Source organism: Vicia villosa, linkage group LG6, assembly GCF_029867415.1.
Source record: "Vicia villosa cultivar HV-30 ecotype Madison, WI linkage group LG6, Vvil1.0, whole genome shotgun sequence".
Classification (NCBI taxonomy): domain Eukaryota; kingdom Viridiplantae; phylum Streptophyta; class Magnoliopsida; order Fabales; family Fabaceae; genus Vicia; species Vicia villosa.
In genome coordinates, this window is record NC_081185.1 from 106,355,348 (window position 1) to 106,427,436 (window position 72,089).

The following is a 72,089-nucleotide window of genomic DNA, read 5'->3' on the forward strand; positions in this document are numbered from 1 at the left end:
TTTTATTCAAATTTTGGAAACAATGTTGAGGAAAAAAGATTTGTTCATGTCAAGAAATCTCCAAAACCAACAAAGAAGGTGAAGTATGGGGTTCGCAAAAGATCAAGTGATAGTTGAAGACATTGAAAACCAAGTCAATTAAAGGGTCAGGAGCAAGCAATGATGAATCAATGATCATACTAGAGGACGAAGAGGGAACTTTGACTCAAGAACCCGTTGTGGTTGTAGCAGACCCTAGACTAGCTAGTAACATGCATCATGGAAATGACATATTGGGATGACATTTCAAGAAGATCAACTCAGTGAATTGTATGAAGTTGTTAAGACGGTTGATTAGGTTTATGTTTTTTGTTAAGACAGATGCACTTTTAGTGCTTACTTAATGCTTGTTTATGCTTTTGTAATGCTTTCTTAATGCTTACATAATGAACTTTTAAAGACTTAATGTTATGACAATTTTGTTATCACTACAATGACTATAATTCATATCTCAATCTCCTTCATCCATTAAACCAAACTTTAACATTACATTGAAATCAATAGGTTCTAAATAGAAAAGTACATTGAAGTTTAGACACTCTAAAACTACAACACATTTAATTTATTTTATATAACAGTAAACAACATCCATGATACAATAAGGGCAAACCATTAACCAAAATTTTTTTCTTTCTTTCAATATGCATCAACCTCTTCATTTTTTCAACCTTCTTTGAGCTTGACTCTTTCCCGTATTCTTTGCAAAACTCCTTGCCAAATTCTTTAAGACAACCAAGTATAACTTCACAATTGTTGCACTTCATATATGCACATGTGAACATTTCCTTATTTCGAGTGTTCAATAACAGATCATCAACTTCATCGTCCCAAATGAACAATTAAGTCATAATTTACATCACTCTGCAACAAATCAAACAATTGAGACAGTAAGAAATTGGGGAGGAATGAGATTTACAATACTCAATATCAATTATTTCGAACCAATAATATGTTCCTTTCCAAAATTATTGCACCTCTATAACTTGGCGATGATGGTATGAATCCTCTGATATGTGGCAGGATTTCCTCTTTGATTTGTGTTATGCAGGCTTACTTTAAGACATAGTAAACTTTCCTTTATCGCCTGTAAGTTTTGTCGTCAAACCATGTTGCTCGTGATGTTTAACAGTTCATTCTCGCCTTGCACGTTGTGATTTTCTTGCAAAAAATCGAATCTAGACAGTGACTCTAGTCTTGGTACCATCGACGATGTTGGAGGCCAGAAATATTGTTTTCCTTACTGGAGTTGTAAAGGAGAACCTATGAACACCGGAGGCTAAATGATATCTTAATGTAATGGAGTGTTCACGATGACTTAATCGCCACCGTTTTAAGAAGGATGTGGTAGATCTATCGTGGCTTGAGCAAATGCGATGGCCTCATGCAACACAACACAGAAAGTGGCTCTAGAACTTGCCATTTTCAGAATATCAGGAAGTTAGATATCTGAGAAGTTGAGAATCAAAGTTGACCTGTGATCAAAGTAAATCAAGAACAGAGATCCACGGTTTGAATTAAGGATATACTCCCTCCGGCCTTATTTATAAACAAAGATTATTTTTTTAGGTTCATTGAATAATGAATGTATTTGGTCTTTTATGTAGACTATATACATTCATTATTCAATGAATCTAAAAAGAGATCCTTGCTTATAAATCAGGCCGGAGTAGTATAAGCTTATAGGTCAAAGAAGCTCTCTGGTTCGATAAATTGATAGATGAATGTTCACTCATGGAACACATGAGAATCAAATGTCAATTATCACAGACAGTGCCACTGTTCTGCTAGGAAAAAGATTGAAGGTTTCAGATTACAACAATGGACTTGAGCTTCTAGTAAGATTTTTTATGCTTTATAATGCTAAGATGCACATCATGACTCATATGATATCGTCCAATGTACAAAAACGCTAAAGATCATAGTTTTGACATCATGCCAAATATCTAATTAGGAAAGTGCACTCACATTTCTAAGTCACCCAAGAAGAAGTTGACTCAAAAGAAGAAGATTGTTGCTGCTGAACCTGTAAGGGTAGCCAAAGAAATTAAAACAACGGACTTTGAAAGAATGGATAAGGAAGAAAACCAATATGTGAGTGATGAGTTGGGTAGTTATGAACCAGATGCATATGAAGATGAAAAACTCCCAAAGTATGAAAAGTTAATGAATGGGCAACTAGGCAATGACTACGAGTTTAAGCTTGGAATGGAATTTAATTCCTTAACTGATTTCAAGGATGATATAACAGAGTGGTCAGTTTTAAATGGAAGGGAAAATACATTTATGAATAATGAAAAGATATAGCGAGGGTACAAGTAAGGGTAAATGTGGGCTTTTAGGGTTTTAAGAACATGGTGGGGGCACCTACACTTGTACTAGGGTTTTAAACAATAGTAGTGCAAAGTCTAAGTGGGATTGGAAAGGTTGTGGTAAATAAGATGCAGACAAGTCAGAAAGTGAGGATTGCTAACATAATTCAAGACATGAGAAAAACATACTCAGTTGGGATTACACCAAGTACGACATGGAAGGCCAAGGAGATAGCAAAAGGAATAGTTGGAGGAGATGCAACTAGACAGTATGCAATAGTTTGGAAGTATGCAGATAAATTAAAAATATTACGTGTTGGGAATACAATTAAGATTAATGTAAATAGACACAGCCCATCTATTCAACCAAGAACGCTACAATTTATGTGTTTTGTTATAAAGTATGCTATAATTTATCTGAGTATGTATGCTTATAGTTGATGCAGATGAATTGCACCTTCCTTTATATAAGAAAGGACCTGGAAGACCAAAGAAACTTATATTTATTGAATTAGGTGAGGGTGTGTCAAGACTGAGGAGAGTTTGAGTGACCTACAAATGTACCAAATGTGATAAAATGGACCATACTCAAGAAAATGGAAAGTAATAACTCAGAATCCAGATGCTTTAAAAAGAAAGGTAATAGTTCATTTGGATATTTTGTTGTAATATTATGTCATGAGTTGATGAAATATAATTGTCTTGGTTTGATTTGTTGTAGATAATGGCTCCTAGAAACAATGCTAACCAAAGTAATGCACAAGCAACTGATGCAAAACCAACTGAAGCAACTGATGTAGAAATAGGTGAAACAACTGATGCAGAACCAACTAAAGCAACTAATGCAAAAACATGTGAAGCAATTGATACAGAAATAGCTAAAGCAATTGATGCACCTCCAGCTAAGCCAAAAGTTACACCTAAAGCTATAAAGAATACAATTGGTGAAGCTTCCATTGATGAAATGTTTTATTCAGATTTTGGAAATAGTGTTGAGGAAAGAAGATTTGTTCCTGTCAAGAAATCTCCAAAACCAACAAAGAAGGTGAAGTATGAGGTTCCCAAAAGATCAAGTGACAAGTTGAAGACATTGAAAACCAAGTCAATTAAAGGGCCAGGAGCAAACAATGATGAACCAATGATCATACCAGAGGATGAATAGGGTACTTTGACACAGGAACCTGTTGTGGTTGTAGCAGACCCTAGACTAGGGACATGCATCAGAGCAATGAGATCTTGGGGTGACATTTCAAGAAGATCAACTCAGTGAAATGTATGAAGTTGTTAAGACAGTTGATTAGATTTATGTTTTTTGTTAAGACAGGTGTACTTGTAGTGGTTTATTAATGCTTATGTAATGCTTGCTTAATGCTTTCTTAATACTTATGTAACGACCTTTTAAAGGCTTAATGTTATGACAAATTTGTTATTATTACAATGACTATAATTTATATCTCAATCTCCTTCATTCATTAAATCAAACTTTAACGTTACATTGAAATCAATAGATTCTAAATAGAAAAGTACATTGAAGTTTAGACACTCTAAAACTACAACACAGTTAATTTATTTTATACATTAGCAAACAACATCCATGATACAATAAGGGCAACCATTAACCAAAAAAAATTCTTTCTTTCAATATGCAGCAACTTCTTCATTTTTTTCAATCTTTTTTGAGCTTGACTCTTTCCCATATTCTTTGTCAAACTCCTTCCCAAATTCTTTAAGACAACCAAGTATAACTTCACAATTGTTGCACTCCATATCTGCAATTGTGAACATTTTCTTATTTTGAGAGTTCAATAACTGATTATCAACTTCATCATCCCAGATGAACAAGTCACGAGTTACATCACTCTGCCACAAATTAAACAATTGAGACAATAAGAAATTGGGGAGGAATGAGATTTACAATACTCAATATCAATTATTTCAAACCAATAATACGTGCCTTTCCAAAATTTGTGCACCTCTATAACTTTCTCTTAGGGTTTTTCAGGATGTTTGAAACCCACATCTTCATTGATAGATTGAAACCACGTCTAGGTATTTCTCTTCTATTAGAATTTCCAATTGAAGAATATCTGCTACCGCCCAATTTAAGCCCTAATTCCAAACTACGGGAAGAAGATGACGGGTTTAGAGTTTTGGAACATCGATTATCCTAAAAAACATAAGAAATGAAGAAGACGAACGTGAGTAGCTTGAGGATTCTATGCAACCTCTACAACTTGTGGTCAAAGAAAAAGACGATTTGGAGAATTGGAGAAGACGATATAACCTATCTTTGTCATGTTTTTCACATTAAATCAACTTCATTAAATGACGTGGCATAAGTTTACCCAGGTGTATTTAAAAAATGAAAAAATAAAAAATAATGTCACATAGTATGATAGATAGGCATTTGAAGTGTGACATTTTCTATCTAGGTTTAAAGAAACAAGATCTTCATATGACAAAGTTAATTTTACAACAACAAAAATTACAGAGAGGTAAATCAGAACTCGCCTATATGGCATGTGATAAAATGGTATTAATCCAAAAATTAAATATTTATTTATTGTTTTCATATGGTACATGCATATAAAAAAATATAAATAAAAAATAATATATAATAGAAAACAATTACAATAATAATGTAATAAAAAAGTAACCTGCAATATTCTATTTATGCATCTTCATTTTTTTTTTTTTTAAATTCAACTAAACTACTTAAAAAAACATTAACACGTTTATTAACAAAATAATATAATTAGTTGCATTTGATTAGTAAAATTTGACACAAAGAATATCAGTCAAATATTCCAGTTAAAGTAGATTTGAATCCAAAAAAGATATTGTTGTGCAAAAATCTTACACACCTACGCAAGCATATATGTGTATTTAGGTAAAGTTTTGCTAATTAACATAAGTAGGTGGTGTTTGTTTAGAGAATAAAATATAAAAAGACAAAAAGACTGCCTCAAATATTAGCGTATTTTTTCCACTATGGCGTGTTTGACAATTTATAAAGTGGATCAACCAAACAACCATGAAAATGCCATCTCATAGATCATTTTCTTAAGTCAATAAAAGAGGGTTCAATTATTTTATTATATGTTTATCAATGTTATCATTAATCAATTATCATATAGTATGTGAATCATGTTCCACAGAATCATTTATAGCAGCTAATAAGTTCCTCACGGTTTTCTGTTTTTGACTTTGCATTTTTCATTGCAACTCTTTAGTTTCAACAACGTTCATCATAACATATCTTCTAAGGTAAGACTTTAGTGATTTTTTTGTTTTGTTTTGAGTTTATTGTGTTTTGATTAGAACTGTATGATATAAATACTTATGTTTATAAACTTTATATAACTGAAAATTGTTATCTTAACATTAATGTTTCAATTCAATGTTTTGTTTTATTCATGTGTTTTGTTTTTGGTTGTTTTCTAGGTTGTATTGGGATGTGTGCTCTAAGAGTTCATGGATATGTTTTGTCTTTTTCATTTTGTTTTATCATCTTCATGGCAACCTCACAAAAAACAGATCCTTCAGAAGGTGAATTTCGTTTATAAAGATTATAGTAATGTTCTGAATTTTTTGTTCTATGATTTTAGGGTTTAGGCTCTAAACAAGAGAGGTAGGATTAAAATTTGACAGTTTAAGTTGAAAAGTTGTTGAGAAACATGGTCAAATGCAGCTCAACCGAAGTTGCGGAGACAAAAAAATTCCTAGTACATGTTTCGTGTTTGGTTTTTTGTTTTTCAAGGAGGCAAAGTTGATTCTGGAGGTGTAAAATTGATTTTGACGTGTTAGAATGTTCTCGAGTGGAATGGATTCTGACTTGAAGATAGAATTTGGAGCTTTTTGCATCTTCAATTGATTTTGATTTTGGTATGTATATGTAGTGAAAGCACTGATAGAGATCAAAAATAGTTTGGTTGATCCAATGGGCAAACTGAGGAATTGGAATAAGGGCGATCCGTGTGCACGACACTGGACTGGAGTTTGGTGTTTTGATAAGAAGGGTGATGATGGTTACTTCCATATCCGCGAGCTGTAAGGATTTATCGTCCCTCTTTTTCTTTTTTGTTTCAAATCTCAAATAATTTTTTTTATAAAGACTTCTGAACTGTTTTGTTATTGAATTTTACTAAAGCTACCTGATGACTATGAATCTCTCGGGAACTCTAGCGCCGCAGCTTGGTATGCTTTCGCATCTCAACATAATGTGAGTTTTCGTATTTTATAAATTATTTTTGAATAAAATAATATGTATTAGAAGAATAAACGATAATTTGTTATACCGGGCTAATATTTTCATTGTTTTACGCTGAAGGGATTTCATGTGGAACAATCTGACTGGCACAATACCAAAAGAAATCGGACACATTACATCATTGAAACTCTTGTAAGAACCTTACCGAAGAAAATGAAGTATTAGTATTGATCCTCGTCAAGTTTTTGTATGATTAGAGCTTATAGCATAAGCGCTAAATGAAGATGTTTTATACGCAGGCTCTTGAATGGAAATAAATTATCTGGCAGTTTACCAGATGAGCTTGGCAACCTTATGAATATGAATAGACTCCAACTAGACGAAAACCAACTGTCGGGTTCTGTGCCAGAATCCTTAGCGAATTTGGTCAACGTTAGACACCTGTAAGTGGATCTCCAAACCAAATTGATCATCAACAGAACATAAAGCTCGGTTTCTTACGTGTACTTATTCTGCTTCGTTTTCTGTCTTTGAAGTCACATGAACAACAACTCGTTCACTGGTCAACTTCCATCCAAACTTTCAAACCTATCCAATCTTATGCATTTGTGAGTATTGAAGCTGATTTACGTTTCCTTTATGATTTGAAACTTTAGAGTTGCATCTCCAAATTGATATTTTTCTTACAAGTTTTAACTGTCTGCTTGTTAACATCGCTTTACAGGCTTTTGGACAACAATGACTTATCGGGATATCTTCCACCAGAATTCTCCAAGTTACACAGTTTGGAAATACTGTACGTTATGCTCTCATAGTCTAGATTAGTAGCATGCGTGTATATATACTCGTCAGTGTAATTTAGCTTGGCCACACGACAACAAGGACTTAACTATTGTCTACGATTATCATATTTTCTTGTTTTCCTTACAGGCAACTCGATAACAATAATTTCAGCGGGAATGGAATTCCTTCTACCTATGAAAATTTACCCAAGCTTGTAAAACTGTAAGCACTGTTATCTACATGTCCTTTTTCCCGCTTAATATATGATGCTACAAATATTCATTCACTATTGTTTGTCCATACACTTTTGAGCTAATGGCCTAATGTTTCCTCTTGGATTTTACAGGAGTCTGAGAAATTGCAGTCTACAAGGAGCTATTCCTAATTTAAACAAAATACCAAGTCTTAAATATTTGTATGTTTAAGTATATCTCGTGGCTTAGCTTTATATTGTGCCTAACGACAATGAAATCATTTTCTTCTGTTTTGTCTACAAACTCATTTGCGATCGGTTCATGTTTCAGGGATCTTAGCTGGAATCAGTTTACTGGACGTATACCATCGAATAATCTTTCAACCAACATGACAACTGTGTATGTAAATAGCCAATTTTATTTATAAACTTTGTATCTATTTTGAACCTTAACTTATCTTCATTACAATATTTATATACTATTTTTCTACTGTTACAGTGATCTGTCCCATAATAAACTCAATGGATCAATTCCTCGAGGCGGAATATATCCTTATCTTCAAAGATTGTGAGAATATGCTCATCAAAGTTTCCACTTAAAATCTACCGAGACTTTTAGATTGTTACAATTCTTCGGTTATTGGATTAATGTTTTGTTTTCACTGTCAAACGCAGGCAACTACATAACAATTTACTGTCTGGCTCCTTCCCTGCTACCATATGGCTGAACATATCCTTCAGCAGGAAGGCGAAACTTATAATGTAACGTCTGAATCTGAATTACAACATCAACCTTAAGGAACATTGATTTTTTGTTTCTAAAATAAGTTATGTGTGTTTGTCTTATTGTCGCAGTGATTTTCATAACAACTTACTTTCTAACGTTTCCGGAGATCTGAATCCCCCGAAAAACGTTATCTTAAGGTACTCTAACTTATATGTTCAGTAATATATTCCATGCAACCATATTATCAGATTCTCTCGGTAGATAAATATCTTATCATTTCTTTTCTTATATTTTTTCATAAAGGCTTTCTGGAAATCCCGTTTGCAAGAATTCCAACATACAAAGAATTGGTCAATATTGCGGTAACGAAGGGCGTCAAGTAGATGAAGAATTTACGTCACCCGCTGTCTGCCCCGTTCAATCTTGTCCCGTAGATAACTTCTTTGAATATGCACCCTCACCCCCGCCAGATCCTTGTTTTTGTGCAGCGCCTCTAAGAATCGGATATAGGCTTAAAAGCCCAAGTTTTTCTTACTTTCCTCCCTATAAAACTAGTTTCGAATCATACATGACCAAGTCCTTAAACTTAAACTTCAATCAGTTATCGATAGATTCTTATGAATGGGAAGAGGGGCCTCGTCTCAGAATGTATCTGAAAATTTTCCCTTCATTCAACGATTCCCAGTCTCACACATTCAACACAAGTGATGTCATGCGCATCGCTAGCATCTTTTCATCATGGAGATTTCCTCACACGGTTTTTTTCGGACCATTTGAACTTCTGAATGTCACTCTTCTCGGACCTTACGCAAATAGTAAGTTTCTCAATCTCCGCATTTTACTATTCTTGGTTATCTTATTATTAACCTTATTGAGTTTCTCTAATATTACTTTCATTTCATTGTTATAGTAATTATTAACACAGAGAGCAACAGAAAGAGAAAAACAGGTATTATTGTTGCTACTATAATCGGAGCCATTGCTGCAGTTTTAGCAATAACTGCAATAGCCATGCTCTTATTTTTTAGAAGAAATTCGAAATACAAGCACTTGATTTCCAGGAAACGCATGTGTAAGCATTTTAACGCTTTCTTCTGATAATGTCAATTTGATTAATCTTCGAAGAAGTAAAATTTATTCGAATGGCTATTTCCTTTTGCAGCCTCTAATATAAATATCAAAATAGATGGTGTGAAAGCATTCACTTTGAAAGAGTTGACTCACGCCACTAACAGATTTGATATCTCGGCTAAAGTTGGTGAAGGTGGTTACGGAAATGTCTATAAGGGCGTTTTATCTAATGAAACGTTTGTTGCCGTTAAGCGAGCGGGAGAAAATTCATTACAAGGACAAAAAGAGTTCTTGACTGAGATTGAACTTTTATCGAGGTTACATCATCGAAATCTTGTCTCCCTAATGGGCTACTGTGACGAAGAAGGAGAGCAGGTAAATAAATAACCTATAGCTACGCTTATCTTATGTATATCATCATAAGTTTCACCATATTTGCTTGATAGTTGACTATAATATCATCTCATATACTCTTTTTCTTGGTTCAGATGCTGGTTTATGAATTCATGCCCAACGGCACACTGAGAGAATGGATTTCTGGTAAGGAATTACTTTCTCCGTCCCAAATTATAAGTCACTTTGAAAAAAAGAAAAAAACTATAACATTATAAAATCACCGTGATTTTAAATAGTTTTTGTTCTAGATTATGCATATTGAATATATAAGTTAATAAATATCATTCTCTGGCAGGTAAAAAGAAACAATTCAATAAAGGACTTAGCTTTTGCATGAGATTACGGATTGCAATGGGTGCAGCCAAAGGAATACTATATCTACATACAGAGGCTAACCCTCCTATATACCATAGAGATATTAAAGCGAGTAACATACTTCTCGACTCCAAGTTTACAGCCAAAGTGGCTGATTTTGGATTGTCACGGCTTATACCATACTCCGATGAAGAGGGGACTGTACCTAAATATGTGTCAACAGTTGTGAAGGGAACACCGGTAATTTTAATAATTCGGCGTGAAATCTCTTGTGTCCAATTAGTACTATGAAAAGTAAAGTTGAATATACATGTTATTTTCATGCAGGGTTACCTGGATCCCGAATATATGATGACTCATAAGTTAACTGATAAAAGCGATGTATACAGCCTAGGAATTGTGTTATTAGAACTTTTGACTGGCATGCATCCGATATCCCGAGGGAAAAACATTGTCCGCGAGGTACGTTTTTAATTAAGAGACTAAGTTGAAGAAATACTAATGTTTAAACATACTCTTATACCTAATATGGTACATAATTTTGTATCAGGTTAATCTGGCTTGTCAAAATGGCACGATGGATTCGATTATAGATACCAGAATGGGTGAGTATCCATCTGAATGCTTAGACAAGTTCTTAGCTCTGGCCCTCAGTTGCTGTCATGACCATCCAGATGAGAGACCATCAATGTTAGATGTGGTTAGAGAATTAGAAGACATTATTGGTTTGTTACCTGAAACTGAGAGTGAAATTTGTTTATCAGATGTTTCTTTAGATAATTCTGGTAAAATTGTGCCCTCATCTTCATCATCGGCAACAACATCAGGAAACATTATGACAAGAAAGGACCAGCAGCACATGTCCGCAGATGTGTCCGGAAGTGATCTTATCAGTGGTTTCGTTCCTACTATTGTTCCTCGTTGAGGTCTTACATGGGCATGTTTGGATGAACAACTTATTTGCAGCGTATAGTACGAGAGAAATATAGTTATACGAAATTAAGTGTGCACTTTTTTGATAATACCAAAAGTTTAATAGGGGCATAGTTATTGTTTCCATTCTACATAGGATTTGTAAATTTTGTACACATGTAAACAAGTTTACTGACAAAAAGATGAAAAAGAACATTATTAAGACATGGTTCTAACTGTACTACCATTTGTTTTTCAAAAGAAAAAATAAATAAAATTTTCCAAGTTCATGCTATGCTAAAAGACAGTTCAAGATAGATCAAAATATTCTCTATATATACCACCACTGACATTTATATTAGTGCATCTTCGTATTTATATTAGGGTGAATCCGGAGGTGCATCTCCCTAATAACTCTTATTTCAAAACTCAAGTATTTTATACTCAGTGAATTTTACGGAAATGCATCTTCGAACGAGTTTTAGTTCATATACCTTACACCAGTATCTTCCACCTTCCTTCTTCCTTTTATACACTTTCAAAAACACTTTAAAGAGCTTGTGAGAAAGAATCAAGTAGGCCATTTTTCAAGCTTAAACACTACTTCTACCTCATTACAATCAATTTCAGGACATTTCATTCACTTCATTCAAGTTTTCACACAATAAAACTCAATCGGTAAGTTTCTCATTTTCTTTTTAATAGTTGTGTTGCATGTATATTAGGTAAAATAGATTGTTTAAGATGTATTAGGTTGTAGTTACATTCTAAATAGGTAACTTGTGTACACACGCATTCATATTTGTTGGTGTTTAGGGCATCATTGGTTTTTTTTTTTTTGCGTTTCCTGCCCCATCGTGACTTTTTAGGAATATGCATATTCAAATTTTTTTAGAATTTTCTGAGTTAGTGTTACAAAGATGTATCTTCGGATTTTGATTTTGATATGATTTTCTAGTTTTATTATAGGTAGAATGACTAAAAATCCGGATAGACTGAGACACAATCGAGTAACCCAACGTGTATCGGTTTGCAGGGAGAGCATATCAGACCCTCACGATCACTAGTTGGTGTGACTTTATTTGAATTGGAAGCGCCAACATTTTCATCATAAGGTTATATATAATATGAATCTAATTGAATAAAACTTCAGTCTACAGGGCAAGTGTAATGTCACTAGATTTATAAGTTTAAGTATGATTTGCATAGGTAAAATGACGGTTTTAAAAAAGGTCGCGGTTGCGTCACGGTCGCGTAAAGGTTTTCGCGATTTTGGTCGGTACAGGTGTATTGTGGTCGTCACGGTGTGAATTAACCATAAATTTGTTCTTCAATATAGAAAACGGTGATAACGTATTGGTTTTGGCATCTTCCAAAACCGTTTTGTCGCGGCCGTTTTCGCGGTCGCGGACCCTTTTTTAAAACCGTGGGTAAAATACATAAATTTATTTACTTCTCTGATTTAAAGTGTGATATTCCCGAGTTAAATGTGATATTCCCGAGTTAAATGGTGACAATTACAAGATCTGGAAGGAGAAAGTTCTTTTTCATCTGGGCTGAATGGACATTAATTATGCAATTAGGAAGAATGAACCAACAGACATTACTGAAACCAACACTTCAGATGCACCTGATCTATATGAAAAATGGAAGAGATCTAACTTTCTCTATGTTATGTTCATAAAGATTAAGATATCTGCTGCTGGTATTTGTGGTTCAATTGAGCATCATGAAATAGTTAAGGATTTTATTAAGGCCATTGATGAGCAATTTGTCACATTTGATAAGGCCATTGCCAACACTTTTGAAATGAAGTATCTTGGTAGTCATATATATTATAATTTGAATGGTTAAAATTTAAAGTATAAAAGAATTTGCCCATAGTTATTTATGGACACACTATTATATTACTAATAGTTATCATAAAAAAAATTTAAAATGTCAAAAAAAAAATGAAATATTTAAATTTACAATCAATTAAATTCATAAATTATTCCCAAAAAAAAAAAACTACTAGTTTCTCCCAATTTCAAAACCGCAAATTCAGTCATCTTGTTCATCGCGCTTCTGTAAATCGAAGGCTCCATTCTTCACTGTTCCAATCGAATCGGTGCCCTAACTCAAACCCCCATGGTACGACCCCCATTCCTTCGCTTCAACAATTTCATAAATCTACCACTTCTCTCCCTTAAATGTCTACATTCTCTCTATCAACACTTTTAAGAAACACAATACCGACACTGACACATCGATACCGATAATAATTTGAAAAAAAAATGAATAAATTAAATATAATAACAAATGTGGATATTGATTTCAGAAACTTAGACACTGTTTTGATGTGTAATTTCCTTATCAGTCATCTATACTCAGAGGGGAGTCAAGGAGATTCAACACCAAACAAAAAGGACGACATCATTTGACGCCACAGAAGAGACAGGAGATTAAGGAAGCTTTTGAATTGTTTGACACTGATGGATCAGGTTTTGTAACCATCAAAATCACTCTGTAGTCAACTATTTTATTTTCACTTAAGATTAACACTTTGATTGATGATGTTTAGGTACTATTGATGCCAAGGAGCTCAATGTTGCTATGAGGTATTGTTGTTATTTATAAGAATGTCAAAATGTTTGTCGTTTTTGTTAATTGGATATGTTGTTTTCTTAACATACATTTTGTCTTTGCAGGGCCCTTGGATTTGAGATGACAGAAGAGGTATCATGTAATTATCCCTCTATTCCGTAATAGTTAGGGGTGGGAAACGGGCATGACCTCCCCATTTAGGCCCGTCCCGCAAAAAGCCACGAAAAAATGGAGCGGGGAAGATATAGTTGAGGGTATGAGCCTAAAACTTTGGCCCACCTTGCAAAAAAGTAAGGGCGGAGTGGGTCTCGCCTGCGGGCATTTCACTTTTTTAGTCTAAAAATTACAAAATTTTATATTAATGTCCGCACCTGCAAAAGTCCGCAAAAAACGGAGTGGGTGCTAACATATTAGAGGATGTGGGAATAAAACTTTGACTCGCTCTGCGGAAAAATGCAGATAAAACTCGCATGTCCTACGAGCCGGTCCCATTTTGCCATCGCTAGACATTGTTGACGCATTTTTTGAAGAATTTTGTTTTTTTATTATTTATTTGTCATTTTCCAAATTGATTGATTGTCTTTGAATGTTGTAACATTTAGCTGTGGTTGGTGTTCTACTTATTCAAAGATAGGTATTCAATGGTTAATGAAAACGGATTGTAGAATAGTAATGGATTATGTACAACATTGTTAGGATTTGGTGATGTCATTCTTTATTAGAGAGTTCTATATGCATCTCTCTAATTTACTGTATAACCGTTGAAAATTAGCTTCATCCGTAAATTTACTAACTAATTTTTACTTCACTTGCTAACTTATTCGTGTGCCTAATTTTTATTTGTTGTTGGGTAAATTAACACATTTCTTCAAGGCTAACTTAGAAAAAACCTTCTCTAATAGATAATCCATTGTGCCATTTCAGCAAATTGAGCAAATGATAGCAGATGTGGATAAGGATGGGAGTGGATCAATTGACTACGATGAGTTTGAGCACATGATGACGGCCAAAATAGGAGAAAGGGACACTAAAGAGGAGCTCATGAAAGCTTTTCATATTATTGATCAAGACAAAAATGTGAAGATCTTCACTGATATACATCATGGTACTGTAGTGCTTATTCTTTATTCTCATTGTATATTTATGGTTATTGCAGGGTAAGATATCTGTAGCAGACATCAAGCGCATTGCAAAGGAGCTAGGTCAAAATTTTACTGATAGAGAGATTCAAGAGATGGTTGAGGATGCAGACCAAAATAGTAAGTTAACACAGTCATATCCTTGCTAACGCTCTACTCATTCAGTAAAACTTTTATATCTCACTTAGCGTATTTGTATTTCATTCTATGGTGAACCGGGTGGTGATGCGTGTTTTAGGTTATGCTAACATAGTGTTGTCTGTATATGAATAAAAATAGTATACTTAACTTTAAATCTGTGATTCTCTGCATTGAAAGTAAACTACACACTGATCATGTTTTACAGTTTTAGTATTCATGTAGGTTCCAGACACTTACAATCCTGACATAAGAAAAATAATGATAAGAAATTTATATAATGACTAAAATTTAAAAACTAAGAGAATTGTATATACATACAACATTTAATGAAAAATGAATAAAAGGGGTGTTTGCATTTGTGTCGTAGTTCTTAAGGGGAGTTCAACATGCTATACTATATTCTAGTTTGTTAGATATAAATATCAAAGGAGCAATATAAACTTTCCATTCCTTTTTAGTGGGAGATTTAGTAACAGAATCTGATTTTATATTCTTTTTTACGCGGCACGTGTATAACCCCTGATAGAAGTAAGATGATTTTTAACTATAAAATACTACTAAGTTGACATACTATTTGTAAATCGTACGAATATGCAGATGCTAGTAAACAAAATTTGTATGTGTTGAATTTTTTTTTGCATTAGTATTGCTACTTTATTCTCATGTCTGAGATATTTTTAACACAACATTTATGGCTTTACAATATGCAGACGATCGAGAGGTTGATCCAGAGGAGTTCCTCATGATGATGAACAGAACAAGCTTCCGCCACTAAGTCATACTTGCAATAGTACCTTTGTTTGGCTTGATTATATATAAATATAAATTATATGAAGTTGTACTCACGCCATTGTGTATATTGTAGGAATGACGAATCGAATGTTGTTTGTTTTAATATGAAATATGAATCAAATGTTAGATGTGTTATTGTTAGTACACAAACTGTATCTCCCAAATATATTCTAATAGTTTTAAAATCTTAAATAGTTTTTATTAAATTATGAGAATATATTGTTAAATAGCACTATATAAAATTAAATAGAATATTTTATGTAGTGCTATTTGACAATATATTCTCATAATAAGGTGATTGAATAGAATATAATGACCACCGTCTAGAGCGTTTGAAATTTGGATTGTGTTTGGCACATTTGTGCTAATAGAAACCAACTTGTTGACGGGAAGGCTTTTTGATCCTGGAACAGTAGCGAATTTAAGTTAGAGAAAAATCACTTCTACTAATTAAACATTTTGAAAGACTCTTAGAAAGACATATTATATATATATATTAAAGACTGTACGATTCTATTGAAGAGGAAAAAGGACTTGTACAATTCTATTGAAGAGGAAAAAGATAAAGTAATAAGTTTGATATCGAAGGAAAGAAGATGAATCGAAAGATAGTTACTATAATGTTGAATAGTACATTAAAAGAGTATATTTACATGTTGAAGCCGATAGTGATGCAGAGAAAAATGAAAAATAAATTAAAAGAGCGCAAGAATGTGCAAAATAAAACATATTAGATTCGAAAGTTGGCTAATATAAAATACAAGGATGATGACTTAATGACAGAGCATATGAATGTTTTAAAATATTGTGAATAAGTTGACGGCAAGTAATATTAATATGGATGATGAATTGCAAGCTTTATTATTGCCCATTTCATTATCTAATAATTGAGAAGTTCTTGATGTCACACTTACTAATTATACTCCCAATGAAAAGCTAGCAATGTCAATGGTTAAAGATAACATGATTAATGAAGAAGTTAAAAGAATGAAGTGTGGTTTGATCGTTACTTCTAAATTTCTCGAATACGACCTCTAAATGGGATGTATGTCCTTCATTCTCCTTGAATTTGATGATCATGTCGTCCATGTAAACTTCTAGCACATTACCAATTTGATTCTTGAAGACCTTGTTCGTCATCCTTTTGGTACGTGGCGTCCACGTTCTTAAAGTCAAACGACATGACTTGTAACAAAAATTTCATTCGTCCGTCAAGGAATCTCACATGATTACTTGATTTTGACTCAACCATCACTGCTTCTTCAATCATCTCACAATTTTCCCTGATTGTTTGATAAGGAAATCTCCCATAGTCATTCACCATGACTGATGGAGCTCTAGTTCTGTTTGATCTTCTCACTTTTGAGTTTATGCAGGCTAAGTTGGTGCAGGCTATTCCTCACAGAGCTGCTTTGGAACTTCAATCATTAGAAGTTCATACACCATCTTCTTCATACGCATTAGGCTAAGACTCCTAGAATTGGGATGACCAAATCGTTGATGCCAAAACCAATTTTTATCTTTAGCTGTGGTTGAAGCAAGACATTGATGATCAAGCATATTGATCATGACCTCAAACGTCTTGTTGGTTGACAAAGGTATCTCAAAGTTGGCATATACATTTCATCAAATACCTTGAGTTCCCTTCCTTCCATATTCATTGTGGAATTCTTGTCAAGTAATTGGCCCAAACAGATCAAGTTACTTGCCACTGAGGGAACATACAAGACATCCCTGATGGTAGCTTCATGTCCATCATTCTTTCTCACCATGATATTGCCCTTTCCTTCCGATGTCACCATGTCGTTGTTTGCAAAACAAATTGATCTTCTAACTTATTAATCCAATTTGAAAAACCAATTCTTATTTCCTGTCATATGATTGCTGTAACTTGTATTAAGGTACCATACATTTGCTTTCTATGAAGCCAAATATGTTGCAGCCATCAAGATAACATCTTCAGATTATGCTACCATCATGAGAAAATTAAGCCACACCCTTGTCTTCATCATTGTTCTCATTATAGTAGCAGTCTCGAGCATAATGACCAAACTTCTGACAACAATAACACTGGACCTCCTTCATGTCAAACTTCTTCTTAACTTTCTGATTTTAATTTGCACCATTCTTGCTAGTTTAACATTGGCTTCTTGAAGCCTTACGAGCATTACCATTCAATTTCTTCTTCCATTTTGCTTTCACTTTGTTATATCTTGAGCAATTTTCTTTGATCTTCTTGAAGAACTTTGCTTGAAATACCTGTTCAGATACCTTTTCTGAATCTCTTTGCTTCATCCTCATACCATGCACCTCAAGAAATGCTTGCAATTCTTCAAGCTTCATCTCTAAAAAGTCTTTAGATTCTTCAATTTCCACCATAATATGATCAAACTTTACTGGAAGATCCCTCAACACCTTCTTTGCCTTCTACAATTTAGAGGTCTTTTCTTCACATGACTTCATCTGATTTGTCAATGCCACCATCTTTGAGAAGAACTCACCAATGGTTTCATCATCTTTCATCTAAAAGTTTCCATATTGCTTCCTCGAAGATTGCAACTTCACTTTCTTTAACTTCTCATTTCCACCATATAGCTTCTTGAGAGTATCCCAAGTCTCCTTGGTCGTTTCTTGCTCGATAATCTTCTTAAAGATATTAGAAACCACACATTGATGGATCAAGAAAAAACATTTCTCAAATTTCTCGATCACTTCATGGTGAGCAACCCTTTATGCCTCAATAGAATTTTCCTCTAATGTTGAGAAACCATCATCAACAATTTCAAGAGCATCTTAAAATCTGAATACAACTTTCATCTATGCACATCATTTATCATAGTTTCTCCCTTGAAAAAAGGATAGATTACCTGGAAAATGGTTGGAGGTAGTGCTTCCATTCACCATGGCTGGAGATTGAGGATCGAACCACTGTTCTTGATACCAATTTGTGGGGGAACCTGTATCATAGGTTACTTAACAAATGATGATAAATTGAGAGAAAATTAGAGAGTAATTGAGAGAAAAGAGATTATAACTATTGGTATATTTATGTTATCTTTCAGTTCAATGAGGTGTGATATTTATAGACACACTAGTTACCCAAATCAAACTTAAAACAAACTGTCTAAAGCAAAACTAATATGCCCACCCGGGTCTATGATATACCCCTCAGGTATATTCTTAAAATAGTCTGTCTAACTAATGTAAAAAGACTATTTAAGCCATCTGAATTTGTTTCAGGCCCAAAAATAACGTTTTAATATTTTCCGCAATTATCTATTTTATTTCTGTTTTGGATTAAAAGTCCCTTAGTTTTTTTTCTATTTTATTTATGTTTTGGTTTAAAAGACCATTAGAGTTTATTTGTTTTCTATATTTAAATACCTTTGGTGTGGCCATTAGGATTATCTCTTATTATAATAAAATTTAGTTTTCTTCTTTTTGATGGATTCCTGCTTTTATTTGGCATGTTTGTCGCTTGCAATCTTGTGTTTTGTTCCAGGTGTAGGGCTTGCTATTTCCTAGCGTTTCTGATTGCTTCAGTTGACATTAGAGTAGATTTTCTCCTATTCTTTTCGTAGCATGACAAAAATGGCAGATCAACTAGCGACTAGAGCAGATCTTGAGTGAATTACCACCACTTTAACCGCGACCATACTTGCTTTGACTCAATAGATGGTGACTTTATAAAATTAGGTGAACAACCCCAACAACAACTGGAATCACCAAAGAGACATGGGAAAAGAACATATTAGGGTTCCACAAGGTGGAAACAACTATGCTGGAGATCCGAGTTCTGAAGAAGAAGAATCCTACGAGGAAGAGGTTGATTGTGGGAATCGATAGAACAACCTTGACTATCGAGTGAAGACTGATATTCCATTGTTCTATGGAACAATGAGAATGAGGGAGTTTCTGGATTGGAAGATCGACGTTGAAAGGTTCTTCAACGTTATGGGCATCATTAAGAACAAGCAAGTTAATATGGTGGCGATCAGGCTGAATAGTAATGCCGTTGTCTGGTGGGATAAACTTATTGTTCAGAGGAAGAGGCAAAGAAAAGGTTCGGTCAAATCTTGGCGAAGAATGAAATAATTGATGCTGGAGCAGCTTTTACCGGAGGATTATGAGCAGATTCTTCATAAGATGTATATTTAGTGTGTTTGGGAAAAGAGAGATGCAATAGAATTCACAATTGAGTTCCTGCATTTTCCTAAGCGCAATGAATTGAGAGAATCAGAGAGCCAGAAATTTGCTCGATACATCAATGACCTAAAGGAATTCTGGTAGGAGAAGATGAGTTTGTAGACAGTACGAAATGTAGCTGAGGCATCCAGTCTAGCTTTAAAGGTAGAATTGATGGAGAAATTCCCTCAAAATTTCTCACCTTTTAGGTATTCCCCCCATAATTACTTTGAATCAGTAGGCAACAAGGAAAAGAGTGCAGCAACCATGGATTCCAACCTTTAGAATAAGGGGACTAGCAACCCTAACATTGTCCAGCAGGATAAAGCATCAGTCTAGAGGCAGAATAATCCATATGCTAAACCCACTGGAGACACGTGTTATCTTTGTAATTAAAGATGGCAGAAACCAAATGTTAGTCCAATAAGGAGAATTGTTGTTGTTGCGGAAGAAAAAGAAGAGGAAGAGGAAAGAGTCGAACATGTAGTTGATAATGATGAATATGCAGGGGAGGAATCTTATAAGAGGGGTAAATTTTGTGTTGCAGAAAATTTTATTAGCATCCAAAGATGAAGGACATAGCAAGAATTTGTTTAAAACACGTTGTTCCATCAAGAACAAGGTGTGTAATCTGATCACGGATAATGGCATCATGGAAGAACTAGTGTCACAGAATTTGGTAGATTTTTTGAAGTTGTCCACATAATTCCATTAGAAGCCATACACTATTGGTTGGGTAGGCAAGGGCTCCCAAGTTCGAGTAACACTAGGCTGTAGAGTTCCTATCTCCATCGGAAAACATCAACAAAAGAGGTATTTTTTTGATGTTCTTGATATGGATGTTTGTCATATTTTACTTGGTAGGCCTTGACAGTTTGATAATGATATCACTTATCAAGGGCGAGATAATGTGATAATGTTTACATGGGGCACACATAAAATTGCAATGACTCCTATTCTTCATTTTGATAAGAATCTAGGAGAAAAGAAGTCTAGTTTCTTGGTGATAACACAAAAGTGAAAAGGAGCTTGGTGAGTTTGTATAAGAATTTGAATTTTTCTATTAAGTGGTGAGTAAAACGATGATGATTGTTGTAAAGGAGGAAATAATAATTTCAGAAAAAGTGCTAGGGATCCTAAAGGATTTCAAGGAATTGACCATATATGAACTATCAAACAATTTGTCTCCTATGCGAGATCAACTTCGGAAAGTTAAAGCTTTCAATATGGAAGACGATGTGATGATATTTCTGAATAAGGAGAAGTTTCTAGTTGATAATGCTTATGTGGTAGCACTCCCAAAATTTATGAATATATCCAATACTTTTAATGTTGCTGACATTCATGAATATCAAGCAGTCGAGACTCTTTACCAAGAAGAGAACTCGGGGTCTAGTTCTTCAGAGTTGGAGGGGACTGGTGTAGGAAGATTTTTTAAGCCATTCGAATTTGTTTCAAGCGCAAAAACAACATTTTAATATTTTCCACAATTTTCTATTTTAATTCTATTTTGGATTAAAAGTCCATTAGGGTTTCCTTTTTTTCTTCTATTTCATTTAAAATTTGGATTAGAAGTCCATTAGAGTTTCTTTGTTTTCTATATTTAAAGACATTTGGCATATGGCCATCTGGTTTATCTTTTATTATAATAAAATTCAAAATTTTATTCTTTCTGGTAGATTTTAGCTTTGTTTGTCTGAGTTGGAGGGGACTGATGTAGGAAGATTTTTTAAGCCATCCGAATTTGTTTCAAGCGCAAAAACAACATTTTAATATTTTCCACAATTTTCTATTTTAATTCTATTTTGGATTAAAAGTCCATTAGGGTTTCCTTTTTTTCTTCTATTTCATTTAAAATTTGGATTAGAAGTCCATTAGAGTTTCTTTGTTTTCTGTATTTAAAGACATTTGGCATATGGCCATCTGGTTTATCTTTTATTATAATAAAATTCAAAATTTTATTCTTTCTGATAGATTTTAGCTTTGTTTGTCAAGTTTGTCACTTGCAATCCTATATTTTATTTTAGATTTAGCGATTGCTATTCCCTAGGGTTCTCGACTGCATCATATACCTCTTCAGGTATATTCTTAAAGCAAAACTGAATTAACCATAGTATAAACTAAAATGAAAAAAAAAGTTAAACGAAGAAAGTATTCAGTGAAAAGAAATTAACATATCTAACGAGAAAAAAAAACTATAAAAGAAAGATGTTTGTAACAATATCTCAAAATTAAAATTTTGAATAAAATCAGTGCTAAAAAAAATTAAAATGTAAATTCATAAAATTAAAAATAAAAAATATAATTAATTAAATTTAAAAGTAGTAAAATTTATCTTAGAGTTTAAAATAGTTTGCGTATTTGAGTTTGAGTTTGCATATGGACTACACATATCATCTTATAATTGGTGTCATGTCTCTAGGAATATTTTACCCCCAATAATTGATTTTATTAATAACACCAAAAACTCCATAAAATGGAGAAACTCAAAATTTGTTTTGAATGAGGGTTTTGGAGGATTTTGGATGACTTATATAAATGTTCGAAATATCTTTTAGGTTGTTATACTATTCTGAAAATTAAAAATTTAGTAATGATAATAACTCTTTTATCATTCTAAACAAAATCATTTTTTCAAATATTTTTCTATATTTTTTTTAAAATTTTGTTTTCGGAAGTCTTCACTTCCCCTCTCCTCCAAACTCGCAAACATAGCCTAAGGGATAGCCTAAGAGTGTTTTCGGTTCTATTTGGATCGATTTTGAGGCAAAAATTCACCCGATCCAAAGATAAATTAACTTGGGGTCCGGTTTGGTTTTGGATGATAAATTTCAATCCAATCCGATCCAATTTAATACAGTTTAATTTGAATCGATTTTTTGAATATCCAAATTACAAATTATATTTTTTTAATATTATAAAAATCATAAATTTGATATAATATATAACATATAATATGTTAAAAATTAATAATACAAAATAAGAATGAACGATTATGGTTGAAATAATAAAAATAAATAGATTAAACTAAACTATTAAATAGTATTAAAAAATAATTATCATCGAATACTAATGTAACATATCATATTAATAAAGGAATATATATATATATATATATATATATATATATATATATATATATATATATACATGTATATATATATATATATACATGTATATATATATATATACATGTATATATATATATATATATATATATATATATATATATATATATATATATATATATATATATATATATATATATATATATATATATATATATATATATATATATATATATATAAACGTAATTCAAAATCCAATTCGAACCGAGCGGTTTTCACAAAATGACATCCAAACACATCCAATAAATTTTGAACCGATTAGCGATTTTTTATTTGGATTTGTTTGAATTTGAAGGCTCCTAAGATAGTCTAGGTCTCATCTCATCTTTGGAATATGATTTATGATTATTCATAAATAAAAATATGAAACTAATTAAAAGTAAAATAAAATTGATTAAAAATGCATAAAAACTTTGTTAATATTATTTAAATTTTGGTTAATGAATTGGAGAGAAGTAGTTAGGGGTGACAATAGATTAGGCCGAGTTAGGCTTTACCAAGCCTAAGTCTGACCTATCAAAAAACTGAAGTCTAAGTCTGGCCTTTTCGAAAGCCTGATTAGCCTACATAAAAATCTATTTTTTTTGACATATATAAATAAGCAATTAAAATAATATTTAAATAAACTAACTAACTAAAAGATCAAGAGACTAAAAATTTGTTTGCATTGACTTATTATAAGTTACCCATTAGCATAAATTCTAGGAGACTATTTGTTAAGAGAACTTATGAAAACAATGTTTATCAGGTGTATTCTTCTTATTTTCACAAATTGTTCAAGATAACCAAGTTTTATTTATGTACTTTAATTTAAAATACAAACCATAACATAATGATAATAAAAAATTATTCATATTTATTTAAATAGGCTGGTCTGATAGATTTAAAATGTTTTTTTAGGGTCCGAAGTCTAACCTTTTTAACTGAATAAACATATAAAAAACATATGTATTTTCTATTTTAAAAAAAAGTGTAACTTGAGACTTGAGCCTATATAAATTACTTTGTAGGTCTCTGTTATCGACCTAGTCTATTTCCACTGCTCCTGTAAGTAGTTTAAAGTCCATTTATAGAGAAGTAGTTTAAAGTCAAAGACATGGACATGAGCTGATTACAAAATTGTTTACACCTAACCGAATTCAAGTACGAGACATTGTGTGAGGAGTACATTTTCAAATTTCAGTGCAAGCCTTTGCCACTAAACCAACCTAAGAGTTTAACAGGAACATAACTTAATGCAATATTTGTATATGTCCTAAAATTTATAATATGTTTTGTCCTCGTAGATTGCATTACAAACAAATGGGTCATGGTCGCGCGACTTTGCGTTGTTGCATGGTGCAAGTGAGATCACTCTGCAGCACCACTTCCGCAATTTCACATTACGGTCGCATAGGTGATGTAGACAATGCTCGAAAGGTGTTCGACAATACGCCATTGCCACACAGGACCATCACTTCCTGGAACGCCATGGTAGCTGCCTACTTCGAATCTCACAAACCTCGCGATGCCGTCCTTCTGTTCGACCAAATGCCCCAAAGAAACACTGTTTCCTTCAACGGCATGATTTCGGGTTACGTGAAAAACGGAATGGTCGCTGAAGCGAGGAAGGTGTTCGATGTTATGCCTGAACGAAATGTTGTTTCGTGGACTTCCATGGTTCGTGGTTACATTCAGGAGGGTATGGTGGAAGAAGCTGAAAGGCTCTTTTGGGAAATGCCACATAAGAATGTGGTGTCCTGGACTGTTATGATTGGTGGGTTGTTGAAGAGATCTCGTTTTGAGGATGCAAAGAAACTGTTTGATATGATGCCTGTGAAGGATGTTGTGGCGGTTACTAACATGATTAGTGGGTATTGTCAGCTGGGACGTTTGGATGAAGCTCGTGAGCTGTTTGATGAAACGCCGATGAGAAATGTGTTTACTTGGACTACTATGGTTTCTGGGTATGCAAAGAATGGGAGGGTTGATGTTGCAAGGAAGCTTTTTGAAGTGATGCCCGGGAGAAATGAGGTGTCTTGGACGGCTATGCTTATGGGGTATACTCAGAGTGGGAGGATGAAGGAGGCTCTCGAGCTTTTTGAAGCGATGCCGGTGAAGTGGGTTGTTGTTTGTAATGAGATGATCACGCGGTTTGGACTTTCTGGGGAGGTGAGTAGAGCTAGGATGGTGTTTGAGGGAATGAAAGAGAGAGATGAGGGAACTTGGAATGCTATGATTAAGGTGTGCGAGAGGAAAGGGTTTGAGTTGGAAGCTTTGGGTTTGTTTGTTAGGATGCAAAGGGAAGGGGTTGAGTTGAATTTCCCTTCATTTATCAGTATTCTTTCTGTGTGTGCCAGTTTAGCAAGCCTTGATCATGGCAGGCAAGTTCATGCTCGGTTAGTTAGATCTGAATTTGATCAAGATTTATATATTGCTTCGGTTTTGATTACGATGTATGTTAAGTGTGGTGATCTTGTTAGAGCAAAAGGGATTTTTAATAGGTTTCCATTTAAGGACGTTGTCATGTGGAATTCTATGATCACGGGTTATTCTCAGCATGGGTTGGGAGAGGACGCTCTGATTGTTTTCCGTGATATGTGCTTGTCTGGAGTTCAGCCAGACGAGGTTACCTTTATTGGAGTTCTTTCAGCTTGTAGCTACAGTGGCAAAGTGAAGGAAGGGTTCAAAATTTTCGAAGCAATGAAATGCACTTATAAAGTGGAGCCAGGAATCGAACACTATGCTTGTATGGTTGATTTGCTAGGCCGAGCAGGCCAAGTAGATGAGGCAAAGGAATTGGTAGAAAAAATGCCAATGGAACCGGATGCTATTGTTTGGGGTGCATTATTAGGTGCTTGCAGAAACCATATGAAGCTCGATTTGGCTGAAATTGCAGTAGAAAAACTTGCGAAACTAGAGCCCAAAAATGCCGGGCCTTACGTTTTGCTCTCGCATATGTATGCATCTAGGGGAAGATGGAGGGATGTTGAAGTACTTAGGAAAAAAATAAATGCCAGGAGTGTCGTCAAATTTCCTGGCTTTAGTTGGATTGAGGTGGAGAAGAAGGTGCATATGTTCACCGGGGGAGACAGCAAGGGCCACCCTGAGCAGCCTATTATCACAAAAATGTTGGAGAAGCTAGGTGGAATTTTAAGGGAAGCTGGATATTGTCCCGATGGCAGCTTTGTGCTTCATGACGTGGACGAGGAAGAGAAGTCGCATAGCTTGGGTTATCATAGTGAAAAACTAGCTGTAGCATATGGACTCCTAAAAGTGCCTGAAGGGATGCCAATTAGAGTTATGAAAAATTTGCGGGTTTGTGGTGATTGTCATTCTGCGATCAAATTGATCGCAAAAGTCACCGGTAGGGAGATCATTTTAAGAGATGCCAATAGATTTCACCATTTTAAAGATGGCCACTGTTCTTGCAAGGACTTTTGGTAGTTTCTTATAACAGTCACATTCAGTCTCAGACTTGAATAGTTTGTTGAATTAGAGGGTTGCTTTATTCCTAAGCATAATGGGATCAGAAACTATGCACTTGAGAACTGTATTTAACAATCAAACAGAAGCTCCTTAAAACATTTGAGTCACTTGCGAATTGCTCACTGGTAACATACAATATAAAGTACTGTTGTACCACTTTTTTGAACATTATCTTGACACTGACAGCATAATTTGCGATCGTCGTCCAAATAACTGTTCTAATGCTTATGCTTTTTGCAGCCTCCAATATTTGCATTGAAATAGATGGAATGGAAGCATTCACTTCCAAAGAACTGGAAGTTGATACTAAGTACTGGCAATTTTAACTGCTAAATTAAAGCTGTCCAGGGAGATAATAGGAAGGTTATGAACGAGTATGGGGATGTACTGACCCAAAAATCCTTACACCAGGTGCTGTGTTCCTGGAGCTATTGATGGGGTTGCAAGTTGCAACCTATATCACAGTAAGAATATTGATTACAAGGTAAATGCTTAATAGCACCTGTGTACTTCTCATCATATCTCTTATAGTTTAGACTCTTAAGATTTTAAAGATTTCCAAGGATTAATAATGAAGATAGCCATAGTACCATCTACCTATCTTCAATTGGTCGTTTTCTCTTCTTATTTCCACCCTAGGAAAGCATAATTTCAAGCTCCATTAAAACTTTTATGCGTCCTTTGTTTTGTTACAAAGGTATGCTTAGATAATAGATTGACCAGATTGTTAAGACTGCTTTCTTGGGTAAAAGTACTCCTGAAAATTGTGTCAATTGCCTGCAAAGTGCTTCTGGATTTTTTTTTTCTTAAACTCCGCTGGTCTTTTGTAGGTCTTGGGCCAGACTTCAATTTACATTCATTGGGCAATAGTGTCAGATCAGATGAAAATGGCTTTTTATTTTGGCATGGTATTTTCCATTTTAGAAATTAGACAACGGAGTGGTTTGCTCCCATCTGGATTTGAGAGGTTAACTTTAGCACTCAGATGTTGCCATGAGCCTGAATCAAGTTTAGAGATTAACTTTAACTGTAAAGTTGTCAGCGATTCTATATTCTTAACTTTTTACCAAATTTGGAATCTAGATTGAGCTATTTTTATTTATAATTAGTCTACACAATTTGTTAGGCGTTTCATTATTTTAAATATGCATGTGCTTGGCACAATTTTATACTGCTATTTGATACAAATTGGTGTGTTGGTATATAATCAATATTTAGCTTGGCATAAACTCTACAAAACTTAAATAAACTAGCATGCACAAGCATTTTTCACTTGGATTGGATATAATGCATCATATAACCCATTTTGGTTTTTTTATTCAGAAGCTTCGTAAAGGTGGCTGAGTACTCCTAAATCCTGATGATACAAGATAGGATTTTATTCCAACTTAAATGGTCTTATGACAGAATTTGATATAGCCTTAAGATGCGTTTTAAGCACAGTTAAATTTATCTTGCCATAGAAAGAAAGGGAAAAACAATCTTCTGTGTGCTACAGCTTAATACTTAGATTGAGACAGATATTCATAAAATGCTGATCAGTGTGGACTGTTGTAGACAGCCTAATAGGTGGTTGCTAACTACTGTCAGTCAAATTGCATTGAGCCGTTTTATAACTTAGATAGTCAGTTGTTGCCATGGCAACACACAAAGGAGATCATCAATGGGGTTAGATCACTTAGATGTGATTGGAGAGCTAGAAAAATATTGTTACAATGCTTGCAGGAACTGGAAGTTCTTTTCTATAGATTCCCTTTTATGATTGGTGATTGGAACGGTTCCTAACTGATCCAAATATTCTGTGTTAGAATTTGATATTTTTCTAACATGTTAATTACTTTACTTGCTGCTATTATTATAATTATTAGATTGTTGCTTGTTAAGATAGTAAAGTAGATAAAGGCTAATGATGATTACAATTTAGACATATATATATATATATATATATATATATATATATATATATATATATATATATATATATATATATATATATATATATATATATTAAAACATATATTCTATATGTGTCACATCATCTCATAGTCCTATATGTCATTTTTAAAAACTCATTTTTATTTTTTCAAATGTTAAATATAATAATTCTACTTTATTGGAGGTCACGGGTTTAAACCCTGGCAATGATGAAAAAAATAATATTTTGAACAAAATGATTTAACAAGCTAATCATTGCTCAAACTATGTATATTTCATTTATAGTTTCTTCAACTAATAACTAGTAACAAACTCGTGCGTTCGCACGGGTTCTGGTATAGGACTCGCATTTGTTTTAAATGTATATTTTTTTAATAGAAAATGTCTGGTACCCGTAAAAAAATAATAATTGAATGTATAGAAAAAATCAGGTACTCGTGAAAAAATAATAATTGAATGTATAGAAAAATGTCTGGTGCTCGTGAAAAATAATAATTAAATGTTTAGAAAAATGTCTGGTACCCGTAAAAATATTTAGATCAATAAGACTATGGTAATATATCCAAAAATAAATACTAAAAAATTTAGTAATATAAATAATTATAGAAACAACAAATTTATTCCGTGTTTGAATTGATACATTAATTTTAAATATATTTAGTTTAGGATATTACAATTTTATATTCTTATTATTTATTACAAATCTGAAACATATTTTTATTTATTAATTATATACAATTGTATATGATTTTTGTCATATGATTGATTTGTTAAGTTAAGAGTTTTTGTTAAGAAAATTTGTATTAACTATTTTAATTTTGAAAAAATTATCAAATTCAACCGTCATATATAAATATTTAACATTTTTACTTTCATATATTTACAATCATATCTAGAACAAAAATTCTTAACATTATGAATATTATTCTATTTATTAAAAAATTATCAATAATTGTATTAATTTAGATTTAGAAATAACATCAATTTGAAATAACTATTATTGAATGATGAATGATGTGTTTCTCACTATCATAAATAAATACTATAAAAAAAAATATAAAAAAAAAAGAGATTTGTATATAAAATGAGAAATAAAGAACATAATAATAGTGATTATTAATTAGTGTTTAATTTTGTAATAATGGTCATTAAGTATCATTTGATTTTGTAACGGATTTAAATATGTAAAATTGCTTGCATTAAATGCATAAAAATTTATGTTGTGCACCTTTACAATGATATTGATAAGGAATATAGATACAAAATAATTATCAGAATATATTATACTCCTATTTATTATTGACAATAGTATTATTTCTCTTTAAGTATTCCATTATTATTTAGATGAAAAATAAATTAAAATAGTAGTTTATGAATGAATTTATCACATAATTATAACATTTATTGTGCATTTCTTAACCATTCCACAATCCTTTTATTCTCATTCTTAAAAATATTATAACATTTACTTCAAATTTGTGTCTAAAAATATAATAGAGAAACATTCTACATGCATTACTTTTATTTTAAAAATAGAAAAAAAATAAATTAATCTCATTTGAATTAATCAGCGTACAAGAACAACAACAGAATCCAAATATTCCAATTGTAAGCCAAAGTCATTTAAATTTATACATTATTTTAAGTATATTTACTTTTATTTTCTTTAATATCATCTTATTGTAATAATAACCGTAATACAAAATAATATTAATATTATACCATAAGTCTAATATCAATTATTATATTTTATTGATTTTTTTAGTACATGAAATAGAATAAGTTTTAAAGATAGTTGTTTTTAGAAAGTAGAATAATTGTAATTTTTAAAAATAGATTTAAAAATAATAATATTACAAAACATTAAAATAAAATAAAACAAATATGTATATTGATATGAATTACTACTATAGTTGAATTGGATAATATACTAAACAAAACAATTAGTTAATTCATGCGTTATAGTAAATTTATATATAGGTGAATTTGTTGAAATCATATTAGAGATACTAACTAAATACTCTTAATTATCAGAATTTGAATTTTATTATAGTTTATATTTCAATACTCATTACATTTTATTTATTGTCACTTTATTAAAAATAAACATGGTAATAATAATAATAATAATAATAATAATAATAATAATAATAATAATAATAATAATAATAATAATAATAATAATAATAATGATAATAATATAATAGGTAAAAGTTATTGGATAATTTTTTTTTGCAAGAATATATAGAAATAGAAAAAAAAAGGAAGAGGTTTTATTTTCGATTCTTTAATTTATTCCATTACAATACTTATTAACGAAAATATAAAAAACTTATAAAGTTGAATTTATTTATTTATATTAAAAACAAATGTAATTTTTTATTAAAATAAATAAATAAGAGAAGCTAAAAAAAACTATGCATGAAGAGAGCAAGAGAAATTTATTTACCGTCAAATCTAATTTAATAAAATAATATAATTAATTTTTTTTTTAATAAAAAATATTTATAGTCAAATCTACAACTCATGATTTATGATTCATTCATCTCTCAAATCAATTTTTTTTAATAAATAATATATTTTTACTATTTATTCATCTTTTAAATATAAAGTTACAAAGATGTCAAATCAATAAAAACTCATTGGACACAATCCAATTCATTCCCTAATTTTTTTTATAGCTCTATTCTCTAATTTATTGAAACCACACAATATTAAAGTATTTAATTTAATTTAATTTAATTCATTATTTTCAAACTTCTCATGTTTGATATGATACTACTATTAGTTTCAATATTATTATTGTTATATCAAAAAAATTATTTCACACAACATTCATTTCTATCATAAAATGGTCAACCCTTTTTTCTCTTTCTTCTCTCTTAAAAGATCAACACATAAACATATCCAATCAATTTCTACTGCATTCACTTTATTCATATCCTAAGCCACTTATATATATATATATATATATATATATATATATATATATATATATATATATATATATATATATATATATATATATATATATATATATATATATATAATGTAAATATTCAACTGTGAACAAAACATACACAAAATTATTAGATTAAATAAATCAACAATAATATAACAATCAAAATAGAAACATGAAAATAATGGAGAATAAAAAAGTGAAGAGAAAATTGTATATGAGGCATTGTGTGTTGTTGTTTGTGTTTCTGAAAAAAGTTAAAAATTAAAACATGAAAAAATTTGTTCATGAATATGGACATATGGTTTTCATGGTAAGCTTTGCAATATGTGTGAAGTATATTATGGACTTGTCAAACCAAATAAAAATCATCACAAATATTAATAATCATAATCATAATCATTCACAAAGTAAAAATACATACAAGAGATTTAAAGGAAACTCAGTAACAACAATATAGTTACAACAATGAAACCATATTCTAGAGGAATAATGAGAGATTTAACAAAAACATATGTCTCAATTTCCATTAAATAAGAACAACAAAAATCCATATCTAAGAGGAACAACTGCAAGTCTAACAAAAACTCAGGATCCTCTTCATCATCATTCTCTTCATCACTTCTAAATAACAACAATTAAAATCCAGATCGAACAAAAACTTAGATTTATAACTCAGTAACAACAACAACAAAAAACTCAAATTTGAGAGGAAAACTACAAATCGAACAAAAACTCATATTTGGATTTAGAAGAAGTAGAAAAAGAAGCACAATCTCTTCATCACCACTCAGTAGCAACAAAAAAACCCAGATCTGATAAAGAAAAAAATAAAATGACAAACCTTTCATGTTGTTGAAGAAGAAGCTTATGCTCAGATAAGTCAATCTTTTTCGTTGTTTCGGAACCTATCTAAACGAAAACCATAAAAAATGTTAGAGCTGTTGAATAAATAAAAAATGAAATAGATGAACACTAAAAACAATAAAAGTTTACAGATCTAAATGTGATTAATTGAAACTTTTAATTGTGTTGATGACAATAAGACAGAAAAGAGAAGATGAAACATGAGTGGTGGTGATGGTGGTGATAACGGCATCATGAATTTTTGAAGTGGTAATGAAGGAGAAGGAGCAGAAATAAGAGAAATTAGGGGAAGAGATTTGAGAACAAAGGAGAGAAATTAAAAACAGAGAGAAGTGAAATTGGAGAGAGAGAGAGAGAGAGAGAGAGGAAAAATAATATTTTGCAAAAATAGAGAAGGAGAAAGCTGGAAAAAATAGAAGTGAAATTGGAAAGAGAAGTGAAGATGCTGCAAGGAGAGACTCTGCACGTGGACGGTCTAAATGAAGAGAATTTGAAAAAATGGCAATATTGGTATTTTCAGAACAACTAACTTTTTTTTTTGGTTTATCACCACCGGTTTAGTCCGGTTCGGGGGTCAGTTCTGGCATCAAGTGGTTCCAGCCCCCTCCCGATCGCAGTTGCGGGGGATCGAACCGTGGTTCTCCCTACCAAGTCTAGCGCCAATCACCACTAGACCAACTAACGATTGGTCAGAACAACTAACTTTCTTATATGATAGATATTCTCTCAAATTTCAAAAATTAAAAGAGATGTGAAAATCCAAACACAATAAAATATTATGTTTTCCTAAAAATATAGCAATAAAAGTAAAACTTAAAACAATAAAATATTATGTTTTTAAGAAAATATAGCCATAAAAGTAAAACATGAAACAAATGTTTTTAATCTTAAAGTAGCTCTTACACAATTTTTAAAGATAAGCTACTCTGAGTTGATCTTAAAATATAATAGAGTATGCAACTGTCTTTAATTGTGCCTATATATATTTTACTACTATATTTTTCATATAATATCAAATAATAAACTAAAGACAAACAAAAAGATTCTTTATTTGTTTCATATGTGAATATAGAGTTTTCTTAAAATGAATTGTAGTTTAGTGTTTTTTTTTATTATAATAGTGTTCATAGAGAATATAGTAAAATCGACAATAATGTTATCAATAAACATTCATTTTTCAACTAATATCATGACAAAATCAAATAAATTTTTTACAACCTCATTAATAAAAGTTAAAATATTTAATTAAAAACAATCAAGCTAATATTGAAACTAACATTTTCAATCCTTTATTCATGGGATAACTAAAGTTTGACAAAATAGACATAAATTTATAAAATTATTAAAAGTTTTATGATAAAGTTAGTATTCATTTTTGTCAAAATAAAATTTTAACATATTTAAAATTCAATAAAAAAAAACTAATTTACAACCGCGCATCGCGCGGGTTTTAGTCTAGTTATATTTAAAAACACATTAAAGTATTTTAAAATAATATAATTTTAAATTTATTTATAATAAATATTATGTAGTTTTTATTTTAATTTTTTTAAATAAAAAAGCCCGTTTATGGCCGGATAGCCCGAAGCCAATCTAGGGCCGGGCTTGGGTAGTAATTCTCGAGCCCATATTACTCAGGGCATTTTTGGTCTAGCCCTAGAAAACCCAGGGTCCGCTAGGACCGACCCGTTTATGGCTGGGTAGCCCATTTTGACAGCTCTATATTTGTAATGTGTTTTTTCAGCTCAATGCAACTTAGTAACATAACCTTTTTCTCCACAAAATTTATTGTTTTTCTAGCTTATCTTCATCTAGAGCTTCATTGACCCCAATGTGTCTCTGAAGAAAGAAAATCAACAAGAGAACATTTACAGAAAATCATTAAACACCATAAATGACTTCCAACAATAGTTCTTTGTCTCCATCTTTTGTGTTTGTAGGAGAAAACTATCATTTGTGGGCTGCAAAAATAAAAACTTATTTGAGAGCTCAAAGTTTATGGGATGTCGTGGAAAATGGAAGCAATCCACTGCCTCTTCCATATAATAAATCACAATGTGGAAGTGGCAAAAGAATGAAGTGTACTTGCCATAATACATGCAACACTACATGATGATATATTTATGAAGATCTTGAATCTTGAGACTGCAAAAGATGTTTGGGACAAGCTGAAAGAAGAATTCCAAGGGAGTGAAAGAACAAAAAAGATGCAAGTGTTGAACTTGAAAAGAGAGTTTGAAGCACTACAAATGAAAGAAACCAAAATTGCTAGAGAATTTTCTAACAATATTTTGAAGGTTGTTTCACAAATCAGTTTTCTTGGAGAGGAGCCCAGTGATCAAAGAGTTGTGGAAAAAATTCAAGTGGGTCTCCCAGAGAACTTTGAAGCAAAAATATCCTCTCTCTCTCTCTCTCGAAGAAGAAAATAAAGATTTTTCTCAAATCACACTTGCAGAGCTTGTTAATGCTTTGCAAGCTACTGAGTAGAGAAGATCTTTAAGGTTGTAAGAAAGTGTTGAAGGTACTTTTGTGACTAGGACCAAAGGCAAAAACCAAAGCTGCAACAGTTTTGGGAAAAAGTTTTTTGGTGAGAAGACGTGAAAAGGAAAAAGGAGGAAGTCAAAAAAAAAAAGTTTCTACCTTGTCAACATTGTAAAAAGGATACTCATTTAGAGAAGTATTGTTGGTACATGCCAAAAGTTAAATGTAAAGCTTGCAATTAACTTGGTCATGAGAAGAAGGTTTGCAAAAAACAAAGTAACTCGACAGGGACAACAAACCCAAGTTGTTGAACACCACCAACAAAAGGAGTAACTATTCATGGCTTCTTGCTATTCAACCAGTAGTAGCAAAGAAACATGACTAATTGATAGTGGATGTACCAATCACATGACTCATAATGTTAGCATTTTAAGGAACTTGATAAGTCCTTATACTCTAAAGTTACTATAGGCAATGGGGAACATGTTTATGTCAAAGAAAAAGGGTGTTGTAGCTGTTGAAACTCCCTCAGGTATCAAATATATTTTAGATGTTTTTGTTTGTACCTGAAATAAATCAAATTCTTTTAAGTTTGGGAAAAATGATGGAAAAGAACTATTCATTGCATTTCAAAGACATGAGATGCACTATCCTAGATCCTTCTAGATCTAAGTTAATGACTATTGAAATGAGAGATAAAAGTTTTCCAATAGAGTAGAAGCAAAAAACCATGCATTCTTTTCCAAGTAATATTAATGATTCCTCCTTGTGGCTTAAAAGGTTGGGTCATTTTAGTTACTCAACCTTAAAACAAATGAGTTCTCATGATTTGGTAGAAAATTTACTAGTCATTGATGATGTTGTTGACATGTGTGATGTATGTCAATTTAAAAAATAAAGTAGATTATCTTTGATCTGTTGCATCAAGTTAGAGAGCTTCTATAATATTACAGCTCATATATATTGATGTGTGTAGTCCAATTCCAACGACATCTTTCAATGACAACAAGTATTTTTTGCTATTTATAGATGATTTGACATGAATGAGTTGGATATTTTTTCTAAGGCAGAAGTCAAATGTGTTTGCTTCATTTTAGAGTTTCAAACTTATGGTTGAAATAGAGGTTGATTGTCAAATTAAAAAGCTCAGATCTGATAATGGAACTGAGTATACAATAGGGAAATTTAAAAGTTTTGTGAGCAAGATAGAATCCAACATCAATTTACTGTTCCTTACACTCCTCAACAAAATGGAGTGAGTGAAAGGAAGAAAAAGACAATCATAAAAATGGCTCGATGTTTGCTTTTTGAGAAAGATATTCCTAAAATCTTTTGGGTTGAGGCTGTAAACACCTTAATGTACTTGCTGAATTTGTAGCCTACCAAAGCCTTGAAGGGAAAACACCCTTTGAAGCATGGTATAAAAGAAAGCCATCTGTTGAACATCTAAAAATATGGAAAAATACCCTTTTTGGTCCCTTAAGTAAACCTTGGGGTTCAACTTGGTCCCTTAATCTTTAAAAAGACCAATGTAGTCCTTTATGTCTTCAAAAAACCCCATTTAAATCCTTTCCGTCTAATTCTTACAAAAGCCGTTTATGTTTGCATATGTGGCCTCTGACGTGGCATGTGACGTGTCATACGCTCATACCAAATTCATCAAAATTTCAAGCAAAATTTTAAAAACTTTCCCCTACTAAGAATCGAACTTGTTACCTCTACCAAGAGAAAGAATGCCTCCACCAACTGGGCTAATTGTCCACTTGTTAAATCTTGATTCTTTCCTTAATCTTTTTGCATGTATGTTTGGATTTGTGTTGTTGTAGAAATAGACATCACAAGTCTTGATTAAGGAAGGAAATTTGTTAGTTTCTAGATCATAGAGATAGGTTTAGAGCTGACAATCACTTGTGTATCGAAGCTTAATGCTTCAGTATTTGAGTTTTACGCGAGACATCGCCGACGCGAGAATATGGTTGTTTTCACAACTTTATGTTAAACATAACCTTGGTTATGATACGTCTCGTAGGTGTTGCATAAATGGGCATTGATGTGAGAGATACATGATGATTTTGATGAGTATTGTAGGTTGAGTGCAACTGCTCGATAGGTTTAAGTTTGTGGTGAGTAATGTATATTCATGTCTGATAAGTTATTCTCTCCGAAGAATGTATTTACTTTCCCGTTTATACCTTTTACTTTTAGTTCATTTAAACACAAGCTCAAAAACGAGGAAACCATTGAATGTCATTTTCCCCTTGCACCATTCCCTGTGGATACGATAAAACCCGGAATACTTCCAATATTTTTCTTGTCGCTTTACTGCATCACCAAAATAGCACTGTTGTCGGGGAATAGTGTTTTTATATTGAATTTCATCGCAATAGTTTCTATGGTTTTGAGCTTTGTATATATTGTATATTTTCACCTGTATATCTTTACTTGTATATGTTTAAATGTTAGTATACGTAGTGTGGTGAATGTTGGCTAAACAAGTTGAAATTGGACCAGTTCTTAAATTCAAATCTTCACTTCTCAACTTGCGTATCCAACATTCACCTAGTTTTTCTTTTTAACATGTTTATAGTTGTGTTTATTTTCATACTTGTATATCTGTGTTTTCTTTTATGTTATTGCAAGTGTTGTAAATATTTGTACCTGTAATATTTGTTGAGTGTTTTAGTTAGGACACTTTCTTTAGGTTTGCTTGGTAAGACATCACCATCGCAATGACAAAGGGAAGTTACTATCCAGGCACAATAAAGGCTTTGAGCTAACGACGTAAAACAAGTGCTTGTAGGGAGGCACTCCAACGGTTGTAAGTTTTGTTTATTTTGCAAATAAGATGTTTAGGTGAAGTGGAGGTTAGGCTGAAAGATCAGAACTCTTTTTGATATTTCTGAGCTTGCTAAGCGTGGTCAGTACCCGCTAAGCGCACTCAAGAATTTTGGCCTTCTTTTTTTATGCCAGTGGAATTCCTGTTTCACTCTACTGTGTTTTTACACTTTCACCAAGGCTATTTAGTAGTAAATAATAGTATTATTTTCTAATTCTTTTGTCGGTTGTTTGTCGTTCCAATTTTGGTCCATTAGCTTGAGTATTTTTTAGGTGATTTTCCAAATTTGAGTGTTTCAACTTACGGATGTATGGTGATGATATTTTTGAAGTTGTATCATTCAAGGTACTCATTTATCGCTTTCTATAGCATAACATGTTTAGGAAACTTAACATTTGTATAATTACCAGGCCATTCATTCTTTTGCATTACTTGTTTTTGATTGAATCACTTTAGTTCTCAAACCCCAAATGTGAGGAAGCTTTCTATTGTTCATATATGCAGGAGACCAACAATTTTTGTTTTAACTGGATTTATTATGTTTAATTTCTTATTTGTATTGAGTGTATGAAAGCGTGAAAAGGATTAAGGTATTTTGTTTCATTTTGAGCACAACCACCTCAACCAAATAGTCAATTTACCTTGTGAGTGTGCGATCATTTGTTAACCCCTTTGAGCTTTTATCAATATCCATGTTTTATTTGAACTTGATGCTTGTCTATGAGTATTTAGTTCTCATTTTTGTATGGATTTTGATCTTTGTTTTCTTGAACCTTCAACCATGATTTATGGTTTGAATTTTTACCTTGCCTTAGAAAAGTAAGGAGTATTCACACTTTGATGTTGGTTGAATTCAAGTTGGGGAGAGAAATGATTGCTTGCTTATTTATTGATTGCTATGAGCTTGAGAAAAAGAAGAAAAAAGTGGGAAAAAAAAGAAAGAAAAAAATGAAAAAGTTTTGAAAAAAAAAAAGAAGTATCAAATTATTGTGCTAAATAAGTATTGTGATTGGTTGGACAATTTGGGAATGTAGAAGAAGTTTGATTGAAATTTTGGTGCTTGAAACTTTGTGGATTGATCACTCCCTTAGGTTTAGGCAATTTTTTGTTTTGATTAGCTTTAGAAATTTCCCCTTGTTTGTTAACCAAGTTACATTACAATCTTGAAAAGCCCTTGTGATTCTCGCTTTTGTGCTTTGAATATAATTTTTTTGATGAATGCATAATTTAGTCTTTTGTTTACAAGATTGTTAGATGAGTGTCAAAGTCCCTCATTTTTGTGTGTTTTTCATCCCTCGATGAACTTTTGCTAGGTGCGATTCATGATTGAGCTTGTATTGTTTTAGATTGTTTGCTATGATTTTTGTAGTTAGGATTCGTTTCGTTTTCATGTTGTTGTTGTAGGATTGTGGTAAACATTACTTTGTTTGCGCGTTTTTGTGTTAAGCCATACATTTGCTTTTGTTTTTCGAAACTTGTTGATTCATGATTCTTTGGTTTATTAATTTTGATTATTTAAGTTGATTGATTTTTGTTTGAGGAGAAGCTAGTTTAAGTTGGGGAGAGTTTGATAAGTGGAAAATTATAGTTATTTTTGTATATAGTTTTACGACACTTATCGACTCTTTTTCCTCAACTTGTGCGTGAATGCGTACGTTTTTGTTATATTTATACATATTGTGTATAACTTGATCGTTTTTCATTTATTTTATAGGTATTGATGCATATTAGAGCCTCGATCAATAAAGTGTCGAAGACACGACTTCAAAAATGAAATTTTGGAAGAAAATAAAGTTTGAGACCGTGATCGGTAAATTAGCAAGTGTACTAATCTACCAATGTAGTAATAACGGGAAATCCCAAAGTATCGATCTCAAGGAATGCGTGGTTATATAGAGTGATGTTTCAATTCAATTAAATAAAAGACTTGAGGGTTTGGTTTTGATAATTATGAATTAAATTGTAAATAAAAATAAAAGATTGACTTGGCCAAATATGAGTAACATGCCAGGGTAGGTATGTGCATTAACATGTAACAACTCTGAATCCTTATTCCAATAACAAGTTCTAAATTATCAACTACCGGCTCTTTAGTGGGCAAACCTTTAATCATTCATCCTAAGCCATATTTTCATAGAAACTTACTGATGAAATTAAGCATTTGTGATATCAAGAATATTTCGGTTACTATAGGGTGTCCCTATTCCTAGGCGATATCTACTATAGTCTAATTGTACAAAAACCCTAACAACGGCGGTTCAACCTAATTGTTAGCCATACATCCATCTTGTTGGTCAGACAAGGAAAGCTTTAGAAACATTGTACAATTAAATTGAACATGAAAGACAAATATATTACTGAAATAGGGAAATCAAAGTCATTACAGATGATAATCAGGGACACCCTCAAGCATTGAAGGGTTTAGCTACTCATACTGTTCAAAGAAAACAAAATACAAAAAGAAACATTACAAGACTTGAGATGAAACTTTATCTTCAATCGCTTTCGTTCATGAAAATCTTCTTCTCTCTCAAACCCTTATTTTCTCCAATCTTCAATCGTGTATTCTTCTCTCTGGCCAAAAAGTCCATTTTTCTATCGTGAAAACTCATATAAATAGTACAGACTCACTTAAGTTGGTTGGAAATACCAAAATCACCCTTTTAGGCCAACTAATGAGCGAAATAACAAAAGTCACTGAAATTAGCGTCACAGCCCAACACGGGCACCCGTGTTGGGTCTTTTTCATCTTTATTTTGCTTGTTAAGTCTCAGGGCGTGCAACACGACCCGTGTCAGCTGACACGGCCACCCGTGTTGCACCACTGACTACCACAATTCACAAAACTTTCTCCAAGTCTTCCTCCTGACACAGCCCGTGTCAGGCCTCCTGAAGCATGTTTTTGAACTTCCTCCGAAACTTCGAGTTTTGCACTGATTTGTCCTGATTTAATCATCTGAGCCTAAAAATAGGAAAACAATACAAAAACCGACGAGTCTAGCAGTTAACAGTTCTTAGTTTGGATCAGTACAATTATTGATATCATCATGTTAGTGGCTAGCAGCTAACATTTCATGGTTTGGATCAGTTCTCTTATTTCGTGAACCACTCTAACCAAAATAGGATCAAAAAGTTTACCCAGGCATCACATTTTTCCTTAAAATGAAATGCAAAATCGAAAAATTTAAATCCAAAGAAAAATAACTCTTATTCATGACAGAATCATAGTTGTGAAATTTTTAGATCTAACATTCAATGTAAGATTCTGACCTAATTTCTCAGAACTCACAGATGCTGAATCCCGTCATCAATCGCTTCTCCCTCCTCAAAACTCACAGATCCAAAATCTTGCAAGAATATGAATAGTGAAAACATAGATGCAAACAATATCGAAGTGAAAACAAAGAACATGAAACTGAAATGAGGGAATATAAATTGTTACGAAGCTAGTAACACATACCGAACTTACCGAAATAACCTGGATTGTACTTGTCAAAGAGGATTCAGTGGTGGTGCATGCCATCAGCCTTACCGCGACCTCCGACATGCTTTCGGCGTTTTCTGATACGACTGTGATCGGTGCTGACATGGACTCTCTTCTTCTGATTCTTCTTGAACATGGTCACTTCTTAAGGTTCTTCTCTCTGAATGCGGTGCTTCTGGTGCCTCTGAAAAGTAGGGCTCAAGAAGAAGAGAAAGATATTTGTTGTATCGGGAGAGAGAAAGAGAGGGAAAATTAGATTAAAAGGTTTATGATAGATGGAGAGAGAATCTGTTTTTTTTTTTTTCACTTCAGAAAGTACAAGAGAGATATTTGAATTTTGAATTGAGTGGAGTGAAAATATGAGAGGGAAAATGATGTAAATTCAATTTAAAAAAATTGAGTGCCACTTGGATGAAAAGATTAATTTGATTTGTTAGTATAATTTGATTTATTAATTACTAAAATGGACATTTTGTAGTGTAAAATTTTTTATTTCTAAAGAGTAAATTAGGGAGAACTTAAGCATCTTCTATGTTTAGGTAGATAGTTGACTTTTTTGGCCGTGTTTTTACATGTGCATGTTGTCATTTTGTGTGATAGAGAAAGAGATAAACTAATCATTAATATTATAATTGAACAATAAATAAAAAATCAAAGATTTTTTATAAGAAAATTACTAAAAATAAGAATAAGTTAATAATGTTTTAATTTTTAAATGACATCAAACCAACAGAGGATAATTTGATCTCGACCCTAATTTGCAAAATCTTTTCACCTATTCATGTTGTTTAAGTGTTTCATTTTAGTAGTTTTATATATTTTTTTAATAACAATGGCTTACCACTTGTAGGGATGATAACGAGTGGGATCGGTACGGATTTCACACTACTTAAATCCGCACCCAAGATCAGTATTCGAACTCGAATCCAAAAGTTGTTCGGGTGATAAAATAAAACCCACGTCCACATCCCTTAGGTTCAGACTTTTTCACTCAAACCCAAACCTGCAACAAAATACATAAAATACATTTTTTCTACAACTTTCCACATTATATATATATATATAATAGAGTAGTTTACCCCCTGTAATATGAGCGTGTTTCGGTTTACCCCCACCGTTGCTAAAGGCAGGTTTTGGCAACGATTTTTTTGAAAAAACCGTTGCCAAAAGGTAGGGAGAGGAAAAGCAAAATTCGCTAACATTACAGGGGTGAACTACTATTAACCCATATATATATATATATATATATATATATATGAGGAGGGTTATATTGACTCCAAGAGTAAGTTATAAGAACTTACTCCATATCTTGACCATTAATTTTTTTTCAATCTAATGGTTAAAAACAATAAGGAATAAGTTTTCTCTTTCCACATTTAATGACTTATTATTTTTAACCATTAGATTGAAAAAATTTAATGGTCAAGATATGGAGTAAGTCCTTATAACTTACTCTTGGAGTCAATATAACCCTCCTATATATATATATATATATATATATATATATATATATATATATATATATATATATATATATATATGGGGACGTATCAAATGATAACTTTGGTTATTATGAGAACTGAGAACTTTTAATATTAACCGTACGATTTAAAATCAATGCTCAGATTTGTTTTAATGTGATATGTATTTAAATCAAAATCTATCTATTAATCACCGTCTTTTAAAATTTAAGTGATTTTGAGTTTCGGGTGCGAGTTTCTGTTTACGGTGATTTCCGGTAAACAACCGCTAGTCTTCCAAACTATAATAAATATGATTTGGTTACTCGCAGGATCGACTAGATTGATCCTAGGACACATAGTCAAGAAGATTGTTATCAATGTTTATTCGAACCATATTCATTATTTGTCTTCTTCGATAAGCGTTGTTCGATTAAAGAACAAATAGTCTTGACAATCACTTTGTTATATATAAATGTGACTTCAGCGAAAAGATAAGTAACATAACATAGAAAATTAAAAGGACTATTGAAACGTAAAGAATCTTAAACTGCAGAAATGTTAAAGACTTTGAAAGTAAATAACATGAAAGTAATTCGAAAGTAAATGACATTAAAGTAAAGATACAGAAATGTAAATGGCAAGAAGTAAACGAAATGCAGTAATTCTGGAAGATATTTAAAAAACAAAAGATAATACACATGTATTAAAGTGGTGGTGTCATACGTACATTTTCTCAGCGAACTCTTTCTCTTAACGCTTGATACTTGAGTAAATATGTGAGTGATTTGTACAAAATGAACACACAGAATCCTAACATTAAGACTCCTATTTATACTAGTTTCGACCTTAACGGTCCTACACTAATCTGCTGCCACGTTTCTCATAAGAACTTCTAGCGACGCCATCTGTTACTTGGACAGTTACGAAACCGTCTTCGAATTTCAAATCTTCCCGCCTGAGTCCGTCTTCGACGCATGGCAGTGTATTAAACAAACACTACGAAAAACACGCTAAGTAGTAATACTTGAATATATTTATAAATTTGTCTAAGTCCCCGAAGATACATACTTTTCACTAGTTTTCAGTATTCATTATCTTCATAGCGAACTTAGAAATCTTTACTCTCGAAGCATGACCATCAGTAGCCATTCTTTTATTTTTAAGGGATGGCCATCAGTAACCATCTTTCCTTCGATTTTCTACTTCTTCGAAGGACAAATACTACAAAACGAAATCTTCAGCTAACAAATTGCCCCCAATAAATGCCTGTTTCGAGAGTCAACAGAAATAGGCGTTTCTTGTCATTATAAGATTTCGTTCTTTATTGATCTTTGAGAGTTCCAAGACTGCTGACTAACGTCATAATCATTGATGACCCTGTTTCTGAAACGTCTTGTCATTTTCAAAGATGTCTTCTCATAACTTACATTCCCACGTTTTAACCTTACTTCTTGATCATTACTCCTACATACTAGGAGTGAAACTAACTTTATTCGACCGCCGTTGGATTAAATCACCAGCCGCCACGTGTTCTTTGGATTTTACCCAAAAGATTTAAAAAGGGTTTCCGTTAAACCTTTAAATACTTGGTCTTGCACTTCTGCACAACCTTTCATTCCTATTTCTTCATCTTCTTCAACAAAAACCAAACATCTTCAATCTCTTCAAAATTTCGCTCCCTTAATCAGAAATTTCTCTATGGCTTCATCTTCAAATGTTCTTCAACCTGCTCTGAAGCTCCAATCAACAACACGGTCTGGGGAACAAGAGCACGTTCAAAACCCTAACACCGAAGAAATACGCGTTATTTACGCTTCCCAGGTAATCATTCCCTTTGAACTTTCTGGAAAATCTCTCGCTTTTATTGGTCCATTACCAGGTGAAAATATCCCATCTCTGAATAAATTCTTCCCTGCTTATTACAAGACTAGACCATTAGTTAGCAAAATTAGGATAGATGAAGATGGCTGTTCTCCCTTAGGAAAATCTGCTAACATGGAAGAAACTCCAACTGTAACTCCTTTAGCTTTAGCGAAAATTAGGTTAAACTATATGACCAACTCTGTAAAAGTGTTTAGGTCAATTCCTTTAGCCAAAGATCCTGATTTGTACTATACCTGGTTAGAAAAAGTAGAGAAACAGAAAGAATCCTTCTGGAAATCGTTAGGAATATACGATTTGATCTTGGATACTTTCAAAGGACATCTTCATATAGATCTTAAACATGTTCGTGTCCTGACCCCAATACCTGAAGGTTTGGATTAAGACAATCTTTTCGACTGACTTTTCTTTTCTTTGCTGATATACTGATTTCAGTTTCAACTACAGCTGTTGCACGAAGGAGGAAGATCAAGGAAGCTTCTGCCCAAAAAGATTCTGGGACATCTAAGAGCAACAAACCAAGTGAAAGTGATTCCATCGTTACTGGCAAGAAGCCCACGGTACATACTCATCTCATATTCTTGATTTTGTACAATCTGTGAGTAGTATCCATCTTACTTATCGTCTATTTGCCAGAGCTCGAAACCCCCAACAGGTTCGAAGCGGAAAGCTTCCTCGACAGCTGCCTCAGATGGCGAAGATAAATCCCCTCCCCAAACTAGACAAGGACACAAGAAGAGACAAAAAGCTGTTACCCCTTCAAGAAAAGGGAAAAGGATAAGCCCCTCTAAAACTGTTTCTCCTGGTGATAAGGCGTCCTCTGAAGAGTCTCCTTTGAAAACTGCTAGTAATGCTTTCGTTGTGGAAAGTCATAATTCAAGTCCAGACAATATCCCAACCAAGGTATTTGGGTTCCACCCCACATATTATCTTGTGATCTTAACCAAATAATTAAACTGACATTTACCTTGTTATTGCAGGAAGACGCTGGCACTGCCACTTCAGGTTTCAAGGACCATGGCTTTACCATTAATGTTGACAAACTTTACGGTAATTGTCAAACTTTAACTTTCGTCAACTAAACCCCTCAAAGGCTTATCTTTATGACTAACTTTGCTCTGTTTAACATAGGTACCTCTCAAAATCAAACTCATGTTCTCTCGCCAGTCTTTGAAGACGTTAGGCCAATTGCTACCATATTGCCTAATGAACCAGTCGAAGAAAGTCACTCCACTGACGAATCCCCACCTACTCATCAAGACAAAAATTTGGAAGAAGATCACCCATTCTCAGGCAGCGACAATGTGAACCCCCAAACACATGACAGTGAAGATACTGCGTCGGAGCAAGATGCTATGGAAGAAATTTCTCAACCAGAAAAACAAGATCCTCAAGGGACTTCGACTCTTGATACGAAAACCATTCCTGAGACAACTTCGACGCTTGCCCCCGTGAAGCCTACTCCTTTGGAGCTGGAACAACTTAAGCAAACTGATCCTCTTAGTTTCTTAAAGGCCATCATGGATGCGAATACTTCTTCGCCTTCGGAACTTAATGTCTCTCCAGCTGCAACTGTAGAATCTAGTGATAAAGAAGATATTCCTAGCCTCCTCCGACAAATAAAAGAGAGATTCTTTGGGGTCAATCTTGTAGACGTCCTCAACCGGGAACCTATTAAGAGTCACAACTTAAATCAACTTCTAAAGAAGGTAGATTTGCTTCAAGTTTCCACAGAAGTTTCAGAGGTAATTGTTCTGTTAGGCTCTCTACTCGAGCAACTCCAGGCCAACATTCTTCGAAAGCAAAATGTCGAAAAAGAGCTATCTGAGACAATGGCCTCTCATGACTCTTCATGGAACTCTGCTGTGGACGCAACGAAACAAGGTGAGGCCCTCAAGCTTAAACATTCAGAAAATCAGAAGGCCTTTGATGATTATGAGAAGAACATCAACTCCTGGAAACAAGAGATAAAGGCACTCGAGGACAAGATAAAAGAAGCTGAACGTTGTCAGGCAGCCATACAAAAATCTAACCAACAAGATTTGCTCGAAGTGGTGCAGTCGGGAATTAGACATTTCGAGACTGCACAGAAATTAGTGCCAGAAATCGAAAGATTGAAGAAACAACGGGCACTAATTGAGCTTCGTATGTCTTCGTGGGAGACTCAATACTTGAAGATCAAAACGGATCTCCCTAAGGATTTTAACTAGATGTTTTCAGTCCTGTTACTTGTTGCACCTTTGTTTTGTAATCGAAACTACTGTAGACTCATAATATTTGTATGCTTGACTCCCATTTATATCTATAATGTTTGCCAGCATTACTTTTAGCGAATCTAAACATTTCTGCCAAAATATATCTTTAGATTCTCTACAGTGCTTTTTATTTAATGCAACGTGTAGAACCTGAACATCTTTCGCAGCATCCTTGCCTCTAGACTTGACGTTTCCCCTTCTCTAGCCATAATCATTATTAAACAGTGACGTCACTTTCTCCAAAACGTCGGTTTAAGACGTGCGTGCATCAGTTTCATGATTACTTCTCAACTTCCAAGGGCGGGAAACGGCGGAAGCCATAACTTCTTTCTTTGGAAAACCAACCGCAGTCCAATCACTCATTAACAATTAAAAACCACCCTTCAGTATTCCCAGTCTATATAAAGGGTCAAATATTGTCTTCATTTCTTCATTCATGCGCTTTCTCTCCAAACCAAACACAGAAAAAGAAAACACACAACTTCTCTCTCAGAACACCTTTCTTATCTTGCAATGGCTGAAACTCTCTTCTTTAACGACATCAAAGCCCTCATCAGAGGCGAGTTCAGACTCTCTGAGGATGAACTTGTTCGTCATTTTATCAACATCGAAAACCTCTTTGTCAACCAAGAACTGGACTTCTATTTTGAAGAAGTCTTGGAGGGTGCTATTTACCCCAACATGGTGGCAGAATTCTGGATGAATGCGTCTTTACGCATAGATCCTGAAGGTAGGACCACCATTGATTCTGAAATTCGACACGCTCGTCTCAGCATCACTCCCACCACTATTGCCAACCTAATAAGATGCAATAACTCTGGTGAAACTTTTGATGACAACAGTTTCAGCATGACTACTCATCTCATGTTGAGAACTCTTATGGACAATGATCGCTTCAGTGCCAAAGTCATCAGGATCTGGCACCAGATGCTCGTGGGGAACTTCCAACCTCGGCGGATCGATGAAAACAACATCATGGTTGAAGACTTGGAGTTCATCCTCTGTGGTCTTCGAGGGAGGAAAATTAACATTCCTTTAATGATCTTTAAAGGACTTGTTAAAGCTGTCTCTATCGGTGTTGACCGTCGAGGGAGTGTGACTTGTCTTCCCTACGGGAGACTCCTCAGTTACATTTTCCTGAAGAAAGGTGTAGTGAGGCGGATGCGTGGCTCTGGAGCCAGGGATATGTTCGAAGCTGAACCTTCGCCTGTGCTGTCCTTGGAAGGCTTGGACCAAAGGATCAACTAGCTAGTTTTTTCCTTAGGGTTTTTTTTTTTTTTTATTTATATTTTTTTTTTTTTTTTTTTTTTTTGTAATCTTGGATCCTGTTCTTTGGATCCCTTGTAATGCATGTACTTCCATGCTTTTAAATGAAAAACACTTTTGGTGTCTCCTTAGACTCTTTTCCTTCCATTTAAAATTTATTCTGATCGCAAAGCCATTTTGATCAACGTAGCGTATATGTTTTGACACATGCCTGACCATTTTGGCTTTTCGTAGTACCCTGAGTATCTACGTTTTTGCAATCCTTACTTCGTACATACTTGGTTTATATCTCTTCAAATATTTCCCGTTTACTCTTAAGATCCTACGATCTTCTGCTAATTCTTCAATTTCGTAAGCATTGTTCGAGAATACTTTCAAGATTCGAAAGGGTCCTTCCCAATGTGGGGACCATTTACCAAGTGCCTGATTCTTTCGATCTATAGGTAAAATAACTTTCCAAACTAAGTCATTATTAACAAAAGTTTTACCTTTCACCTTTTTATTATATGCTCTGGACACTCTTTCCTTTTGCCTTTTTATCATTTCCAGTGCCCGAAGTCTGTCTTCGTCCAAATCTACTAACTCATTCATCATTAACTCCCAGTATACGTTGGGAGGAATGTCTGCTTGTCTTTGTATTCTTACCGATTGCAAACATATCTCAATTGGGAGTACTGCATCATGTCCAAACGTCAACTGGAAAGGAGTTGTATTTGTGGCTTCTTTTGGAGATGTCCGACAAGCCCAGAGCGCTTGATCTAAAGTCTTATGCCAATTCTTAGGTTTCTTTCCCACATGTTTCTTAATAAGGCCAATTATTATTTTGTTTGCTGCTTCAACCTGTCCATTTGCTTGGGCGTAATAAGGTGTAGAAGTAAATAACTTGAAACCTATTTCTCTGGCAAAGTCTTGCATTTTTCGTCCAGTAAAGACTGATCCCTGATCAGTTGTTATACTTTCTGGGATTCCAAACCTATATATAATGTGTTTCTGAATAAACTCAATCACAGCCTCTTGATCCACATTTGCCAGTGGTATTGCTTCGACCCATTTTGTGAAATAGTCTATTCCTACCAAAATGTACCTTTGACCTTTAGATGACTTGGGGTGAATTTCTCCAATCAAATCTAATGCCCATCCCCTGAAAGGCCATGGTTTTACTATCGTACTTAATTCGTTTGCTGGAGCGTGTTGGATACCTGCATGTTCTTGGCACTCTTGGCACCCTTTCGCAAACTCTATGCAATCCTTTAACATCGAAGGCCAATACATCCCATAACGAAACAAGAGCCATTTCATTTTGTGCCCTGCTTGATGTGCACCACATGCCCCACTATGTACGTTCGACAGAGCCAAATATGCTTCTGCTTCACCCAAGCATTTCAACAATACCCCTTCAGGAGTTTTCTTGAATAATTCATTTCCCATCAAAAAATATGACAATGCTCTATACTTGATTCTCCTGTCTGTATCCGTCGAAGGGTTTTTTAGGTAGCTAATAATTGGACTCCTCCAATCTGTGTCTGCCAACGAGTCTATATTTAGTACTTCGAATTGTTCTTTGTTGGCATAACCCAATTGTGAGTTCTCTAGATCACTTGGCGAAAGTTTAGTAAACATTGCTCTTCCTCTTACTTCAATCAATTCCTCCAACTTTTCTTTTGATACTTTATATCCTGAAGCTAATTGTGCCAAGTCGTTTGCTTCCTGGTTATTCACCCTTGATACGTGTTTTAATTCCACATATTCGAATTTCTTGAGTAGCCTATTTGCGATGACAAAATACATGATCAAATTCTCTTTGATACACTTGTACTCCTTTGTCAATTGTTTGATGACCAATTCGGAGTCTCCTTTAATTTCGACTCTGGTTGCCCCCAATTCTAACAAAGCCTCAAGTCCAGCAATTAATGCTTCGTATTCAGCTTCATTGTTGGAGCATAATGGACCTTCGATTTTAAACTTGAGCTTTGTTGGAATTCCATCAGGAGAAATTATCAATATTCCAACCCCAGTACCCTCTCTATGCGTTGAACCATCGAAGTATAACTTCCAAGGTTTTAAGTCCACATAATGCTGATGATTCTCAACCACCGCATGGTCGACAATGAAGTCTGACACAATCTGACCTTTCATTGCCTTGAGAGGCTGAAATATTAATGAATATTCAGTAAGGGCCAAAGCCCATTTGCCAATTCGACTATGTAGTATTGGCTTAGATAACATATGTTTAATAACATCACAATGAGATGAAACGTAAACATCAACTGGCTTTATATAATACTTAAGTTTGATACAGGAGAAATACAAACAAAGGCAGAGTTTTTCTATATCAGTATATCTAGTCTCTGCATCATTGAGTACTCTACTTAAGTAATAAATGGCTCTCTCGATGCCATTCTCATCCTCCTGGGCAAGCATGCTGCCTATTGTTTTATCTGATGCTGAAATGTATAGGCGCATGTGCTTCTTCCCATTTGGGGGAGACAGAATTGGTGGACAAGTCAAGTATTGCTTTATCTGATCGAAAGCTTCTTGATGTTCAGCACGCCATTCGAATTTTCCTTGCTTAAGCCGAAGTAGAGGTGAGAAAGCTTGCGTGCGTCCACTCAAGTTAGAGATAAATCTCCTTAAGAAATTTATCTTGCCCAATAATGATTGTAGTTCTTTCTTCGTGGATGGGGACTTGGTTTCCCTAATGGCTTTCGTCTTGTTCTGGTTAATTTCTATGCCTTTTTTGTGGACTACGAACCCCAAGAAATCACCTGCCTGCACAAAGAAAGCACATTTAAGGGGGTTCATCTTCAAGCCATATTTCCTCATTCTTTCGAATGATTGGCTCAGATGATCGAGATGACTCATACCCGAGGTAGATTTTACCACAATGTCATCTATATACACTTGCATGAATGTTTCTATAAAGTCATGAAATATAGAATTCATTGCTCTTTGATAAGTTGCCCCAGCGTTTTTCAAACCAAAAGGCATCACAACCCATTCGTAAGTGCCTATTGCCCCTGGGCAACGAAATGCTGTCTTGGATACATCATCTTCTGCTATAAAAATTTGATTGTATCCCGAATATCCATCCAACATGCTCAAATACTCAAAACCTGCGGCTGAGTCTACTAGCATTTCTGCTATAGGCATGGGATACTCGTCTTTAGGAGTAGCTGCATTAAGGTCACGAAAGTCTATGCATACTCTTAATGAGCCATTCTTTTTAATTACAGGTACTATATTAGCAATCCACTCAACATACCTTGTAGTTTGGATAAATTTGCACCGTAAGAGTCTTTCGACCTCTGCTTTAATCTTCGAGTGAATCTCTGGCGCGAATCTTCTGGGAGTTTGCTTTATGGGCTTCTTCCCTTCTTTTATTGGTAATTTTAGTTCGACTAAATCCCTTCCTAGACCAGGCATCTCATCATAGTCCCAAGCAAAACAATCTCTGTTTTCTTTCAGCATTTTGATGACCGTTGCTTTCAATTCTGGTTCTAGTTTCGCGCTGATATATGTTATCCTTTTTTGATCATTGTCTCCAAGATTTACTTCTTCAAGTGGATCTTGGGCCAACATCTTTATATTCGGCGCCATTGGGTCTTTTTCGAACCCCAAAGGTTCCTCGTCGTATATTGCATCCAACCTTTGGTTTGGTTCTTCTCTTATGATCTCTTCGTCTGGAGCCGTGTGTTCAGGGAGTTCGAAACTCGCACGTATCTCCAATTCTGTTATTCCTTCTTTGGTTAAAACTGCATCTATCTTTGTATCTGATAGTTCGGCTTCGAGAGCCGCCTTCCTTTTGTTCTCGGCCACATAGGCCGAAATCTTTTCGAAGAACGAAGACTCAGACATGATTAATGTCATCGTCCCAGCCTGTTGGCCGTACTGTCGGATAATTCTCCAATGGTGCTGTATCTGGTGGACCATCCATGATCTCTCTATCCCATTGGAATCCATTTGGGTGTAAAGTTAAATAGTACAATGCATTTTTATTTGGGGTATACATCTCTTCTGCAGCATGACAAGGGCCTATGTTTGCCAGGTTCCTGTCGAAGTTGGTTTTGTTCACCTGGTTGACCTCAGCCATGTAGTAACTCTGATCACCTTCGATATTCTCCACTATACCATCTTCTCTCCAAATTGTCACCCTCTGATGCATTGTTGAGGGCACAGCTGCTACCCCATGAATCCATTCCCTACCAAGCAAAAGGTTGTAGTTTGCCTTTGCTGGTATAACCATGAACATGGTTGGCCTGGTAACTGAGCCTACTGTCAAATTGACTTGAACAACTCCCAGTGTTTGTCCTATTTTGCCTTCGTAGTTAGATAAAACCATGTTATGTGGCCTTATATCCGTATCGAACATACCAATTCTTTTTAGCATGTATTGAGGCATTAGGTTCACTGCTGCTCCCCCATCAACTAGGACTTTATTAATGCCAACGTTCTCAATCTTAGCCCTGATATAGAGTGGCTTCAAATGATTTCGCATACCCTCATCAGGCCTTTCGAAGAAAGCATTCTGTTCTTCTACTGCACCATTATTCAGCACATAGTAACACACAGGTTTGTGTTTTGTCATTTCTTCGATATCAGCCTCTTCACAGTCTTCTACTTCAGTTTCCTGATTAAACTCGTGAGGGAGTACGGAAACAACATTGCAATTCAAGTTTATAGATGACACTCCATCAGAATCAAAATCATTTGTCATTCTATCCTCTTCTTTCCAAGAATTTGAACGCATCTTTTCTTCTTCATCCAAGAGTTTTTCAGCTTCGAATAATCTGCGTTCCACCGGAGGTTTGTTTGACTTTGCCCCCTGGTATGGGACTTGGTTGCTACTAGATTCTCCAGCTTCTCTTGGCCTGTATTCCTTCTGAGCCTTTTTTATTCTCTGATGCCTTCTCCACTGGGACCGAGACATAGGATTTTTTCCTTTATAATTCTCCAATCGATACGCCTCTCGATTTGGTCTTTGAAATTGTTTCCTATATGCCATTGCAGTTCTACCACCTTGGTCCCAACTTCGCCATTTGTTGGTTCTTGCATCAGCTTGCACCCACCTATCCCTTGGCGCATCTGCAGGGATTCTGAAAGTTACCCTTCGAGTTCTGGGGTGTGGGCTATCAGGCCTCTTTGTTGGAGTCCATATGTCGAAACCGTACAGGTTAGGACGCAACCCCTGAGTTTCTTGACTCATGTAGCAATACACACGTTCGAATGATCGTGCTAGCATTTCGTCATAGACTGCCCCACATCTTGGGCAGAGAGCAACTTCAGTGTTTTCTTTGTGGCATCTGACCAAAAATCCTACCAAGCTTTCCTCCATCTTTGGGTACAGTTGTAGTAGGGGATTTGGCTCTCTTCCTGGGTGTTCCCACCTTTCGCGTCGAACCCTTTCGAAGTTGGCTTCGACCCTTCGATTCAGCATGATCGAACACCTTGGACACATCCATTGCTTACCACCATTTCTCTCGTGGCAATTCCAGAGATATTCTTTGAGGCTTTCGGTTCTTGGAGGAACTTCGATGCCCCCATTTTGCCTCGTCAGCCATGTCTCTAGTTCGCCAAATTCAGACACTGGTCGTCTGGCGCTGACCATGTTAACCGCTGCTGGAGGAACTTCAGAGATCTGGATTTTCTGGAGTTTCATCCTGAGGTCTTCAGTGGCCTCACTGTTTTCTTCCTTCGATGCTTCAGTTATTTCTGTCTTGGAAGATTCTTCAACAACAGTGTTGAAGACTATTTCACCTTTTAGGCTTTCAGTAGCCTGCTTTCCATTGAACATTGCTTTAGTCTCCACAACTTCAACTTCAGAGGCCTCCACCATGTTGATATCTTCTACCTCGCAGAGGCTAGCGTCAGCAATGTTTAGGGGATTGGTATCGACCCTCATATGACTCTTGGTCTTGTCAGCAAACTTCAACCTTCCATCATTGAGAGCATTTTGAATTAGATCCCTGAAAAGAAAACATTGAGAAGTTTTATGGCCTAAAAACCCATGATATTTACAAAAACCTCTTTTCTTCCGTTGTTCCAACGGAGGAATTTTTGAATTTGGAGGTAGTATCATTTGGCCATCTTTTACCAATAAATCAAATATTTCATCACACTTGGTAATGTCGAATGTATAAGTTTTCTTAGGGAACCTATCATTCTTATCGTTTTCTACTGGGTTTTTTCCATTGGCAGGATTTAGCAATTTGCAGGCGTAAGGTGGCGCTTCTTTCAATTCAGCTAAGTCTATTTCGACTTCTTCAGGGCTATACGAGTCATTGAAAGACTCATCATCAGCGTCCTCGGCTTCGACGTACGCTACTCTCTCTTTCTTATAACTTTTATTCGCCCTAACTTTTTCTGCCTTCAGTCGTTCGACTTGTCGAACCCTGTCTGCTAATTGGGCCATGTCCCTAAGGTATTGGGTATCTAGTTTCTTTCTTATTGAATAATCTAGACCACCTGCAGCCATTTCAACAAGTTCATGCTCTGGGACTGTTGTAAAACACCTTGATTTCAACAAACGGAACCTATTTAAATAATCATCAATTGTTTCTGTGAATTTTCTTTTAACACTGGCCAATTCTTTCAAACTTATCTTAGTTTGACCCATGTAGAATTGCTCATGGAAAAGCCTTTCCAAGTATGCCCATGCATCTATCGAATTTGGTGGCAAAGTAGTAAACCAAATGAAGGCATTTTTTGTCAGCGAACTAGGGAAATATTTGATCCTTAAATCCTCGTTTCCCGCTAAGTCTCCTGCTTCTGTCAAATATCTAGCAATATGTTCCACCGTTGACTCATTAGTTTCGCCTGAAAATTTTGTAAATTTGGGTACCTTAGTGCCCCTAGGCAATTCTGTCTGCATGATATAATCTGATATAGGGGATGTATAGTTTGGACGTCTAAGTCCAGTACTAAGGCCATTATTGGCCATAACCCTTTCTATCATGGCAGTTAAGTTATTTTCTGTAGCCAGATTTTCTCTTCTGACTCTTTGAACAACCTCATCTGGGTGTTCGTTCCTACCCACAATCCTTAATCTGGGTCGCTCCTCCTCCGTTTCTTGTCGAACGGGGACGGTTCTTTGATTTGAAGCTTCTAAGTTAATTATTGGAGTTCCTTCGAACATCTCTGTTCTTCGTGAGGGGCCTACATCCCTAGTGGCTGTCCTAGATGACGGAACTATGTCTTGTACACGTTCTAAAATGGGCCTCTCTTCTTGATTCGAAGGCTGTTTGTCTTTCCTTTTAGGTGGTGTTATTCCCATGAATTCTGCCATTCGATTCATTTGAGATGATATCTTTTGGAAAGTCTCCATGTTTTCTCTATTTGTAGTAGTAACATTTGCCATTAGTGGGCTTAAAACTGAAGTCAATTCTCTGGCCAAAACCCCTACCATATCATGGTTGCTTGCATCCATTTCTTGTCGAAATGCTGCTTGGTTATTTGTGGTAAAGTGAGGCACCTGGGTAGAAAAACCAGTGTTATGTGCACTTCGACCCACTGAACTAACATTCGGTGAAAATGTCGCATTGTTAGTTGGGGCATATATAGATCCTGCCCCTCGTACGCCTGTTCCATATGGGTATGGCATTCCATATGAACTATTTGGTCTCCATTCGAAAGCAGAATTCGTGCCTTGACCAGGCAAATTATTTGCAGCATTTGTCGAGGCAAACAATACGTCCTCTGCGCTTGTGGATGAGGGTGCGGTTGTCGACACTGAAACTGGAATAGTCCCTGAAAGCCCTGTATTATTTTCAGGCAAAGCCTGGGAATTATCTGCAGGTCTCGATCCATTTGGACCCGTTGCATCTCGTGTTCCTTGAGTAGAAGTCGAATTTGCCGCTCCTGATCCTGAACCTTGTGGGGGATCTCGATCACCCCCTGCACTGGCCGTAACGACCATTTTCCTGTTGTACCTTCGTTTGGGAATCGGTTGTGCACTGTTCTTTAATTTACCGTTCCTAAGGTTCATACAAGATCTTGATATTGTCTAGACAAAAATAAAGCAATTGATTAAAACAATCTGCTTGACACTGTCCCACTGGGCGTGCCAATTTGTTTACGGTGATTTCCGGTAAACAACCGCTAGTCTTCCAAACTATAATAAATATGATTTGGTTACTCGCAGGATCGACTAGATTGATCCTAGGACACATAGTCAAGAAGATTGTCATCAACGTTCATTCGAACCATATTCATTATTTGTCTTCTTCAATAAGCGTTGTTCGATTAAAGAACAAATAGTCTTGACAATCACTTTGTTATATATAAATGTGACTTCAGCGAAAAGATAAGTAACATAACATAGAAAATTAAAAGGACTATTGAAACGTAAAGAATCTTAAACTGCAGAAATGTTAAAGACTTTGAAAGTAAATAACATGAAAGTAATTCGAAAGTAAATGACATTAAAGTAAAGATACAGAAATGTAAATGGCAAGAAGTAAACGAAATGCAGTAATTCTGGAAGATATTTAAAAACAAAAGATAATACACATGTATTAAAATGGTGGTGTCATACGTACATTTTCTCAGCGAACTCTTTCTCTTAACGCTTGATACTTGAGTAAATATGTGAGTGATTTGTACAAAATGAACACACAGAATCCTAACATTAAGACTCCTATTTATACTAGTTTCGACCTTAACGGTCCTACACTAATCTGCTGCCACGTTTCTCATAAGAACTTCTAGCGACGCCATCTGTTACTTGGACAGTTACGAAACCGTCTTCGAATTTCAAATCTTCCCGCCTGAGTCCGTCTTCGACGCGTGGCAGTGTATTAAACAAACACTACGAAAAACACGCTAAGTAGTAATACTTGAATATATTTATAAATTTGTCTAAGTCCCCGAAGATACATACTTTTCACTAGTTTTCAGTATTCATTATCTTCATAGCGAACTTAGAAATCTTTACTCTCGAAGCATGACCATCAGTAGCCATTCTTTTATTTTTAAGGGATGGCCATCAGTAACCATCTTTCCTTCGATTTTCTACTTCTTCGAAGGACAAATACTACAAAACAAAATCTTCAGCTAACACGGGTTTGAGTAGGCCCCACGAGTTTAAGTCTGTCATCTCTAACCACTTGGTTACATAGTAGTTTAATATTCGCATAAAACTATTTCGATAAGACCATAAAAGCATTTTAGTGCAATAAATAAATTTAATAAAAAAGAAAAGAGTGAAATTAAAAGCATCCCTTTTTATCATAACTTTATTCACTTTTCAAGCAAAAAATTATATTACAACGTAATTGTTTCCTACACAAATGAAATATGGATCTAGGAGGAAAAATTATTTTTTTCCTACACAAATGAAATATGGATCTAGGAGGAAAAATTATTTTAATAATTCATAGTTATAAAAAATACTTATATTTGATAACAAGTCTCCGTCTTATTTAAAGGTAGAGATATTCTTGAATTCAAACTTCTTCAACATCATCTTCAACTAACTTTGATCAGTTCAAATTTTGAGGAGATTAAAATTAAATAATAATTAAATATCTGATTAATTTGAATATTTTAATAATTTAAACACAACTTTTTATAAATACAAATAAATATTTAAAATTGCATACATATATGTTTTTAATAAAATTAATAAAAAATTTAAGTGACCATAACCACTATATTTTCACGTGGTGGCTCCAACACTGCTCCAACTCTGACCTGACATATATCAAACTATATTCAATAAAATTTAGAGAAACTAATTTATACAAAAAAAATTGAGAAAAAAACAATTTATATGGAATTTGGTATTTTTATCTAGTTTTTAGTTTCATGCAAAAAGGTTTAAATATTGAATTTAACTATAATATATAAATCATATTTATTAATTTTCAAAATGTTTACATAAAAAGTATGAAATTTTTTACCTAAAATGTATGAAGACTTAAACATGATTAGATTTAAAAAGAATAAAATTTTAATTAAAGGAACACAAATTTGAGATAAATAATAGAAAATAAATCTGAAGCACTTGACTAAATATAAAATACTCTATTAGGCACTAATGTATTTTTTTATTATCAGAAATATGTGATATTTTATTAACTAAAAATAAAATATAAAAGGTTAATAAAATTCTAGAATTAGTCCTTACTTTTTACGATTCAATATAAATTTTTATTTAAGTAGAGTTTTTATTTAAAGATAAAGATGGTTTAATTTTTATAAAAATCAAGTGATAAAAATAAAAAATCAATTGTTTCAATTTTTTAGAGGAAAGAACGAATTTTAAATTTTTATTAAAAAGTTATTCATCTATAAAATAAAAGCAATCAATCCCACCTATTAAGCTCAATTGACTAGTTGAGGAATCAATAGAAAAAATAAAAATTATAAAAAATTATAAAACAGTTAATGGAACACCAAAATCATATCAATGTGTAGGTTATATAAGAGGAAAACCAAATACTTGTTGAAGAAGGAAGATAATGGCACACTCACAGAATTTGTTTTTAAAAAAATGAAATGAAATAAACATGAGAGATATGATTCTCATGAGAGTGCTGGTTAGTTAGTAAAAATATTACGGAAAGGATGTTTGAAGAAGATTTCCAAACGAAAAAGTATGAGTTGAGTATAACCACTTGATTATCATCTATGATTTTTATCTCAGTGATCAATTAAAAACTATTTTGTTTTTTTTAAAAAATATATTATAATTTTTTTTTATTTTTTCCCTCCATTTGTTTTGTCTTATCCAACACTCTTTTTTGTTAACATTGTTCTAAACAACACTTATTTATTTAAAACTATTTATAAAAATTAAAATATATTTAGCTCTTTGTTTTTTATTTTGAAGCACCAGTCTTAATAAATATAATATTGTTAGCAAATATACAAATAAATTATAGAAATAAATCAAACACAAAAGTAAATACTATATCGTTATTATCTTTGTAAGAAATCATGAAAAACAAGATCAAGAATGTTAAGTCATATTTTCAGTGGATATATTATAAAAAACATTTTTGAATAGAGGTAATTGAAGAAAAATTTGAGAAAAAGTAGTAGAAAAAAAAAACATGGTAGTTAAAAAGAAAGTGTCAACAGTATAACTCATATCTATCCAGTGGCGGATCCAGAACTTTTCTATGGTGGGGGCTTAAAAATAATGGATATATTTTGACTAAAGAAAAATATTTCAAATTGTTCCAAAATACATAATATAACGACAAAAAAATTTAAAATACAAAAAAGCTTACAATTGTCCTCTACGAGTTTTCATATTTTGAAAATGTTCAATGATTTTTTCATTGTCCACTTCATCAAATATGTCACTCTCTATATATGTAACTAAACAATCATTCAACCACTCATCTCCCATGCGATTGCGTAAACCATTCTTCACAAAATTCATGGCAGAGAAAGATCTTTCAACAGTTGCAGTTGCCACAGGTAAAATCAAAGCTAACCTCACAAGTAAGAATATCATTGGATACACAATATGCTTTTTAGTTTTCACCAACATTTCAGAAAGTTCAGTGATTCCATTTAACTTTGAAAATTTATCATCAGACCGAAGATCTATGATAAAAGTCTCAAGCTGACTATCAAGCACAATAAGCTCCACATGAGAAAATTCTGATGGATAAAACTTAGCCAAATGAATCAACTTCTCCTTATCAAATGCAAAAAATGAATCTCTTGGATTTAAGCTTGCTACACAAAGAAGCAACTCAGTGTTCACCTCGTTAAATCTATTGTTAAGCTCTTGAAGTTGTCTATCAATCACTTCATAAAATAACTCAACTTGAAAACGATGTAGATTTGAAATTTTTTGAGCTTTACGCTTCGATCTTCCTTGTGTAATGAGTGCATCATCCATATTTGGAATGCTAATATTTTATTTCTCACAAAATAATGATACTTCATTTAGTAAAGTATGCCAACCATTATCTCTCATACCTTGTAACCTGCCTTTGCAAACTCTAACTAATGATATAGCATTTACAATATCTTGATCACTTCTTTGCAATGCTTGAGATAAATCATTAGTAATTCCAAATATATTTTTCATCAAGTGCAAGTTAAAAATAAATTCAAAAGACTGTATACTTTTCAATAAATGACAAGCTTCAATTTGTTGATCTGATGATGAGCCATTTTCCTCAACAAATTCGAGGACATCAATTACTGAAGTAAACAAAGAGATCAAGCTAAGTAATGTACCATAATGTGAGCCCCATCTTGTATCTCCAGCACGTTTCAATGTAGCTTCTTGATTAAATCCAGAACCACTAGAAATTTCACCATTCAATAAAGCTTCTTGAACTTTAAGCATTTGACTTTCTCTAAGAATCTCTTGACGTTTACATGAACCTCCAACAATGTTGAATACATTGTTAACCAAACTAAAAAAACAACCAACATCAACTTGCTTCTTGGCAACAGCAACAAGTGCTAATTGAAGTTGGTGAGCAAAACAATGAACATAGAATGCAGAACTATTTTCTTTCAAGATCAAACTTTTCAGTCCATTAAATTCACCTTGCATATTACTAGCCCCATCGTAACCTTGTCCACGCACTCTTGACAAACTTAAATTATGTGTTGCAAACAATGACTCCAATGCTAATTTTAAAGATATAGCACTTGTATTTGCAACATGAACAATACCAAGAAACCGCTCAATGACACTTCCTTTTTTATCAACATAACGCAAAACAACAGACATTTGTTCCTTAGTTGATGTATCTCGAGATTCATCGATTAAAATGGAAAAGAAATCATCTCTAACACTATCAACAATAACTTTGGTGGTCTCACAAGCTGCAGCTGTCACAATGTCCTTTTGAATTGAAGGTGACATTAATTTAAGATTCCCACGAGCATTTTTTAGAATCATATCAAACTCTTTATCATGTATTGAAACTAAATGAATAAGCTCAAGAAAATTACCTTTATTTTTTGAATTAATTTACTCGTCGTGTCCACGAAATGCCAATCCTTGCTTCAATAGGTATCGAATACAATCAATTACTGAAGTCAAATGAATCCTATATTCTCTTTTCATCAAGTCTGATTGTTTACTGATAGCAACTTCAATATGTTGTTTTTGATTCATTAAGGCCTCACAACTTCTCCAAGCTTGATTGTGAGCACTGTTAAAATTTCCAACATGTATATCCAACCTTTCCTTTTTCTTCCAATTTGAAAAACCGTCAATCGGAAAAGCATCACTACTTTTTTGTTCTCCAATATCAGATCTCATGAGATAACAACATAAACAAAATACAGCATCTTTTGAGACACTATATTCTAACCAATTTCCAAATTCTAAAAACCAATCAGGATTAAACTTCCTAAAAAGAGGTCCAATTTTTCTTTTTGGAAAATCATGATCTCTAGGCTGACAAGGTCCTTTTTGCAAATAAGCTCTTCGAATGTTATCTCGGTCATTTGGATGATAACATGAAATTTGTTTCCTCTCTCCTAGATCAGCTGGAAGATTGTTCAAATCAACTTTTAAAAATCTCTTTTCCCCACCAATAATTGACCTTAAAGGTGTTGATAACTTTCTACTTTCAACATTTTCTTGAGACTCTGATGTAAATTTCCTTTTAAAATATCTCTCCATTTCTAGCACACTAAAAAAATATAGAAATTTATATCAAAAAGTGAAAAAGAACATACATTTATCTTAATTCAAATACTCTTTGTTGTTCTTATAATAAACACCTAATAAAAAAACTATTTCTATAATTTTACAATGTTATATTAAACATAAATAAATGGCAAAAATAAATTTATTAAAGAAAAAACATACCTCTATATATCAGTTGCAAATGACTCAATTAGACAAAGTCACAAAACTAAATTAGTGTTGAATTTGAACTCTTGAATGAAATAATGGAAAAGGAAGAAACAAAAAAAAAGTGTTATGTCAAAATATGAGAGTAAACCGTGAGAATTGTGAGAGAGTGTGAATAAAGTTAGGAGAGAGAATGAGTGGAGATTGTAATTGAATTTGAAAAGTTAAAACAATTAAAAAAAATAGAAATAGTAAATGGTAATAATTAAGAAAAAGAATTTGAAGAGTTAAAGTAGGATTGGGTAGTTACAAAGTACACGTTAATTGAATTTGAAAAATTAAAACAATTAAAAAAAATAAAAATAATAAATGGTAATAATTAAGAGAAAGAATTTGAAGAGTTAAAGTAGGATCTGTTAGTTACATAGTACACGTTAGTGAGTTTGTTGAAGTTATATGGGGGCTGAATAAATAATTAATACTAATTATTAAATGAAATTTTTTTCTTTGTGGGGTCATGAGCCCCCACTCTCATCAATGTGTATCCGCCCCTGTATCTATCGTATAAGAACATTTATAGTTTTGGATAAGACACAATTACCCTTGCTTGATTAAATTGCACGTATGGCTTTTTCATTAAAAAGCTGTCTTTTGGTGCCCCACAGTAAAAATGGAACCGGTTCTTTGTGATGCAAACATGCATGCTTCCTTCAATTTCTGTCCAATGTTTCCTAACTATGCTAATTACTCTACCCCTACTTCAAACTATTCTTAGATTTTGGACTGAAGTGTACTTTCTCTTTACATCACACATGACTGCGTAAAGCCTTTTGCAATGCTTCCGAGACGTCACTTCAAGGCAGCTGGGTTTGTTCTACAACCCTACTCTATCACTTCCTTCATGTTTAGATCTCTAAAGAGTTCCTTCAACAAATTAGTACTCTTCTTTTTCTTTCTCTTTCTCTTTCTCTTCTTGCTCTTCATCTTCCTTCTATTTCTCTAACTGTTTTTTATTTTGTTATTTGGGTTTTCGGTGTGCAAATCGGTTGGATTGATATTTTAGTGTTTCTAACAGTGTGAATTGGTTTACATGCTCTTAGCCACTTCCATAGAAGAAGACCCTCCTTCTTGCTTTATCACTTCTATTTTGTTTTTGTTTGTTTTTCTTAAAAAAAAATTGAAAATTTCTTTATAGACCTCCCTACTTTCTTGGTCACCCCTGGTGAAAAACCAAAAATACCCCTACTTCGGAAATGCATTTCCGAAGTAATTTTTTTTCAAAATTTTTCCAGAATTCGGAAATGCACTTCCGAAAACATGAAATTAGAGTGTTTTCGGAGATGAATTTCCGAAAACCCCCATTTTTGGGAATTTCGGAAATATACTTCCGAAAAATGTATACCCAGAACAACTTCCATGGTTGAAAAAAACATAACTTCAAGATCTTGTTATGTTAGTTTACGGTTTCTCTTTCACGTTTCATGTAACTTTTTTTTCGTTTTCATTTTAGTTACATTTTACATTGGGTTATACTACTAATGACAAACAGAAGAAGCCCTTTTGTTATACTTCTTTGATTTTTGTTGTTGTTCTCCTCTAACATGTTTAATGTACAATGATGATGTTGTTGTTGTTGGGAGTATTTGATGGATTAACAATATACAATCTTAGTTTTACATTTTGTTTTCTAGCTAATCCCTTTAGATATAGTTCTAATCTGTAGTGATTATTATGCAACTGTGATGGAGTTTTTTTTCAGATTTCATATAGAATCTATTGTCTTGAGTGGTGCAAGAGCTAATAATTAGGTAGAAAGTGCAGAGAAATGCTGGCCAACCTTTCTGGATCTGCTTACTGCTAGCGAAGAGGAAAAAGAATGCTTGTTGCTCTGGGTAAGTATTTTTCGGAAGTATACTTCCGAAATTTCCAAAAATGGGTGTTTTCGGAAATGCATCTCCGAAAACACCCCCATTTGATATTTTCAGAAGTGCATTTCTGAATTCTGAAAAAAAATTTAAAAAAAATTATTTCGGAAATGCATTTCCGAAGCAGGGGTATTTAGGGGTTTTCGCTGGGGGTGAGCCCCATAGGGAGGTGGATAAAGAAATTTTCAAAAAATTAGGGTTTTGATTTTGTTTTTGTGTTTTTGTGGTTGATTTGATGATTTTGTGGTTACTTTTTCAGGATATAATCAAACATTTCTTATTTCTTCGGCTATGGTTCCTGTTTAATTGATTTTCATAACAGTTCAATGTTTTTTTTACATATTTGCTGCAATGTTTTGATGTTGTGTATGTTTTGCTGCAATGTTTTTTTACTTATTTCTCCATGTATGGTTCCTGTTTATTGATTTCACATGCAATCTTAAATAGTGCTTCAGATAAGAAAATTTAAGAGTGCTCTGATATTTATAATTAGTTTTAAGATGATGAGAAAACTAACTTAGTTATTCATTTGTTTGCAATATAGTGTGAGGAAGCTTACAAATATTTATCAAAGTCTTTGCTCAATGGTATTAGAATAGTGAGTGGTTCATTGATGGCTCATGTGCTTAAATCTTAACCTGGACAAGCATTCATAAAGATGCTCCCAGGAGAGGTTCTGTTGGCTTCCCTCGACGCAGTTAGTAAGTATGACTTTCATTATACTAACGAAATTAACCTTTCTGTTCATAAAAATGTAAGGACCGAACAAATAAATTTTAAATTAGTGTTTTTAGAATTAGACCTGACCGATTGATTCAACCAAAAATTGGTTAGTCTTTCGATTAGTTCAACCATAATTTGTTCTAACGGATCGATTAGCATGAACTTGATACTATATCTCTTTTAACGCAAAAAAACAAGGTTTTTGAAGTAGCTGAAAAAAAACTTTTTCTGCTATGTGACATATTTTATTCTAATATAAATTAAAATTCTATTCATACCCAGGATTCAAACCTGGGACTATTATGTAACCAAGAACCATGTCCAACCAACTGAACTACTGCTTTTTCTTGATTTTTATTGTTTCAAACTCAAGTTATATTTAACAAGTTAATACTAACAATATATTAACTAATAATCTGGGCTTTAAAAAATATACTAACAATATGTTAAAAAATTTATAAAACGTTTACATTAAAAACTGGGCTCTGTAACAATATATATTTTTATTATTTTTCAAATTTGTATATATTACAAATTTATATATATTACAAATTTATTATTAAAAACTGGGCAATAATTTTAACGTTAAGATAATGTTAATATTTGTAAAATGTTAAACGTTGATATTTATAAATATTAATATTTGTAAAATGTTAAAAAATTAATATTTATAAAATGTTTAAAATGTTAAAAAATTTATTAAACATTTTTATTAACATTTTTATTTACGTTTTTATTAACGTTTTTATTTTATTAACATTTTTATAATTATTAACGTTTTTATCTTATTAATATTTTTATTTTATTAACATTTTTATAATTAATACAGCTATTGTATATATTAACTAAATAAACCTTTTCTCTTAATTAATATAATAACATAATCTTATTGTATATATTAACTAAATAAAATAAATATAGATAATGCAATAATTATAAAACTAATTATATTTTTCAATTATAAAACTGAGCAATAATTAATAATTAAAAAAACTGGTAAAAAAACGTTAATTAAAAACGTTTATTAAAATTATTAAATAATATATTTATATAATTATAAAGAAACGTTAATTAAAAAATTATTAAAAAAACATTTAAATAAAATTATTAAAAAACACGTTTATATAAATTATAAAAACTGAATAAAAACTTTAATTAAAAACGTTAATTAAAAATGTTTATTAAAATTTTTGAAAAAAATGTTTATATAAAATATTAAATAATACATTTATATAATTATTAAAAAATTATTATATGTACAGTAACTTTTTAATATTTAATAATATACAACGTTAATTAACTTTTTAATATTATATATTATTAGTAACTTATTAATATCCTAAAATGCTGTATACAATGTTAATTTTACTAAAATGTTGTATATTAATAAAATGTTGTATATAATTTAAAATGTTGTATATTGTTAGTATTAACTTGTAAAATATAAGTTGAGTTTGAAACAATAAAAATCAAGAAAAAGCAGTAGTTCAATTGGTTGGACATGGTTCTTGGTTACATAACAGTCCCAGAATTTTTTTAATAGGAGGAAAAATCAATTTTCGCTACTATTGCAGGGGTGAAAGCCATTTAACCCATAAAAATATATATAAAATTGAGTGTTATTGTTTCATTTACGGTTAACTTCATTACATTTAAAGAATCACTACTAGAAATACACGTATTTCCTGCGGAATTACCTGCGGAATTTTGTTAAATTTCCGCAGGAAACGTGTTTCCTGCGGATTTATGTCCCCAGCTAAAACCTTCGTGGGTAATATTTTTCGCAGGTAATTCCGCAGGAAACAATGTGCAGGTAAATCCGCAGGTAAATTTGCAGGAAATGTCTATCCACAGGTAAATCCGCAGGAAATTTCTTTCTGAAATTAAATAATTTTTTTATTTTAATAAACTTTTGAACCATTATATATATTTAACTATAATATAAAATAAAACTATAATTTTCAATTTAAATTAAACTTGAATTCATAGAACATAATTGGTAAGAAGTACTTACATAGTCATTACTAAAAATGACTCAAAAAATCAAGTTATTACTAATCATTTGTTTGACAGGTTAAAAAGATAATACAATCCAAAAACTAAGTCAAAATGAAAAAAATACAAATCAAAATTCATTACTAAGGTCTTCTTCATCTGTTTCATCGACGACATCTTCATTTGTGTGATCACTTTCATTAATGGGTTGTGGTGGATGATGTGATCACTTTCATTAATGGGTTGTGGTGGATGAGAAGAAGACCCAACATATCCTAAATGATTCATTAAAAATGAAATTTTATTATTCGCTTCGGCCATCTTTTCTTCCTGTCGATGCAATTGTTGCCTCATCACCATCTTCTCTTGTCCTTGTCTTTGCAACGATGCATTTAAGGCATGGACTTGACTTCTCAAAACATCAACCTCTTGAGAGTCACTTGAAAGACTTGAGGGTTTCTTTGATACAGAAACCAAAGTCTTAGATGCGGTTCCAAGACCAAATACCCTATTCCCTTTCTTCTTTCCAACCGACTCTACCCATATATCCAAATCAGGTGGCATTTCATTAGTTGGTTGACTATCAGCTTCGTCCTCTCCTGGAATAGTTGGATTCTGAGAAGAAATCTCCAACTTTTTCTGTTCAAATTTATCCTAAAAGAAAATTGAAAAAAATAGTAAGGAACTAAATTCAATAAAAGTGATATTTTCCAAAAGACTTGTGTGTAGATTTAAAATTCAATCAAATTAACACTTCCCGAAATACTTATATATGCAGATTCAGCATGAACTCCAACCCAACTTTGATCCTTTTTCCGATGTGTGCGAAAATAGAACTCGGTCAATGATGGATCTGCACCCTTTTCCTTTCTCTACAAATTACAAAAGAAATAGAACTCAATAATTTTATGTATCAAAGTATATGATATTGGTATAGTGATACTTAACATGTCAAATTATACTCATATTCTCCAGTGTCTCTAACCAAAACGAGAACACTGATCAATAATTAAAAACAGAATTGTCTATATCCTATGTACAGTTAGTTAATTCAAAACACCACCTGCAACAACCATCCTGCAAATTGTTGCTACTGGACAAAGAGTATGAAGATTTAATCCATATTATTGATAACTTAATTCAAAATTATATATGAACACACGTTCTATAAATGAAACTGCACCTTCTATAAACCATACACAACAACGTTGAAAAATATTCAAAGTTATTGACTTGTTATGTCAACTTTCACACTTCACAAAGAAACAGTTCAATCATGGTTACTTCTAAGTAGAACTCACATCTTATTCCACTTCATATATGTTTCTCTTTTACTATCGTATCAAACTATTAAGTAGATTATGATTCAGTTCATTAACTAAAAGACTATTCGATTATTTAATAACAGTTCGGTTCGATTATGTGATTTCCCTACTAGAACTCACATCTTATTCCACTTCATATATGGATCTCCCTACTAGAAAGATAAACTTACTTTCTCATCCCTTTGGACTCCATTACAAGCAAACAAATATATTTTCAGATTTCTTAAAGGTGATAGTTAATTCTCTTTATTTCATATAAAAAATTAATAGATTTACTAGTTTGCTTCTAATTTAGATAATTGTATTTCTAACTTTTACTCCCTACCAACATTATATGTCTGTTCGATGATAGAGCTTGTGGATTTATAAATGGTCTGGTAGTGTGCCATGTATGTCACTATACTATAAACTAGATTTTCCTTCTTTGACTATGTTTATAAAAATGCTTTATAAATTCATCTTCCCACAAAGCAAAAGACCAAATCTTTCAGAAGTTAAATCTCTAAACACAATCCCTATAATTGATTTGAGTTACTCTCATGACAACAACCATTCATCCTTGGATACTAAACTTCAAAATTAACAAGTCAGTATATTTTCTGTACCGAAATATAATGAAAAACATATAATACATACCATTCTTTTCCAATGCAAACGATGAGGAATAGACCCTCCGGTGTGAAGAGATGCGCCATCCATAGAAGACCGGTTTCTTTTATTCGTCTCAGATGTTTTTTTAAACTTTAACGAATTCCAATGTTCCAATAATTGCTGCCACACATCAGCTCCCATCCAACCCGGTCTATACTCCAAGTCTTTGCGAACATCTTGTAGTAGTTGAGACATCTTTGCTGCACCTCTTCTTTCAAAGTTACGTCGCACCGTAACCTTGTGTTCCGGTGGCCATGAAAACTTTTTCTGTATTAAAAAAACCATGTATTGTGAGCATTGTTTAGTGATCATTCTTATAATTTTTATCAAACCTTGTTCATTGCGTTTATCATCAGATACAAAGACTAACTCTAAGAGTCCTAATTCCTAACACAAATTCTCATCACAAAAATGGCAGTGTCTTTATCGAGAAAAATATCCAAATTATCATTGTCCTAGGCTGCTAACCTAGAAGAAATTTAGCTTAAGATCTATAAACATATTCAACTATCAAACAATAAAAAAGAACAATCTATAAACATAGGCAACAGTTTAACATACCACAAATTCTTGAAGTAGAAGCCGTAGAATGTTTTCTAGAAAAATGTTCTCATCTTGGGCCAATTTTGTTTGTTTCTGTTAAATCACAAATCAAAACAAACAAACAAAAATCACAACCTTTAATAATGTCAAATCAAAGTTACTACAAAAGAAACTAAACACTTCAATTCTGCACCAGATTACAGCTGTTATAGATTGATTGGCTTATAATTGTCCTATTATATGACTACCAACCAAAACAAAACCATATTTGGAGAAGCAAGTAATGTTTAACGAGCACCAGTCATAAGATTATCAAATGCAACATCAGATATTTGTAAAAGCCAATAGGACTTGAGATTTATTTTTGTTTACTTTATTTACTATGAATTAATATTTCCAAAATGTCTAATCAGCTTTCTCAAATATAGGCGTACACACTATCTATACGTTTATATAACTTCAATTAATCGAATTGTGTAAAAAAAAATTTCAATTAATCGAATGAAAAATGTAGAACATAAAATCCAAGATACATGACATATGGTCCTTGTATACGAAGCTATAGTAAAATTTATGCCGGCAGTTTCGACCCAAAATTTCTTCTCGTGTGTATTCTGTAAGCTCAAGAAAGCTATCTGATGCAAATATCTGTAAAGAAACCAACAATAATCACTCATAAGGTATGATATCAGCACACATAACAAGTTTCATACTTTATAGTCACATGATATCTAGCATCTTTTGTGAATGTAAGTTAAACTTAAAAGTTTAATATGTACTAGGTGAATAAAAGAAGATGATAAAGTATGCTTCTAAGACAATCAGTTATCATTTTCAAGGAAAGATAGCACCAATTGCTCCAAAAAAAATTAAAAAGAACATTAATTAATCTTACTATAGGACAATCTGGAAGTCTAGGATCAGAAATCACAAAATTCTTTTCTATCATTTCCAATGTGGTTGCTAAATCAATTCCTTGCCTTATATCCTTTCCAATGTGATTAGAATTTGCATGATTAGAGACATCATTAGGGAAAATAAATTCATCAGCACAACTTGAGGGTAGTTATAAAATCATTACTCACTGCCATACCAAGAGCCTTAAGCCCTTCACCAGTTACAAGACAACAACTTTGAAGCCTAAGACTAAAATCATTTCAACAAACACCTTGTTTACAAAAATCACATAAGTTTATATTCAACCTAACTTAAAATCATCTAATTTCAGAAATGAATAGGAACAAATTTACCACATCAGAAAAACAGGAACAAAACCCTAGCTATGGAAACTGAAACTCTTGTAACATTCATGATTTCAATTGATTTTTAGCTTAAGCCATAACTTGATAGCACTGGTATTTCTTATTAAAGTGTGAAGATGCGGTGATGGGACTCCGAGGAACGAAATGTATATAATGTTAAGAGAATACCTGAGTTGAAGTGTGAAGATGAAGAAGACCACAACGCTAGGCTCCGGCGAGATTGTGGCAACAGAACACCGGCGAAGATGCGGTGATGGGCCGGCTACGACTATGGCGAGGTTGCGGCGAAGAACGTTGAGTTTTGAGGTTTAGGTTTTTGAGTTTTACGTTTTTGAGCAGTAACAAGGTTTTTGAGTCTTAACGTTTTTTTAGTCTTAGTTTTCATCAAATATAATTTCTTTCCAATTTTTTTTTAGTTTTTTAATTTTATTTTTAAAAAACTTTGATACCTATTGTTTTTATATAATTTTTTTTATTTTATTTTTTAAAAACTATTATATCAATTATTAAAAATTTGCATACCATTTATTTATTTTATTAAAAATTAAGATTAAAAATAAGATTAAAATTAAGACTAAAATTAAAATTAAAAATTAACTAAAATACATTATAAAAATAATTAATAACATAGAAAAAATTATGATTAAAAATAAAAATTAAACTAAATAAAAAAATACCATAAAAATAATTAATAAAAGAGAAAAAATAATGATTAATTTTTTTATAAATTAAAATATTGAAATATGTTAAATCCGCAGGTAAATTCGCAGGAACATTTTCTGCGGATTTACCTGCGGATTTTGTGTTAAAATAGATATTCGCAGGAAATTCCGCAGGTAACTTTCCTGCGTAATTACCTGCGGAATTTATATTTTTGTTAGATATTTTGTTTAAAATATACATTTCGCAGGAAAATTCGCAGGTATACCTGCGGAATTTTCTGCCAATGTTGGATCCGCAGGAAACTTCTTTTATTTAGGAAAATCCCAGAAAATTCCGCAGGTATACCTGCGGAATATTTTCCGCAGGAAATTCCGCAGGTAGTACGTGTATTTCTAGTAGTGAATATTGTTTAAGTTTTTAAGTTGTTGAATGAGCCTCTAGAATTTTTGCATTCGTTTGTTATTTTACTCATTATTAAAACAATTTTGTTTTTCTTTTAAAAATATGTCTAATGTAAATAATAAATTTTATTCGTAATACAATTTTATTTTTCTTTTAAAAATATGTCTTATAAATATTATTATTTTGGTAAACAATTTTGTTTTTCTTATTTATATTTTTATTACATTTTGAAAACAAAAATGTACGTACCATACCTTTACCTGTGCGAACGCACATGTAACACACCAGTACCGTGTGAGCGCACAGGTAACCATACTACAATTCGTGCAAACGCACGGGTAATACACCAGTACTGTGTGAGTGCACGGGTAAACAGGCCAAAATTCGTGTGAACGCACCAGTAACAAGACTAAAATTCGTGTGAGCGCACGGGTAACAAACCAGTATCCGTGTGAACGCACGGGTAATCAGGTCAAAATGTGTGTGAACGTACGGGTTATTACACATGAAAATCCGTACGAATTCAAATACAAGAAATATGTGATATTTTATTATTATTTATGTGGAAGCTATCGGCAATGTCTGCGCCATACCAACCAGCCAGCTTCCTGTTCCATGTGTGAAAGGAGATAGAATATCCATCATGATTCCAGAAGATGAATACCTTTTGGGTTTGGAATCTTGCAAGCATAACTTACATGGAAGAATACTTTGGCCAAAAGGTTCCACTCCCATCACTGTGCAACAACTCAAATCTAAGCTTCAAGAGTTATGGACTTCTTTACCAAAATGGGGGGTAACTTCCCTCGGTAAGGGATTCTATGAATTCTCTTTCTCTAGCCTCGAAGATGTTCGCAGAGTTCGATTATCGCTTGCATGGAATTTGAACCCAGGTATCCTCAAGCTTTTCCCATGGTTAAAAGATTTTTTTCCAGCAAATATGAAACAAAGCTCCACCCAGGTTTGGGTTCGAATTCACGGATTGGCTCAGGAATACTG

At 33.2% G+C, this 72,089-nt stretch overlaps 5 protein-coding genes across 6 annotated transcripts in view; 4 read left to right on the plus strand and 1 right to left on the minus strand.

The window, feature by feature from the left end:
* Positions 1–5,357: 5,357 nt before the first annotated feature.
* LOC131609486 (probable LRR receptor-like serine/threonine-protein kinase At1g06840) lies at positions 5,358–11,544 on the plus strand. Its single transcript, XM_058881185.1, has 21 exons — positions 5,358–5,615; positions 5,793–5,897; positions 6,248–6,398; positions 6,499–6,570; positions 6,679–6,750; positions 6,858–7,001; positions 7,095–7,166; positions 7,283–7,354; positions 7,489–7,563; positions 7,688–7,756; positions 7,866–7,934; positions 8,034–8,102; positions 8,210–8,296; positions 8,390–8,458; positions 8,565–9,076; positions 9,172–9,333; positions 9,424–9,707; positions 9,821–9,872; positions 10,024–10,283; positions 10,371–10,505; positions 10,594–11,544. Exons 2-21 carry the CDS (start codon positions 5,804–5,806, stop codon positions 10,966–10,968), a joined length of 2,895 nt encoding a protein of 964 aa, XP_058737168.1. The 5' UTR covers positions 5,358–5,615; positions 5,793–5,803; the 3' UTR covers positions 10,969–11,544.
* A 1,388-nt stretch (positions 11,545–12,932) lies between these two features.
* Positions 12,933–15,739, plus strand: LOC131612043 (caltractin-like). The gene is made up of 7 exons (XM_058883861.1): positions 12,933–13,088; positions 13,315–13,438; positions 13,519–13,555; positions 13,646–13,673; positions 14,466–14,618; positions 14,698–14,800; positions 15,532–15,739. The coding sequence occupies exons 1-7, from the start codon at positions 13,086–13,088 to the stop codon at positions 15,594–15,596; spliced, it is 513 nt and encodes a 170-aa protein (XP_058739844.1). The 5' UTR covers positions 12,933–13,085; the 3' UTR covers positions 15,597–15,739.
* Positions 15,740–24,065: 8,326 nt separating this feature from the next.
* LOC131609487 (pentatricopeptide repeat-containing protein At1g56690, mitochondrial-like) lies at positions 24,066–28,291 on the plus strand. Of its 2 annotated transcripts, none has more exons than XM_058881186.1 (3): positions 24,066–26,519; positions 26,635–26,878; positions 27,225–28,291. In XM_058881186.1, the coding sequence occupies exon 1, from the start codon at positions 24,196–24,198 to the stop codon at positions 26,350–26,352; it is 2,157 nt and encodes a 718-aa protein (XP_058737169.1). In that variant the 5' UTR covers positions 24,066–24,195; the 3' UTR covers positions 26,353–26,519; positions 26,635–26,878; positions 27,225–28,291. The 2 variants fall into 2 exon arrangements, with proteins under 2 accessions (XP_058737169.1, XP_058737170.1); XM_058881187.1 differs by having other exon boundaries at positions 27,718–28,291.
* A 30,757-nt stretch (positions 28,292–59,048) lies between these two features.
* Positions 59,049–66,808, minus strand: LOC131614290 (uncharacterized). The gene is made up of 6 exons (XM_058885899.1): positions 66,372–66,808; positions 60,881–61,437; positions 60,109–60,376; positions 59,906–60,060; positions 59,737–59,827; positions 59,049–59,685 (listed from the first exon to the last, which is right to left on the minus strand). The coding sequence occupies exons 1-6, from the start codon at positions 66,806–66,808 to the stop codon at positions 59,049–59,051; spliced, it is 2,145 nt and encodes a 714-aa protein (XP_058741882.1).
* A 4,925-nt stretch (positions 66,809–71,733) lies between these two features.
* The window catches only part of LOC131614291 (uncharacterized), a 921-nt gene continuing 565 nt past the window's right edge, over positions 71,734–72,089 (plus strand). The window contains exon 1 of the mRNA XM_058885900.1: positions 71,734–72,089. This exon is cut by the window's right edge and continues 565 nt beyond it. Within this exon, the coding sequence (XP_058741883.1) occupies positions 71,734–72,089 (356 nt within the window).

Bases quoted from the DNA above. Each gene is read 5' to 3' on its own strand.
- LOC131609487 (XM_058881186.1), top strand. From the start codon at position 24,196: ATGTTTTGTCCTCGTAGATTGCATTACAAACAAATGGGTCATGGTCGC.
- LOC131614290 (XM_058885899.1), bottom strand. From the start codon at position 66,808: ATGCCACCTGATTTGGATATATGGGTAGAGTCGGTTGGAAAGAAGAAA. The intron at 61,438-66,371 runs GTATTTTTTTCA...ATATTTTTTTAG, and splicing joins TTAGTAATGAATTTTGATTT to TGTGCTAGAAATGGAGAGAT. The intron at 59,686-59,736 runs GCATACTTTACT...ATAAAATATTAG, and splicing joins GGTATGAGAGATAATGGTTG to CATTCCAAATATGGATGATG.
- LOC131612043 (XM_058883861.1), top strand. The intron at 13,674-14,465 runs GTATCATGTAAT...GTGCCATTTCAG, and splicing joins GATTTGAGATGACAGAAGAG to CAAATTGAGCAAATGATAGC. The intron at 14,619-14,697 runs GTGAAGATCTTC...TGGTTATTGCAG, and splicing joins TTATTGATCAAGACAAAAAT to GGTAAGATATCTGTAGCAGA.
- LOC131609486 (XM_058881185.1), top strand. From the start codon at position 5,804: ATGTGTGCTCTAAGAGTTCATGGATATGTTTTGTCTTTTTCATTTTGT. The intron at 7,002-7,094 runs GTAAGTGGATCT...CTGTCTTTGAAG, and splicing joins TTGGTCAACGTTAGACACCT to TCACATGAACAACAACTCGT. The intron at 9,873-10,023 runs GTAAGGAATTAC...ATTCTCTGGCAG, and splicing joins ACTGAGAGAATGGATTTCTG to GTAAAAAGAAACAATTCAAT.